Source organism: Chaetodon auriga, chromosome 2, assembly GCF_051107435.1.
Source record: "Chaetodon auriga isolate fChaAug3 chromosome 2, fChaAug3.hap1, whole genome shotgun sequence".
In the NCBI taxonomy this organism is placed as follows: Eukaryota; Metazoa; Chordata; class Actinopteri; order Chaetodontiformes; family Chaetodontidae; genus Chaetodon; species Chaetodon auriga.
This window is the reverse complement of record NC_135075.1, coordinates 3,570,972-3,643,060: the sequence shown is the minus strand read 5'-3', so window position 1 is coordinate 3,643,060 and position 72,089 is coordinate 3,570,972. Positions and strand designations below refer to the sequence as shown.

The 72,089-nt window shown below is 42.1% G+C and overlaps 2 protein-coding genes across 10 annotated transcripts in view; one reads left to right on the top strand and one right to left on the bottom strand.

Annotated features, from left to right (window-relative positions):
- The window catches only part of lhfpl4a (LHFPL tetraspan subfamily member 4a), a 39,981-nt gene extending 9,447 nt beyond the window's left edge, over positions 1-30,534 (top strand). Inside the window, exons 2-5 of one of the 5 annotated variants that reach the window (XM_076750425.1) lie at positions 20,093-20,329; positions 22,421-22,437; positions 24,726-24,758; positions 26,977-27,167. In XM_076750425.1, the coding sequence (XP_076606540.1) occupies positions 20,093-20,329; positions 22,421-22,437; positions 24,726-24,758; positions 26,977-27,030 (341 nt within the window). In that variant the 3' untranslated portion in view covers positions 27,031-27,167. Of the gene's footprint in view, positions 1-20,092; positions 20,337-22,420; positions 24,759-26,976 lie in introns of all 5 variants that reach the window. The other 4 variants (XR_013078237.1, XM_076750404.1, XM_076750435.1 and 1 more) reach the window with 4 other exon arrangements.
- Positions 30,535-39,324: 8,790 nt separating this feature from the next.
- Positions 39,325-71,777, bottom strand: setd5 (SET domain containing 5). 5 transcript variants are annotated; one of them, XM_076750354.1, is made up of 25 exons: positions 71,342-71,777; positions 54,337-54,598; positions 52,033-52,135; positions 51,376-51,638; positions 50,792-50,850; positions 50,507-50,694; positions 50,274-50,312; positions 49,879-50,169; positions 49,493-49,641; positions 49,237-49,354; positions 49,036-49,145; positions 48,448-48,697; positions 48,096-48,179; positions 47,822-47,983; positions 47,371-47,733; positions 47,010-47,270; positions 46,712-46,829; positions 46,212-46,441; positions 45,534-45,590; positions 44,934-45,419; positions 44,422-44,514; positions 41,930-42,213; positions 41,656-41,777; positions 41,446-41,534; positions 39,325-40,852 (listed from the first exon to the last, which is right to left on the bottom strand). In XM_076750354.1, the coding sequence occupies exons 2-25, from the start codon at positions 54,405-54,407 to the stop codon at positions 40,280-40,282; spliced, it is 4,563 nt and encodes a 1,520-aa protein (XP_076606469.1). In that variant the 5' UTR covers positions 54,408-54,598; positions 71,342-71,777; the 3' UTR covers positions 39,325-40,279. The 5 variants fall into 5 exon arrangements, with proteins under 5 accessions (XP_076606469.1, XP_076606477.1, XP_076606487.1 ...); XM_076750362.1 differs by having other exon boundaries at positions 41,933-42,213; XM_076750372.1 differs by having other exon boundaries at positions 51,376-51,608.
- Between the last annotated feature and the right edge of the window lie 312 nt (positions 71,778-72,089).

Sequence of the window (72,089 nt, the reverse complement as noted above, 5' to 3'; positions counted from 1 at the left end):
TCTCTTATGTTTATTTCAATGTTTTGAGCCATTGCTTCAGCTTTCATGCAGCATGAAGTAATGGCTTCATAGAAAAACCTTCATGATAAGACCTCTTTGAAAGGACACTGTGTAAAATTTGATGGCGTTTCCTCCAGTGTACTGCATGTTGCATCAGTTGTTCCCCAAGGTTCGGTTTTGAGTCTGCATTTGTTTACTATCTATGTTAACAGCCTGGTCAAAATGGTCCTAATGCACAGATTCATTTTAAACTGATGATCTAATCATTTACTGCTTTGGTGCTGTCCTTGCTCAGCCACTTGAGTTTGAGTTTGCAGTCTTTATTTGTCTCACAGAGTCATGGTTGTCTGATCTGAAACTTTTTTGAATGCTACAGAAAGTACATTAAACTTGTTTTCTAATGCCAAAAGGCATTCGCTTCTCTTCCTAACATTGCAACCTTGTAGGACAGTCAGACAAAGTTAGTGTCACAAGCATCTACATATTTCAATTGATGATTGCTTAACCTAAGTAATGAAACTGAAGTTCAAGCTAGACTTTTATTTTAGAAACAAATCCTGCCTTTTCTTTGTTGCCAGGAAAAAATTGGTCAAGCTTTCGTTCCTTCCCTTGCCTTGCTATGGTGGGCTGTTGTACATGCATGCCTCTGCCCAGTGTTTGCATGTTAGCTGGAACGCTCTGAGGTTTATCACAAGCTGCAGAGCTTTCACCCGTCACCAAACCTCTCATCACTCACCATTGCACCCTGTATGCCAGAGTTCAGCAGTCTTTACTGGCCCTGCGTAGACTCACTCACTTGAACATATTTATTCACAGTATAAATCCATCCTTGGACTGCTCCCCCTTACCTTTGTGGGTATATCTCAATTAAAACTAAAGCCTCCTCAGTGATGGCAAATGCCCTACAGAGACACAGTACTGTGGTGGCAGCCTTAGCAATGACAGCAGTGCAGCCTTTGTGTCCATGTTGTGTAGGAGAGAAAGCTCTTCACTGATACATAGACACAGTAAAAAAAGAGGAGGGGGGCTGCAGCAAAGAGGCAGCAAAGTATGCTGATCTCCATTCTGGATTCACAGCCTCACCTGCTCCCAGCACTCACTGTTCACTTCTGCTGGCTGGAAACACCTGCACTACCAGGAATCGATTTTTAATGTCATCATTAACCGCACTCCCTCTTTCACCTCCTTTCTTTTTATCTATGGAATATGAGGTACTGATGTCATTTATCAATTCTAGCATTTCCCAACTCAGTGTCCCTCTGACAAAAAACATTTATATTAGTTGATCCTGCATGGCAGGATTCACATCCAATGCCATCAGTGCTGATGCAGGAACTATAGGTCTGACTGACTTTTTTTGTAGCAAGTCAAAAAGTAAGGTTCAGGAGGTTGAGGTTGTGGATGAGCCTATTATGTATCTTGTATGGAAATCTGAAATACTACGACAAATTAAAAACATCCTTACAATTATCCTAAAGGGAACATTGTTGGTAGCATGTTTTTCAAATGTCTGTTGTGTCTAAAATGATAATCCATTCATTGTGTTTGAGGGGGCTTTGGTGCCACATAGATAAGACACAAGACCTATACAGTAACAACCATGCTTGATAGACTTAAGAGGGTCAAATGCTATTCTGAGCACCTAAGGATCTCATAGCAAGACCCTAAAGGGCTGTAAAGGCCAGAGTATGCTTGTATTCTTGGTTTCATAACTGCTGTCCAAACATATCTAAAGGCAAAAGAGTTTACAGCTGTTTCTAATGGCCACACATCACAGGAAAGTGTGAGATGCATTAATATTTAAAATCTGGGTGCAATGGTGCACATTTTTATCTCCATGAAGGCTTTCATTCATAGGAAACATGACGGTAGAGTGACAGCAGTAGTAATGTGAATAAGAACCTGGGAGAGGAATTCAAAGCCTGCTTTCTGCTTGCTTTCTCACCTCAACACACCTGGCCACTCACTGCAGTAAGTGGGTATGAGCATCAGATTGTCGGCTTTGGAAAGTTGCAGGAAACAGAGAGTCAGTGTTGGGGTTTTTTAAGCATTTTTTAAAGTCAGGTGAGAAAACACTTCTATGTGTCATTCTGGAGGGTATGGACAATTCGAAGGAATTGTTGGAAGCATACTGACACCTTAAAGGAAGGGTTCATAGTTACTGGTTACTCATTACAGTGTCCAACAACCTGTTCTTTAACTCTACACCCTAGGAGGAAATTGGCGCTTTAAGTACTGAATATTAAGCACAAAATATGAGTTGGAGGAAGCTGCTCCTGCAGGGAGCCCATCCGCTGTGACGATGTTGCCAGTTTTCTGTTTTTAGTTGTTCTGTCAGTCTGAGGGGACCCAGCCCTCACCCATGTCACCCCATGCCAGTCAGTCCCCAAAATATGCAAAAACTGGAAAGACACAAAGAAGGGAAAGGCTTTGACAATGAATAATAAAATGAAATGAAAAACTATGTTAAGAAAAGGAATTCTTGTGTTAAGTCACAGTAATAATGATAGTGATGCTATATCTAAAGATATTAAATAGTGCATATTAATTGTAGGTAAGGGCAAGGTACAGTACTCATTTGTGTCCACTCTGATTGATCCAGGTAGATGTTATGATATTAAATAGTATCAGTAACAGACGGAGATGATGAACGAAGATGATAGTTCTCAAATAGATGATGTAATGATAAATATAAAAAAGTCTGATTATGTGATGGATGTTTATGAATGAGAATAACTAGAAAAATACTATGTGTGTGTATGAGTGTGTGTGTGTGTGTGTGTGTGTGTGTGTGTGTGTGTGTGTGTGTGTGTGTGTATGTGTATTTATATGTGCATACACACGTATAATAATAATCGCAACAACAACAATAATGACCATTTATTGGTATAAGGTTGTTTTTATTCATGTTGGAGTGTCAGGATCTTGATTCATAGTGTTCAGCTGCAAAATTAAAAAAAAAAAAAGTCCCATGAGTCTCTACATCTAATGGTTCTCCAAAGGATCTTCCTCTAAGATCTAGTCCTCGATCTCCATTAATGAAATATGAGCCTTTCCCACTGACCTCTGCTGTGAAAAGTCTACACATCCTCATACCTAAACAACCAAATAGGTCAATTGCCAATGACTCCCAAAACTACATATATCACCATTGAAGAGTACCAGTGACAAGTTGGGATGACAAAGGAGGCAAACCTCCATCATCACAGATAGCCTTGTCTGCAGTTGGGTGGTTGGACAACAGAACTGCCTGTTAGCTTTTCCATCCCACGTTGCTCTTTTGCTCTTTATATTATGTCACCCGACTTCCTCCTTTTGCTCTCCTCATACAGCCAATTAGAAGTCGGTGCCTAACAATAAATGTAAATATGGGTCACAATAACCTATTTGAAAAAATCACCTATAAGGCTGTTTTTCTGGTGAGGATGGGTTTAAAAAGCACCCTGAAGCAAATATGTGTATCATGCTTTTTGTCTCCATGAGTATCTCTACACAAACTATCCAGCAATTTAATGATTTAGGAGAGATAATGTATGTAGAAGAGGATAGAAAAGTGATGGACCCTAAAAGGCATGAAAGTCAAAGAAGAATGATGGTGCTGATGATGAGTATTATTGTTGTTGTTGTTGTTGTTGTTGTTCTTAATAATGATAATAATAATAATAATAATAATACAGAAGTAAAGAAAATCAGCAGAGAGCCAAAAGGATTGAAGATATGCATGGTGTGTGTGTGTGTGTGTGTGTGTGTGTGTGTGTGTGTGTGTGTGTGTGTGTGTGCGCGCGCTGTCTGCTGAGACCCTACTAATACAGAACTAATCTCCAATCAGAGGGAAGACCGCCTGGGGTTTCACATCTCAGCCTATTCTGCATACCTATAATCCTCAGTTCTCTCCCTAGAGGTTAAACCTCGACCAATTATTCTTCTTGCCATGCAAAACCCATCATCTGAAAGATCAGACCATCCAGACTTCCTCACTCTTCTTCACATCCCAGAGATAGCAGAGGTAACAAGTGATGGGAGAGGTGAGGGATGCTGGGATATGTGCAAGTTATTGCTAACTGAAGTTTGACACTTTTTGTCTATAATTCCCTTATTCATTTTCTATCCTGAGAATTGCTTCATTAAGTTGGACTGCATAATTCAGTAAATAAATGGCTGGTTTATGTATGTTCCCTGTGGATTTGCTGTTTGTCAGGTGCAAATTTAGTCAGAGCCTTTATTACCATTTGGACATCTGCAGTATAGACAAAGACAAAACATTTGGCAGAAGAAGCAGCATCACCTTTGGGAGAGGAACAAACGGGATTTCTGAGAAATGTGGTCCTAATTTTGAAACAAACCAGCACTAATAATAACACAATAATACCACTGATATGCAGAGCTGGGGAGTAACACACATATTACAATCAACAAATGACTTTTTCATGAATGAGTAGGTAATACAGTTTAGAATTCACTAATCACATTACTGTGACATTTTGCATCAATGTATTTGCTGTTTACAACACATATTTGTAGTGTCCATATTGTGTCCACATTACCACTTAAAGAACCTCACGAACACAAGAAAGTCAGAAGAACATCCCAGCTTTGGAAATGAGACCTTCTGAGGAGCATGTGAATGCAGCGTTCTTTACATGTTGTGTCTTTTCAGCTGCAAAATTCCTGTTGCAGTACCCTGAGCAGCCCCATGCTAAAATAGTTTCACAGCCCAGCTCCATGACACCTGGTGTCACCAGCTGTCTTCTTGTCACCAGCCAGCATTAAGCAACCAACCAGTAAATGTCAAATATTGCAGAGACAAGGACAAGAACTTCACCTGTGAACACAACCAGTGCTGTTTATTGACCGAGCTGCTGTGTGTTTAGTCCTGCACCACATACAAATGTCCCATGGAATTATATGACATATATTACATTTAACATGTCAGAATTACATTTCTGACATGTTAAACTTGTGCAAATGTCAGGAATCATCTGAATTATTGTTTTTTCTGCATGTTTATGTGTACATATGTTTGCGTGTGTGTGTGTGTGTGTGTGTGTGTGTGTGTGTGTGTGTGTGTGTGTGTCAATGAGGAAGCAGCCTAATGGCACTGGAGCTCGGCCTAATGCTCTCGGGCCGGGTGCAGATGATAGTTTAATCAGCTCTGTGGTGCTGCTCTGCATTGGGGCTTCTCCTGGCCATCGGGCCTTGTGAAGGAGCTCTGCAGTGTGCAAGCAGACTGGAAGACAGACGCTCGCCCAGTCAGAAACAGCAGAGGGACAGCTGCTCTGCACTGGACCAAATGTCCACGCCAACACCTAAACTATTAAATGAAAGGAACAAGCTAGAGCTAGAAAAATGATTTAAAGGAGCACAGCACTGTGTTGCTTTGATGGAGGCTTAACATGTATAGCTTCAAGCACAAAAACAATTCAAAGGAGAGCTTTTAATTTAGATTTGAAAGTGGCTAATGTTGGAGTACGTGTCACATCATTGGGAAGCTCCATCAGTGCGCAGCAACATGCAGTTTGACTGAGTCTGGTTCTGACTGGAGGCACTACCATCAGATTGCTTCTCTTACTGGCACTTTGTAAGGCAGACAGAACCTCCATTTAAAAAAACTCATAATTACGTTGTACTTAGAAATGAAATTCCACATTTAGTGTCACAGAATACCCCAATATATGCTATTTTCCTTGTTTTCCAGAGGAACCACTGAACCCACTCTGGGAAAATACTCTCCCTCTAATGACAGAAAACAATGTTAATGAAACACATCTCCCCTGAGATGCAAGACAGGGGCCCACAGTCACAGCAACACACCACTTACATTAACACATGATGGTTACTCTCACCCCACTCCACGTGAGTAATGAGAGAATGAAAGAGAAATATGGAAAATGAGAGAAACTGCCACGCCTGCAGCTGTAGTTAATTGAGTCTAATTAGCCTACATTCAGAGAATTCAGAGAATGCAGTTCTTCAGGGTCTCATCCTCACTCTTTCTCTTCTTTTTCCACAGATACTGTGCTTTTGGCCACAAACTTCTAAGCAGAAATTGGCCTAGTTAGTAATGATTTGTTGATGAGCTAAAAAGAATATGAGCAGAGATAGAAAGGCCAAGTACCTGACAGGGGTTTCTCAATGTTCTGAGACAAAACTGTAGTTGTACATTTAACACAGTCAGGGGGTGACCATAGTGCCATGTGACGCACATCTGACTGGGCAAGAACTTTTTCCATTTCAATGTAAACTCTTACTATTTTCACATTAACAAAAGGCCAAATGACTCTGCATAATGTAAAAGGTGACAGACCCACCTAGAATTATCACCCAATCTGCATTTTTAATCAGGTGTAGGGAGGGATTTTTTGATTTCAGCAACAACAGACTGTTGTTTTCATCAAGAAAGTTAGCAGACGAACACTGCAACGTAGCCAGTGAAGAAAAACAAATATCTAGCAGCTAAAGGTATTTGGAGATCAAATATTTGACTTAAATTCATCAGGTGGGTGGAAACATAACTCTAAATGAATGCTAAGGTTGCTCTGTGACTGCTGTTTGATAACAAGTCAGCGAAATCAAATTTATGTTGATGATATTTTAATGTTGTTTTTTCTGCTTGTTCCGCTGCCACAGATTGGCCGACAAATGCCAGCAATTAATGCAGCTTTAAGGTGCATATCAACAAACTGTAACAGATACTTTTCCCTAATGTGCTTCACTTATACGCTAATTGTTTTATCCTGTTCCATCTCCCAATAAGTGATCATAACCACTTATGACTTCTTAATTACATTGCTGTCCATTGTAGAAGAATAACATCTGTCTCTGTGACAGGCTGGAGAGGCCTTTCCTCTCAGCTCAGACTCATGCTGGCAGATGAATATATGGAGGGCATACAGTGACAAATTGTCAATCAGAAGCTAATGTATATCTATTGATTTTGTAGCTTGTTAGACATGTATGCTGGTTTAAAGAGCGAGGCCTCGGGCATTTGATGTCTTTTTAAACTGAAAGCTTTGCTGCAGTGAAACAGACGGGTCAGAGTATTGATTTCCATGAAGTCTTGGCATCTTCTTAAATTGAGACGCTACCAGTAGGCTTCAGCTCACTGACTGAAGTAAATCTTTTGTACCAAACATACAATAAGAATTATAAATGCATGGAAGCAGAGACAGAAAAATGTATGTATGTATGTATGTATGTATGTACTTCAACAACACAAGACCAGAACAGGCGACTGCAATAGTGCAGTGGATACAAAATATGGTTAAGATTAAAACAAGATAGGACATTCTTAAAACGCAGTGGTTGAAATGAATGTCACTGTATGATAGAAGTGTGATTTGAGAAGTGATTTAAGAGGTCACAGACTTTGCTTTCAGGCATCTATCCAGATTCTTGGGATCTCAATAAAACAGGCTCCATTCCACTGGTCTTAAGCTTCGATGATGGGATTGCGAGGATGCCACTGCTGGAGGGTCTCAGGTTACATGAATATTTGCATGGACTGAGACATGCAATGCTTTTGACATCAACATTCTAAAATGAACAGGCAACTAATGAAGAGAGGCTAAAACAGGTATAACGTGAGGCCATCTCTTGGTTCTACCTTAAAGCCTTGTGGTTGAGTTTTGTACTGTGTGCAGCCTGTCTAAAGCTTTCTGATTCAGGCGAGTAAAAAGAGCATCACAGTTATCAAGACACAGCAAAATGAAAGCAACAACAGTTTCAGTCCTTGAAACAAATAGAAGCCGGGTACAAAGTTAACATTTTGTTTTTATTAGCAACCCGAGTGCAGCCTGGGCTCTGAGAATCATTTACACATATGAGGGTAATAGAATGGAGAAATGGAAGTTAGGCAGCACAGTTACACATGTTTCATACAGCCAGACCCTGTGACTCTCACTCATTTCTGACACTCTCATGGCAGCTGCAGCTCCCTCCAACACCCCAGCCTCCTCCTTATGCCCTTTTCTGCTTTTGCTGATTGAACTAAGAGTTCATGTTCAAATATGTTCACTAAGAGCAGATTGATATTCTCTGTAGAATGAGAGCTCCCTCAAAGAGCAGAGCCTTTTACACCATACAGACAATATTCATTTAGTAACAGTAAAGCAGGAATATCCTAAGATATGGCTACAGTAAAGGCATGGCCATGATTGAAGAATCATTTTCTTGACACATATTGTTGAAACACAAATTATTACATGGCACACTGTTGCGAGATTATCTGGATACTGCAGAACAATATCCAAACACAAAGCAACACTGACACAAAATAATTCAGACCAACCGAAAACAAACATTGTCTAGATGCCTGAATAGAAAGCAGCTCAGCATCCACACGCAGCAGTGCTCAAACAATGGGGCAGTGTCGCTGAAGTCAACTAAGTGGCAAATCAAGAGAACAACATTACACAACTGATATGACGCAAGCTAGAATCTTGTTTGAGACGGCTCAAGTCATTTTGCTCTAATGAGCACTCACTGTGTATTTTCTCAAGTGACCTGAGACATTTGTGACGCTGACTGTTGATTCTAATCTGGTGTTTGGTCCAAGGCAGATGATGATACATGAGCGAGCCACACTGTGTATCTGCTCCCTTAGACACAGTTCGCTGGACCCACTGAATCCAAACATTACATAAAGATGGTCTATATACAAATTTAATGGGCTATTTTGGGACGCTTGCTTCTCGGAGAGCATTTTGTATTTTCTTGACACCACTGCATGCTTAGTCCTGAACCCCCGCACAAATAACAAGGCTGAATAAGGCCACTGATGTTCTGTACATCTGTAAAACAGCAAGGCAGATTATCTATATGAATGCACAGTGTGAGGGTGTGTGTGTGTGTGTGTGTGTGTGTGTGTGTGTGTGTGTGTGTGTGTGACACAGAGGACTCAGCTTCTCTTTGGCTCATTAATGTTCGACCAACATGGATCAGTCTTCCATGCGAGTGTAACGTGACACATCTTTATCACATTTTTCATTCGCTGTAGATCTGTGGACATTCAGTGGAGTAAAAAGTACACTGCTGATGAAGTATTCAGTCATTAGGGCTTTAAAAAGCACAAATGGGACTGTTCAGCTGGAAAATCTCTCTGTGCACTCGCTGTTTCATGAGGAGCTACACAGCAGCACTGAGTGCATCACAGGGAGTCAACGATTTAAAGGGTTCTTACTAAAGGAGTATATAATCATCCGTTTCCATCATGAGCTCAGGGATGTGAGCATCCTAAACCAGTGACAACTGCAAAAACCATTCACTCATCAATCAATAATACAAAATTGAAATTATTTAGAAATTTGAAATTACAATTTAATTCAATCACAAGTAAGGTTGGAGCAAAGTTATCGCTTTGTGAACACATGATAGTATAAAGGATTTTACTGCATGGACTCTGTTTTTATTCTTTTTTCCATGCCAGTTTTTTTTTGCAATCAGGGTATTTTAAGTTCAGGTGAAAATATTTCTCTGGAAATAGATTGCAAGCCACTGTATTGCCATTGTTTTCAGTGTAATAACATAAAGAGAACTGTGTATTAAACTGTGTTTTAATTATTGAGGTCAGTTTCAAACACAACCACGAGTGCCGATAGAGGCAGGAGACTGAAAACATACTGAAGGCGTAAGGCTGGAAGTAGTTTAGATTTTTTTTTTTTATAGTCAACAAATGCCTTGAAAAGCCCAAAACCAATATTGAGTTTGTCTGTTTCTCAGTGCTTTCTCTCTACTGTACCCTCTCTGTGACAATCACCCCAAACATCAATGCTTCCTACTGAACCAATGTTTGTTTACTCAAACATTTGCTGCTGTAGTGAGTATTTGGGGCAGCAGGACGGTGTATGTGTTACTGAGTGAAAATCGGCTACAGTGTGTGTGTGTGTGTGTGTGTGTGTGTGTGTGTGTGTGTGTGCGTGTGCGTGTGCGTGTGCGTGTGCGTGTGTGTGTGTGTGCGTGTGTGCGTGTGCATGCACGCGCATGCACGCATTCATGGTAATGAACAGTGCAACAGTGTTCATGTGTATGTTGAGATGTGTAGATTGACAGCAAAATATCACCAGACTTCTCACTGAAGAGAAGTCTTATTATCTTGAGCAAAAAGCCAGTGATGCAAGCTAAACTACTGGTGGTAACAGTCCCACTTGTGTGAACGGGAGAGAGCACTCAGGATAGCTTCATAGCTACTGACAAAGGCAGGATCAGCACCCTGGAGAGTGACTTAGATTCACTCTGACAAAATTAAAGACCATCTCCAAACCTAAATGTTTTATGGGGGAGAGGCATTGTTGCACTGATGTCTGTGGGTTGAATATTTCAAGTCTGCTGCACTTGACTTCATGAAACTGTGATGTAGCATTGGACTGAAGTGTATGGTGAAGTGTTTTACCTCACAGGGTCAGGGCAGCTTGCAGCACTGCTGGATCAGAGCACAAGCAGGATTTTCCACCTGGGTATGAGTACTTTTTGAGGAATGAGATGGTGACAAAGGTTTCATTAGGGGTACATACAAAAACAGCAGGGTTAGGTTTAGAGAAAGATCATGGGCTAGAGTTGTAAGTAGGTCATTAAGCTTGAGGAACCTCCATTGACATGGAAACAATAATAAATGTGATCACATTAAGGGAATGATTGTGGTCATGCTTTAAAAACAAAAACACTGACTATTGGCTAGACCCACCCATCCACCCTCCAACCAGCCTGCTCTCTTATGTTATTATGCTACTACATTAACTGACCAGGTATTCATTATTAAAATGCACAGCAGCAGTCCCCAAATCAACCAGAGCTGACGTCTTAAGAGTCACTTGTGCTGTGTTAGAGCTTAGTTTACCATACAGGATAGTGACCACGTATTAGAAATGTCTGTATATCTGTTAAATGTGAGTATATCTCCCCCTCACACTCCCTCCTACACACCAGGGCCTGTGCTGGCATACTGTGTGTGTGTGTGTGTGTGTGTGTGTGTGTGTGTGTGTGTTTGTCCTGGCTGTTTACTGTGTTTTGGCTGTCAGTGTGTACTGCTGCTGTGTATTCCTTGGTCTTTCTCCCATTCATGTGACTCATCTCACCCTCATAACAAACACACAAAAACACGCTGACTGTCCTGTTCAGTGTCTTCATGTCTGTTTATTGTCCCGCCATCTGAGCAGGGTCTGAGAACTGGATATATATTTTATATCTACTCCAGCCCCTTACACCCCCACCCCTCCTTCTCATAGGTCCAGCCAGTTGCCAAGGCAACCTCACCTCCCTCGCTTCCCTTCCTGCATTCGAATCCCTCCATCTTCTCACCCTTATCGCCTTCTCCTCTCTCCGTCTCTCTCTCTTTCACTGTCTATCCTTCATCTAATTCTGTCAGCCTGGTTTTCCATCTAGCAGGCTCCCTCCTCCTCCTCCTCCTGTCTCACTCCTTCTCTTCCTCCTCTATCTGCTCATGCTTTCTATCTTTGTTTTCCCCTCTGTCTTTCTCCCCTCTTCATGCTCTCGATAGGATTGTGACTTGCATCTAATGTTTACCAAATCAGGAGACCATATGGTATACTGCATCTGTGTGTGTGTGTGTGTGTGTGTGTGTGTGTGTGTGTGTGTGTGTGTGTGTGTGTGTGTGTGTGTGTGTGCTCATTCATCTTGAAGTCGTGTTGTGCTGATAGTTGTAGGAGCGCTGCTCCAGGGATAATTGGTTGTATCGACCAATGCTGCATGTGTCACAGTTGCACTAATTGAGAAGCCACGCATGCGTGCAAACCACACACACACACACACATGCACATCTACACACACACACACACACACACACACATACATGCACACATCTAATGCACCTGCTTCTCCTCTGTTGAATCTGTCCATATCTTTCTTCCATCTGGTGAACTATTGTCCGTATGTTGTGCTGACATGGCTAAATGGTAAGGCCCTGATATTGACAGTCAGATAAAATCACAACGAAGCATCTCACGTGTACTTATATTCTCTTAATTGCAGGGACTTAAGTCTCTTCACCATCTTTTGTTATACTAGCATAAATGGTCATAATGATAGAATACTAAAAAATACATGAGAAATTCATGCGCATATTAGCAATATAGTTTTTTGTATTTTTGTTCCATATGATCATAAAACACATCACATCCTGGGCAGCTTCACAGTTTCACACCAGTTAACTATCTTGTACATCATAGATTACAACAGGTGAGTCCAAAAGGTCTTAAAGATGCTGCACACATACGGATTGGTCACCATACTTTCCTCCATGTACTTCCATGTACGTGTGTGACAAATAAAGGGGAATGTCTCCCCCTGATTCTTCTCTTCTCTTCTTCTCTTCTCTCATGTGTTTTCATGTATTCTGGTTGAAGCTCAGGTTGAAGCTGACTTAACATGCTGGGAATTACAGCATTTTATAGGAATTCCATTTGTTTCACCTTCCTGTTATGACAAGTCCAAATGCCTGGACGAGTGAGGAAGATTTCTATCAAATACTGTTTGTGCACTCCTACACAGACCTGAGAAGAGCTGCAACCATCCTTGTGAATGACTGAGCCCTTCCAGGATGCTCCTTTAATACCCAATCATGATACTATCACCTGTTACCAATGAACCTGTTTACCTGTGGAATGTTCCAAACAGGTGTTTTTGGAGCATTCCACAACTTTCCCAGTCTTTAGTTGCACCTGTCCTCTCCTTCTTTGAAACATGTTGCTGCATCAAATTCAGAATAAGCAGATTTTTACAAAAATCAATGAAGCTGATGAGGTCAAACATTAAATATATTGTCTTTGTACTGCATGTGTTCAGTTGTCCTTAAAAAAGAAGTGCTAGTCAAAAAAGGATTAGTAAGCTATCAGTTTTTATTCATGGACTGCAGCGCGTCCAACCTTTTGTTGAATCGGATTGTAACAATAACATCATGTTCTATAGATTCACTATAGCATGAGAGCATGTGTGAGTCCTTTGCTGGGCAGACTGTTTTTTTTGGAGAGAGATTTTAAATAAAAAGAGAAAAGTTATCAAATCACAAAGGATCTTAGGATGCAAGAATACACGGAATGTGATCAGTGACCACAATTGGCTGTTAAAAATGGAAAAGTACTTATTTATTTTTTCATGTTGTTGTTTGTGTTGGAGATCACGGGAATGTCTGTTGTCTACTGTGTTGTTTTGAATTAACAGAATCACTTAAGTCATCTGCTCCACCTCCTCACAGTCTGTCCAACCAAATGTTAATTAACACCTCTGAAATGCCAAAGCCTTAAGGCCACCTGGGAAATGCAGTTCTTTTCAAAGCTGAGAAAGAGGGGGAAAAAATCAATAACACAGCTGCTGTGTGGTTCATAGAGCTGCACTGTAGAAATCCCATCAGGAAGACAAAAAGCCTGTCAGAGAGCGTTGTTGTCAATCATCAAGGCTGAGATTTTTCTCCTTCCTGTTTTTCTGCAAACTATTTATTTCCTGTTTTGAGTGAAAGCATGCAGCGCCTGAGGTTCACGTATTTTTCTTTCTTCACTGTACTGAGCCAGCGCGAAATGACACGACTTCATTGAATTGTGTTTGTTTTACTTGCTCACTGACTGGCAGTGGTGCAGTGAATCTATTGGATTTCCTCATGTGGTGTATGAACTTTGGAAGGGGTCGGGGGAACAGAGGCATCAGTGCGTTAATAAGTCTTCATGTTGTTATGGAGATGCTGAAAAACTCATTTGCGTGCAAAGGCTTTTTTTATTCCGTCTCAGAGGGCTTTTCTGGAATGACACAGTGCTGATCATTTTCTAAACCCTGGCAAATCTTTCAGCCATATTGCTCAGTGTAGACTGCCTCCTACAACATTTGTCAACAAAAAGCTCCATCTGTGAAAAATATTTGGCAAAGTACTCTTCTCCTTTGCAGCTTTCAACATCCAAAGGCAGAGGCTGTGGAAATCCATTCCTGCTGCAGTGACTCGAACATTCACACTCAGTTGACTGCAACAATACAGTATCACAACAACAAACATGAAAAATGCGACAAATCAAAGCCATTATTTCATTTTTGATGATGTTAAAAGAAGAATAAAAGCCTAAAATACTAGTGGCCCCTTGATGTTACAGTGATTATTACACTCCACTATACCAAAGTGTCAGAGATAAAGCAACACACTGATGAAGAGGTTCTCTGTGACGAGGATAAAATGTTCATTTTGAACTAAGGGTGGTATCTAAAAGGCCACAGGTGCCTGAAGGCCTCAGTATGGTCTCTGTGCCAGTCCAGGTGTCATGTTATCTGTGTGTGTGTGCACGCTGTGAACAGCTGCTGATGCGTGCGCACTGTACTCACCATCTTATCAATATGGGAGTTGCCATTGCACTCCAGCACTGTAGTTTGTGCTGTGTACGAAAAAGTAGACTGGAGCCTCCTAGGAGGCTACGGGGACAAAAAAAAACAAAAAAAAAAACAGGTATATCTACTGTTCAAGTTCACTGCAGTGTCTTTATTTTTAGCCATGCCAGCAGTGTTGCTCACAGGTTGACAATGTCAGTGTGTTGGTTGGTCCACCACTTGTGACCAGACAGAAATATCTCAGTCTCCCGTTCATGCACCTGCATCATCAAGTCACGGGTTTACTCTTTGACTAATAACATTCCCATCAGCCTCAACTGTACTTCATATTTACCGCTAATTAGCAAATGCTAGCATTCTAAACTAACGCCACACCTACCAAACATTAGCATCTTTGCATTGCCATTGTTATGTTACAACAAAGCAGTCAGCCAGGATGCCATGGACTGCAGCACCATATAACCAACTGTCCACTGACAAAGTGGCAGCATGCTTTTACTGTGAAGAAATTAAGGGAAATGCAATATGTGGAGAGTGGTCTGCAGGATGTGTAAATTGTCAACACAATCACCATAGCGACTTTAAGACAATAATGTTTTAGTGTCATCATCTGAATATCCATACCAGCACTGATAACACACCTTGCCTCTAGTTTTTTACCAGTGTGGGGTGGATGCATTCATGGAGGGATGAAGCAACTGACTGACACTATCCACACCCCATCCATTGCTAGTGGGGCAAAAACTACAGTTCACTTTCACAACAGAGAACCATCATTTTTGCAAAACACCCTAAGCTTTGTTTTTCCTTTATGACATCTCCCAGCTTTATCACCACCAGGTTCCATTAAGATGGTTTGGTAATTGCCTCTGAATCAAATAAACCATAAATACAATGGTTTTTTTTGTTTGTTTTTTTAATTCCAAAAGCATAGCACTCCAATCACCCAAAGCTAGAAATGATGCGCATAGATTCTAACTTTTTGTAGTGGTTAATGGTTTTGAGTCAGGGAGCTGCCAGAGGTCACACTGGCTGTCTCCAGCATCAAGTTCTAACCTTGCTCACACAATGCGCTGTGAGTGTGCCTTGGCCATACTTGCATGTGTGTATTGTAGATATGTGGGAGCTGACAGAGATGAGAGACAGTGTGTCACAGCAAACAACTGGACATTTTGCTGTGTTAATTCAATAGTTAGTTCAAGAGAAATTAAAGTGCAGTTCCCTGATCATGATATAGTATGATTTCCCACAACTTCTAACAGCTGCAGAGGAATGGAAGGAGACAGTAGTAGAACATAATTTTGAATAAATCACCTTCAGAGCAAGTTAAGAGTTGCACCCATCCTTAGTGTATTCCTGGGAAACTTGGTGGTGGGAATTTTTTTCACATTAATTGATTGTGGGTCCAGACAGTGATGATGCTCCCAAACTGACCAGATGGTGGTGCTATAACCACGAACTTTACGTTACTTGTACACATTTACCCAATCACAAACCCTGTTAGGTGAACACACAGCAAAGAAATCACCTTTTTTTCACCCAAAAATGCATCTGATTTCTTCAATTCTATAATTTAGGCTTTACAGAATTCAATGTATCTAATTGAATGTTCCATCAATAGAAATACTGAGAAATAAAACATGAGACTAAAGTGGATTTTACTTAGTCTTTATAGCAGGTGTCGCCTCTTCTTCCATGGACCTGACCTAGGGTGCAGCCCTCAGAGGACTGGAGATGACTAGGCCGACAGTTTTGCAGTGGAGTCGCAGAACTTTGAAGGAGACGGCCCCTGAAACAAGAAACAGCACCTTTAATAGCGTTAATTAAAACCAGTGTTTCTCAAAATGAAAAACTACGTTTTCCATAATTCCTGTTGAGCCCTGTCCACCCTCTGTACCTCCCCAGTGAGGGTAAAGATTGCTTCAGCTCTTCATGTTCCAGAAGGATAACGTGTGTCTTATCCAACACAAAGAATTTGTAATGGTCTATTTGTTAATCTGTGCATGGTTTAGTGACTAAAAACGTGACACATAGAATCTTTAAACTTGAAATTCTGTTTGTGCTGATTGAAAACACTGTATGTGTGGAATTAGGGCCAATTGAGGAGTTTTAGAATGGAGCGTTCATTTAGTTGAGATAATAAAGATTATCCTAAGCTTTTACTGAGGCCACCGTTGCCAGTGTACTATTACTGTGGAGTGAGAGGCTGAAATAAATCCCACAGTGAGTGAGGAGCCGTCGAGTGACTGGAAGAGAAGCTACAAAGTACTACTTTGTTGGACTACTTAGTATCATGCCACAAAAATGAGATCAAGTCAGTGCTGATCTACAAATCCCGGCCACACACACACACATAGACACACACACACTTCTCACATGAGTGAACTCATTTGTACAGAATCCGACAGTCAGTCTTTCTATCATACATGAGCACATAGACACATACATACACAGACACATGCAGGAAGGAGGGTGAGCTGCTGAGCAGTGTAACCTTTGCAGTATCCCTGACACAGATTTAAACGAGTCTCAATGAATTATTTAGACTGAGTCTTGTTCACTTCTGTCAGCCAGGCGGGACTAAAGGAAAAACCACAGGGAACGCACCAACTCTTCACACCATGTTACACCTGTTGTGGCCACTTCCACAGCACACTGCAGTAACTGGATGTCATGTTTTCAGTGTGCCACTAAACACAGAGGCTGCACACTTCAAACTTGTATAATGCTTGCTGGCATCATAGAACTGGGGGTCATGTTCAGCAGCTTGTCACACTGACCCACACCACAGATTGTCACATGGGTCAGTGCTGAAAGGAGTTTTGGAAATCAGAACCATTCCAACCATTCTCTGTTTTTGTTCAGCCCGAGCAGCCATCATAGCTCCTTTATTCGCTGTTTGGGAGAATGTACAATGCTGCTTTTGAATCCAGAGTCTCGTTTCTCATAAGATAACACAAGGCCAAAGGCCAGCATGTAAGATTTACTGCGCTCTATTGACAGAAACGAAATATAATATTCATATGTTTCATTAGTATAGAATCAACTGAAAATCATCAGAGTTGTTTTGTTTTGTTTTTTTTTTTGTTACCTCTGAAAGGGACCTTTAGAATGAGCGTGTCTTCTTCCACAGAGTTCTCCATGTTGCACTGCCGTGTTTCTGCAAGAGCTCAGAATGGACAAACCAACACTGGTGCTCATGAATTTTGTGGCCACCGTAGGCTCTACTACATGCTTGGAAAGGGAGGGTGAGGCGAGGGGTATTCATTTGGTTGCAGTCTGCAACTTCACAACTAGATTCCACTAAATCTTACACACTGGTCTTTTAAATGACTGAAAGCTGTTGCTCATAGTGACATACCCTCAGAGAGTTACCACCAAACACAGTTTCCACAGTTTCCACCACAACTTTACTGTTTAGGTTCAGTCTGCACTCATCAACCTTGTTTCAGGCAGCTGTTTTCAGTGGAGGACGCTCTGATAAACCCACTGTATGCTACCTGTCTGACATCACGCAGCATACAAAATTTTTGACTAGCTGGTGAACACAGTGAAGCATTTAGCAGCAGAGTACCAATTTTGATGTGAATAATTTGCGGTAATAGCAGTTCAATGAATAAGTACAAACTGCAAAATAATGTGGATTCAAGATCTACTTACTAGCATTTTTGCTGTGTTTAACTGCATCTCACGGTCTTCACCAACAAATGGAGACGGCTCAGCTGTCATAATGTGACCTTTCTATGGAACTTCTGAGACTGAGAGAGATGAAAGACAAGAAGAACTTCGAGTAATTATTGCAGTATCGCAGCAGACGCAGCTGTTATTGTAGTAATTATAACAGTGTGTGTACTTTATCAATCTCCATTCTGATCTTTGACTGTTTCTTGTTTTAAAGATTATTTAGTTTTTTGCCTTTATTTTTATAGTATACCCAGCAGATAGACAGGAAACATGGGATAGAGCGACGACCTGTAACAAAGCTTGTAGGCCAGGAAGATTGCAGTTATGTGGTGTGTGTCCCAGACGAGATCACATCCGATTGGCTGGTAGGTGCGCAGTAAATTAGGACACCTCAAACGTAGGTCAGATCACATACTCGATATTAGGCCGGTAGGTGTAGGTGTTCACTCCTGCTTTGTAAGGGTAGTGTGAAATTTACTGTATCCCAGAGTCTGTAGATACTATGCAGTGTTTGGACAGCGTATGAGTCCAGACAGCGTCTTCTCTGCATTGCTATTCTGCATCATCAACTCCACATCTGCAGCTCGCAGAGACTGAGGGGATTTCCTCTTCTTCACTGTCCTTACATCAGCTGAAACCTAAAGTCCTATATGTCCCTCACACTGAACCATTAGCGGAGTTTCATCTGGTCTATGCACGCCTCTCAACAGTAGCAGTGGTCCAGTAAAACAGGCAGTCAGGGACCCATCTGTTACGGCCAGCCTGGCCTCAGCTGGCCCCTCTACACACCAGGGGACCGCTCAGGCCTTATGGGAGCCTGCACACACAGTTTCTCCACAGAAGAACAGAGTAAAAACATTATTGTGCAAATGTGCACAAACACTGAGGCCCTGCAGTGTATAATGCACACAATTCGAGTGTGTGTGTGTGTGTGTGTGTGTGTGTGTGTGTGTGTGTGTGTGTGTGTGTGTGTGTGTGCAAATATTTCAGAGGAGCCACTACATCCGGTCTTCAATGACTACAATTTACTCACTGACTTTAAAGACGAACAAATCAAAATGTGTGCTTGTGTGTACGCAAGAATACCGATTTGTCAGCCCAATACACGCATTTTGTTCTCATTCAACGCATCATCCGTTAACAAAGATTTTTAAATGGCAAGTGGTAGTTTTATAGTGTAAGAGCTGTAGCTATTTTTCGGCAAGCAGAAGCTGTGCAAACAAACATGATGTTTAATTAGTGAGCATTCAGAGGTGTTGAAAGGCATTTTTTTATGAAGCCAGGCTAGCTGTTTCCCTGTTTTGAGTGTAACTAACATGCTAAAGTAGCAAGTGTATTTCCCAAAATGTCAAACTATTCCTAACAGGTGTCTGTAGTCTGAAGAGGTTTTAATGTATTTTACCCTGTAATGTAAATTTGTCACATTTGAATCATGTGCAGTTTTAGCATGTGAAAGTATGTCACATGTGATTAAAAGACATCAAAGCCTTTCACTCCCTCTCTCTGCTTCATGCTGGCATATTCTATCTCTCCATTTCTCACTCCATCAGTTCAAAGACTTGCCTGTACTGAAGAACAGAGAGAAGAACAGAGAGGGGAAGAGATTGAGTGATGAGGCAGATACTGGAAATACCACTGCAACAGACTTACAACCCAGAGTGAAATGGAAAAAAATAATATTCTGTCTTCTCTCCTCTGTATCACCTCTTTTCTCTCACTTTCATCTTGTTAACTTCGTATAACCCTCAGCCCAACCCGCTGTTTTACACCTAAACCAATCTTCTCTCCCCACCTGCCTCGCCCTCCTGTTTCATCGCCCTGCTTTTCAATCTTGCTTTGTTCTACAACTCAACCCTCTTCCTGTATTGATTTTCCTTCCAGTGCTGCTTTTCAATGGAACATAACCCTGTCACCTTGACCCATCACTCTGCATGTCCCTACATACACCGCCTGTATAAAATATCACACAAACCAAAGTCCGCTACACTGTGTGACCATATGACCACCGTTTCCATCATGCCGCTGTACTCAAGTGACTGAAACTTCTTCTGCTGTTGTCCCTTCATCCCTCCACACTTCCCTCTCTGCCCTCCAGCCGTGTGTCTGGTGCTCGGCTGCATGATCTTCCCAAACGGCTGGGACGCCGAGGTGATCCGGGACATGTGCGGAGAGGACACGGGGAAGTACACCCTAGGCAACTGCTCAGTGCGCTGGGCCTACATCCTGGCCATCATCGGCATCCTGGACGCCCTCATCCTCTCCTTCCTGGCCTTTGTGCTCGGCAACCGGCAGAGTGACTTCCTGCAGGAGGAGCTGAAGGCCGACAACAAAGGTGAGAAGTGGAAATTATTAATTCTAAGCATTTTTAATGAAATTACAGGAAGGGCCAAGAAGCTAAGTAATGTGTTTCTGTCATGCATTCATAGTCGTAGTCCTATCGACTGTGAAATGACTAATAGGTACACAAGGTCTTGGGGTTGGATCAGTGGATCACCTCAGCCGGCAGCTGTGAATCAGGCTGCAATGGCCATAATTCTTGGAGGGAAATGCATCGGTCAAAGAACATCCACAGAAAGGGCTTGTTTTACCACTGAAAGGCTCAGATTCTGATTCTAAGTGTTTGACAACAGTATGGAAAGGATCCCTAGAGAGATGTTGGGTTAAATAATAAGATGTCTTTTTTATCAGAAACTGCTATCGCTGTGTTCTAAGCTACCAGATCCATTGACAGAAACAGTCATTTTATCTCACAGAACACAGGAATGGTGGGTCTGATAGGTTGGTCTGTTTGTGTTATTGTATGACTTTTTATTGTGTTTTAGTTTGAAGGCAGACTAAAGTGTTTCAACCAGAGCAAGCAGGCAAACGCTGAGCCATTGTGAGAAATTAAAGGATGTTAAGGAGTTTTAATACATACTGTACACAACAATCTCTGCCAACTACTTTTTGACCAATGCAAACTCTCATAACTCAAAACTTTTACTCATCAGGTCTCCATATCTCTTTCACTTGATTCTTCTTCACTTCTCATTTTGTTTATGTTGTCTTCTCAAATGCCTGATTCAGCTAAAAGAATCTTGCTGGTATACTAGCACACATATTTAAATTTAGGATCATTTACCGGCCGGGGAACAACCCAGCCAAGCCAAGAGCAGATATCACTCTCAAAAAGCAAACTTAGAGAGCCTGGTTTGTTTGTTTGTTTGTTTGTTTTGTTTCAGCAGAGTAACACACTTAAATGAAAGAAATCAACCGAATTCAGCCTAATGTTGACAGGAAGTGAATTAAGTTTTAAAGTTGCTGAATAGCCTAAATTATTGATACTTAAAAAAAATGTTCTAGCATCCTAAATTGAGGGCACATGTTAATTAATTGGTTTGCATGCATAATTCATTTGTTCTTCTCGGGTGTGACCTGAGTAAATGAGCATGTTTTGCATTTTAACTGATCAGAAAAAGAATTTTTCATGTGAGCACACAATGGCTTTTCACAAACTTCACAGAGGGCGTAGACATTCAGCAACGTTATTTTGGTTATGATGGTGAATGAAGATGTCCTCAATAGTACTGACAAACCTGATTAACCCCTGCAGCCCTGAAACTCACACTGTAATTACAGCGACGTCTTCAGCTGTGTGGTCGATGTACTTATGATGGTAAATGTTGGTCGTGGCGATTTCTGTATGTGACTGTTGCTGTGTTGAGAAATATTGCAGCATCATCAGAGGAGGTGAAGACTGTGTTGAGCTGCCTTAAGAGAAATCAAGAATAAACTCCCCCAATTCCTCTGAGTGTGTGGAGGAAGTTACCATGGTTACATGTCAGATTCCAAAAGGATGAGGCTGTGGTTTCCTCTCACTGCATATGTCTCTGACTGTTTGTCTGTCTCCTGTTCACTGTTTGCATCTCAGATTTTCTCACTACTGTCTCTCACTACTCCCCCCCACCCCCTCCTAGCGTGTTTGCCAGTTTCTCTGTCCTTATTCCTCTGTGTCTCGCTGTGTAAAACATCTTCTGCATCTGTAAGTCTGTAAATCTGAACAGGTGTCATACACAAACATTTGCATGGACACCTGCTATCATACTTGCATGTGACATTAAAGATGAGCTGACATTTTGTTACAGTGCCCAACTCCACCCTCTAATCCCCACATTGTTAGTTTGAATGGTAAAATGCAGTACGATCACTGAACCACAGCTGTCATCTCTGTGTCTTCACTTCCTCCATCCTCGAGCACCTTGGTTGGTATTTGGAAAGGATATTGGTGGAGTTTTAAACCCCACAGAGAGGACTACAGAGGACCACTGATACTACTGTATATAGTCAATGTGCAGAGTAGCCTGTGTGTTGTTTAAAGGAAATTCAGCAGGTAAAAGAAAAATATTAATCTTTCTCTTTTTGTCTTTTCTTTTCCTTGTCACAGATTTTGCTGTGTCCAGGGTAAGTTCCCACTGTCGTTGTTATTGTTGTGGTCTCAGTGTGTATTCACAGGGTTGTGAATGGCCTGTATTATGTGGCAATGCATGGCAGTGTGTGTGGTTCCAGTGAAAGTACACAATTCACTGGAAGCAAAAATGTAGATGTCCAGATCAGGCAGGTAGGAAGGGTGGAAGGATAGTGATATACATGTTGGTATAAATAAAACATGTTAACATGTATCTGAACACGTTAACACTGTACCTACACACATACACAGTACTGTATTATCCATGAGTTTCATGCAAAACACCTACAGAAGCACTCAGTGGTCTTTGTGTATGAGAAAGAAAAGACATGGGGCTCTGTGTCCCTGAGCTGAGCCTGTCAGGCAGCACTTACTGCGCTTCCACACCGTGTAATGCCCCAGGCAAAGACGCTGTGGATTTCTTATGCAGCCTGAGAGGAGGCACTGCCTTGAGTTTCCATCTACTACATTTTTATGTGTTTTGATTGGCAAATTGAAAAAAAAATAATTTGAAAAATGAGAATTCATATAAAAAAAACCTATCTATTTCATAAAAACGGATTTACACATGGCCAAGGAACAAAAGCTGGCTTTTGAGTTGCCGACAAACTAGTTGCAGATTACCATGTCTTCTTCATCTTGTTTATTTCCTGCAGCATCAATTTGTGTATTACCATAAAACTGCATGATGTGTGCGGGCAGAGAAGACAAACTAATTCATGAATATAACATATCTTGTTGCTATGACTAAAGTCTTTCTAGAGCTCTTTTGATTATCCTATTACTTTATAATGAGGGTACAAAATACATGCTTAACAAACCAGTGTGTGGCACTTAGTGGCATCTAGAGGTTGCAGATTGGAACAAACTGACTACCCCTCGCCTCTTGCAGCAACATTCATATTTGAAGCATTGTAGTCCACCACAGCCTCATTGGTTCTGCTGACACTGAGTTTCAGGTTTTTACACCATGTGATGAAGCTCTGTATCAGTCCTCTGTACTCCTCTGTAAAAATAGCCTCTAAGTGACGACAGCATGTTTCTCACTGGAAATGAGACACTGGAATCATACATGGTAATATAGTGTTAACTTCTATGTCACCAAAAAATACAGGTAATAGCTTTAATTAAATTACTTCAAAGTCTTCACTGCATATATTACATTGAAACTGGACAGATGTGGATGTAAACTACAACCTGACTGGTCGGTGTATACAACCACAAGGCAGTAAGCTGTAATTTAAAACATCACAGTAATCTATTCCTGTTCAGTGAGTGCAGTTTCCCATCAGCTGATGCTACCTGGTGTCAGGTGGCCTGGTAAAGACCCTGATAAAGTGATATATTCGAATCAGGGGACATGACAGGCTAGAGGGCTGTACTGAGGCAGAAAGGTAGAAGGAGAGAAGGAGTCAGTTGGGAAACAAAGGCGGTAGCATGGCATAGAAAACATCCCGGGGCACAATGCTTTCCCAAAGGAGCAAAGCCTACTGCGAGTGGAGAGGAGACGTCAAGTCGAGGAAGGCCTTTCACTGAGGAGTGTGTCTGCTGCATACACCAGGCCCTCCAGCCTCTCTGTGCATGTACGTCAGCATCAAAGAAAGAGAGGACAGGGAAAAAACAGCCTAATTACAAGGCAAGCTGAGTTACAAAAAAATCCCACAAACACAAATGTGACGTGAGCAGCTGTGCGCCGCGGTGCATGAAGAATAAATTGTTCAAAGCACCAGCACAAGGAAAACCATCTCTAGCTCTCAGTGTTCTGCAAGAGGAAGAAGAGGGGGGTGCCTCAGTCTTTTTTTCTGCCCTCTTATGCTTTACATGTCTCAAAAATGAAAATAAATAATGCTGTAAATGTATCAGTGTGTAGAATGTTTGTTCTGTGGTATATCAGAAAACACTTACATGTGGAGGGCATAGACAAACATTTGACTTGGAGGATTTGTTGTATACAGTTTTGCTGAGGGAGCTGAGTATGGCTCCCTGTGACCAGCATTTTCCCTACCTTGGGTAATAATTCAGATTTTCTGAAAGTGAGATTGTGATGTTGAAGTTGTTGGTTTGACTCTGGCCCAGTGAGGAAAGGTCATCCCACCTGCACCAGTAGACGTGCCGGACCACACGTAGAAGAACACAGCTCCCAGTGTGTGTTTGATCTTGTGTGAATGTGAAACAGTGAGTTGCTTAAAATAGCATACATGCTTTGTCAACTTTCTTGAGACACATATTAATAAAAAGAAACAAACAGTGATGACCCTTTCTTAAAACTGCTTCCTCCCCGTAGCTCCATCTTGGCTCCTCTCTACGAATGGACGGAGTAAGACCAACCAGTTTTTCCCATTCGTTTCTATGACTCTGATCCAGCTCTGCAGCATGTCACCCTTGCATGCACCTGGTTACCTCTTTGTGAGAAGCTGATGTCTGTCCTCTCCTCTGTCTTGTAAAGGGAAATGCTCTGTGAACCCCTTTTTACCTCTCATTATTTTGTCTTTGTGTTGACTTTGCTACCGTGCAATAGATAAATAGTTATTTGTGTTTTGTGTACCACTTTGAAATTTGTTCAAAAAGAAGAATTATCTTCTCTGGGACAGTGAAGAGTTTAAGAGTTTTTGACCCTTCTGTGGAGTCATGTTTTCATGAGCGAGTTGTGAAAAGCAATTCGCTGGTGTTTCTTAATGATGCTCATTTTCTGAGGTGTAAGACACAGTATGGAAATTGGGGCTAATGGGAATGTGTATTTTACAGTAAATACTTAATTGCATTAGAGGAAGTGTCCAGATATTCAGAGGCTATTGACTAGCAGTTGAGTCCATGTTATCTTTGCTGTGTGTACAATGTGTCGTGGACTGATACATCTGCCGTCTAGGTATGAATGGAAAGCACTGGGCAGAGGTTAGAAAGCTTCACTTGACTCATGTGAAACCACTGTGGTGGTCTCAGTGTCAGAGCCTTGTGTCTCTCACACACACACACACACACACATGATTTAACCCTTTCCAAGCTCCTTCAGGGCACTTTGTAGGAAAGTCTTTTCCTCATTTTGGCCAAACCAAACTCTGCAGTAGAGTAAAGGTTGGGGCTGATATATAAGTGTCATGTTCCAGGGGGTGTCCTCGGCTGTATTATTTGACTTTTCTGTGGCGTCAAGGCCATTAGCACACAACTGGCATCCACCCAGGGCGATGGAGCCAGAGTGATGATCATCCTAAACAGATTAATAACACACTAATCCCCAACCTCTACACCTCACCATCCCCACCCCTCTGCCCCATCCCCAACTCTTCTTCCTGTCCTCACTCATTCACTTTTGGCAAATCCATTTTTCATTAAATTGGCTTGCATGGAGGATGAACCATCATTAACCACAGGTCAGCATCATCAACCCCTCAAATCCTCCTCTCAGCCAATCAGGAGTCAGAGGCAGCACTGGCTGGGTATTAATGGAGGGTTAGGGTAGCAAATCAGATTGCGGCTTGCTTAATTGAGTTGCTGACTTACAGTAAATGGTCCTTGTTGTGACCTCGTTATTGACATGCCAGTAAGCAGCTCCCATTTTCATCTGAAGTCTCTGTCAGTGCGCTGCTCTCTTCATCTCTCAGAGGGGAACGCAGTAATAAAATCTCACTTATATTTTATCACTTACTGAAGTATAAAATATTTTGGATTTCATGTGAGAGCAAATCAACATGAAATTAAGGTATTCTGCTTTGACCCTCCTGCACATGTTAGGTTATACATTTAATCAGAAAAAAAGGATAATGCTTCATTGAAAGAATGAGCTCTAAAGGCAGTGTGGAAGGAAGTGTATTACGGTGTGACCTTTCAAGCCCATTGCATTAGTATGTTTCTTTATGTTTGTTTTTGGTCCCTTTCATTTTCCACATCTCGCCGGCTCGTTCTGACTCATATGTCAGAGCCCTTCTGCCGCCTCGCTGTCTTCCATCTGCAGCCAAATGGAGCAGAGCAGCCGAAGATTAAGTGCAGAGATGACTATCCAAAATCACCAATGACAAATGATGATGATGTGATTACATGGCTGGGGCAAGTCAAACATATTTCAGTGGGTCCAGAGCCAAACATTTGGATGCCATAGCTAGACTCAAATAAGGTTAATTAGAACTGTAAAACCTGAGTCAAATTTTGAGGTACTTCCACTTTCCATATTCTGTTGCTTTCTACTTCTACTCCATTACATTTCAGCGGGAAATGTTTTCACTTTTTACTTCACTAGCTGAAGTTACTTTTTTGATTCAGATTAATAAGACAAAATATAATCAAGAAGTAAAACATGATGTAATATTATAGATGAAGATAAAACTTGATTGATCCTTGGGGAGAAATTTACAAGCTACCCTACAGACAATGACCATAAACTTGTTAAAATACGCCTCCCTTCCCTCCTGTGTCATCCCCTCTTCTTTCTCTCCTCTGACCAGGCACATTTCTCCCCAAACACTCTTTTTCCTCTGCTAAGATGTTGCTGCAGCCATCCTGATGCTGTCTCTCCTCTCTGTCTCTCTCTGTTCCTCCTCCAGATTGAAATCCGGGACACCAAGGATCCAAGATTTGGAGTCCAGCGGTTCCACTGAGAGCCAAACTTCCTCTCCTCCTCATCCAGTTCCCCCCAACCTCCCTCCATCTATCCTTCTCATTTTCTCTTTCTCCGCCTCTCCTCTCCTCTCCTCTCCTCTCCTCTCCTCTCCTCTCCTCTCCTCTCCTCTCCTCTCCTCTCTGAAGCTCTTCAGGTTTAACCCTTGATCTGGGCTTGGAGGCCAGAGCCCAGCAGTTTGTAAAATAGGACTGAAATGGAAGAACCTAACAATGGCAAACTCTGTCTGTTGGGAGAGAAATACATCCTGAGAGGAAGTATGACCATCAGCTTTATCAAACTCTGGGATAAAATCATTCATAACATACAGTGTTACTGTCTCATAACGTTGTTATAACAAGGATTATGATAATGATAATAATGCTTGCAGTGGGAGTATTCTATGAAAATATACATATTTTTATTGAGTGGAGAAAAGCTATTTCCAGCTTTAAAGGTAACATTATAAAGTGCATATGTAAAAGCACACAGGTGCTACTTCTGACATAACTAAAAAACAAAAAAAAAAAAAAGCAAGAACAAGGAAAAAAAAAAGATGATTTTGTACAGCCGCAGTGTAATTTTGAAGTCTTTTTCAGGCCAATTTTCAACTGCTCTTTGTATATGACAAGGTCTGATCCCAGGAACTACAAAAATAAAACAGGTATGTAAATGAGATGTTTCTATGGAAACAGGGTAAAAAGAGACTCTTTTAAGCATTTTTTCTGCCCCATACATGAAACATCCCTGTAAGCTGTAGTCAAACCTGCTTCATTGTCAAATCCTCAAAAAGTGTGCTTTCCACCCGTCTTTTAACCGTGTGTAATTCTGAGGCACCGTCATCCTTCAGTCCACGCCACACTGAGAACCAGAGAAGCTGACAGGCTGTGAAATGTCCTTCCTGTCCTCAGCTATTTCATTCATTCATATGTCACTATGCTCAGTTTTTTCTTTGTTTTTTCAAAGCGTGCTCTCTCCTCCAACTCACTAGTCATGTTCAGTTCTGCTCTGGTCAACTGGGTTTGGTTTGTATGTCCGCCACCAGGAAAGGCCCTGCATGCTGCATCTATCTCAGGCTTGCAAAGACGAGGCTTCCTGCACAGGCTCAGCGGGGCTCACACTCCGTTCGGTCCAACGGGCAGCCTGCTGCACTATCCAGGCCCACCAGCTGAAGAGCACAGAGCTGAGCCTCTATGATGAGAGGACAGACCCAGCACAGACACTCATCAAGACAACAGGCATCACGCACTGTGCCGCTCCCCTGCTCTGATTCCACACAGGATCCCTTTCCACGGAGTGAGAGTCGTGCTTTCAAACATGCGTCTGAATTTGACATGTCCATTTTGAATGGAAGGCACAATTGAATGCAAAGGCTGGAAATTGACCCAGATGTGATCATCATTTTATTTTACCCTCAGTTTTTTAAATGTACTTTTCTCCGTCCAGATTGTGCTCTGAAAACAGCAAAGTGTGGATTTGGTTCATCAGCACTGAGCTGCACATAGGGTGCAAGGCAGCATTTGTGACGCCTGCACTTGTCTGGTACCTTCATGGTAAAGGTGTATTCACATTACAGGGGAAAAACACTGGTGACAGCAGAATCACCACATCATTCTAATCAGTGGATATCAAAACTATTCACATGACTGCACAATGCAAATTTCTTACTCAATACAAAAAGTTTCCTCCGAGTCCATTTTTACCAACCTGAAAGAGATGGTGAAGGAGAAGAAGTGTCATGGGATGGATTCTCCTTGATAGGCCTACAGTGTCTGGACCCTTCAGAGCTTTTCACAAAGAGAATGATCTCCCTGAGAAACAGTAGAAATCCACCTGCACCTGTTGCCACCATAAACAGGCCAACTAAGTATGACAACATTCAGAAGACTTTCTCAGGACTGAAGTTTCCAGTACAGATCTCTGTCAGCTAACCAGTCTGGTCTCATGATATTTTGTGAAATGAGCAGAACCCCTTAAAACTATGATTTAGTGAAAAATAAATCAGGATTTTTGAGCTCACAAAAGTCCCAAAAACACAGCTTTTAGTCCAATCTTTGACTGCAGTGTCGTCTTGTTTTGTGCTCGTCTTCTGTAATGGTTTAATGGCGTGAGACAGGAGAATTAGCTCCACCAGCTGTTTATGTTGATGAACAAACTCCTAACAGTCACATAAAGTCGATGGAAACACACATTAATTCACCTTTTCCTTTGCTGATTTTAAGGAAACTCTGGTCAAATCTGCAGTAGATTTGGATGGAAACTGTCTCTTAAAGCCTGTGTGTTTTCACCTGTGTTGCCTGATTAGACCCCTGCGCGGGGATTTGTCCACATTGCTCAACTGACATCTCGCTCGCCGTCCTGCTGCACCTCTTAGAACAGGGACATTTACATCTGTATCATTCTTCATGTAGCCCCAACAACTTCAGCCGAGCAGAACAACTGAAAATACCTGCACAGGTGTGCAGTGCCTATAACATAATGTGCATTAGCATTAGCATTAGCATACATTCTAGACATACTTTTACTGGAGACAGATGTTTCTGGTGTTAATCCTCACATCACTTAATGTTTGGGACAAATGCTTTCAGCAGTTTCAGTAGTCTGAACCCAACGCTGATGGCTGTCTTACTTCATTTTAAGGCTGCATTTCATTGTTTTGTTGCAGCACCCAGTGATTTACCTGTGCCAAACCACTGGAAATGATCTATAACAATATAATGTAAGCTCAAGCTTCCAACCACATCACATGGTCATCTTCAAGTCAAGAGGGAAATTCCATGCTCAAAACTAAAAAGTGAAGTCTGTGCTCATTTCACAAAATAACGTGAGATATTTTTTTTGACAGCTAAAATCACCACGAGACTGTTAGACGAAATAATTTTACCCCAGTTCTCCTGTTGCACTGACAACTGCACAGTGCAGACTTACAGATGGAATTTGGTGTGATTTATTTGTATGAAAGATTTCTTTAGGAGTGATCTGTTGCTTATACTGTGTAGTTTTGGGTCAGTGGGATCATTAGTGCAAACCATGACATTCAAGCTTCATCAGTAGTAGTTCGTCCTTCTGAATGAATCACATGCCAGGGCCGAGCTCATCAAGGACACAATGCAAACAGCTGTCTCCTCTCAGTGTTTTTCCTTTTGATTGTACATCTGCCCACAAATATTTCTCTCTCACCCTACACTGCTATTCAACTGTGCCAAATGAATATATAGAAACTGTACTTTTACATTTGACCCCTGACCTTTGGTTTCAGTGCTTTTGAATGTGTTTCTTTCTTTTTTTTTCTTTTCTTACATTGCTTTATTTTCATTGCTCTGTTATTGTTGTAATGTTATTTTCTCTGATTATGGGATGCTGTGGTGTTTCTCAATATTGAAAAAGGAATGTTTGTGCAGGTTTGTCACAGGAGAGCTCAGCATGACAGCCAGTGTCATACACCCTCTCTCACCATCGGTGTTGTTGTTTTAACAAGAAAATGAATAAACTGATTGACTCTTAATATTCTACCTGTTTTATTCTGACTTTTTAGTTTCACTTAACACAGTTGAGTTCTTCACTCAAACCTCACTGAGTGTTACCTGTTAGATGACAGTCCCACGTGGCTGTTGTTGTCAGATGGAGACCTTACACTGTACCTCCAAAATGTCTGCTTTTCAGGAAAGATGGAACAGTCTTGTCTTTGCTGACTACACTATAATAATGTAATACAATAGTTTATATTAACTTGATATTGGTATTAGAAAATTAGATCCAACCATTTATGATTTAGCATATAAATAATGACTTTGATTGAATCTATATTTATTTATTGCATCACAAAATACACAGAAGGTTTACTGTTTGTAGTATCAGCATCAGATTTAGTGGTAGTAGTAGTAGTAGTAGTGCACTTTTAGCCAAACTCACTGACCAAATATAGATATACTGAAAAAATGATGTCATGTGGGCAGAATTACCAAATGACTGCTTTATGAGGTCTCCAGTTGGAGCCTTCTGTAGAAATGTCAGACATGTGGAACATTTTAGGAACTGAGCCACACCACAATCATTATTCAGAATGAAATGGCCCCTTCTCTCCTGCCATTTGTGCTCTCAGTTCACACTAGAGTCACTCCTTGCCATCCTCCATTCATCCTTGTTACATCATTACATGATGTAACATATAATGATGCAGCAGCAGCAGCTGACCTGCAGTTCATCGTCCTGCTCTTCCCACAGTCTGCAGCAGACATTACTGCTGGAACATGGAGCCCTGGGGGACATAACACACCGAGCCACTGTGTGCGTGTGTGTGCGCACGCGCCCATATGAAGACATATATATGCATATGTGTCTCTATATGTGGAGTTACATGGGGGAGGGTTTGTGTGTGAGCTTATGTGTGTGTGTGAGACAGCAGAGTTCCACTGGTCCCATCTGTTTGTGAGGCGACGAGGCGTTAAGGAGCGACTGTTACTGATCAGTACTATCAGTGTTGATCAAGCCCTGTCCCCAGGACACACACACTCTCTCTCTCTCTCTCTCTCTCTCTCTCTCTCTCTCTCTCTCAGACTGATTCCTCACTGACTCTATCTTAATAACCACAGTCATATTTATGGATTTGTTGTATGACTCAGTTCATACATAATGAAACACTAAAACAATAGGAATAGGATAAAGTCCAGATCTTCTTTTCCATCCTCTTTCAGTTTGTAGGTAACATAGCTGTTTAGCACAGCCAACATCTGCTCAGCAGTGGGACAGGCAGTTTGGTTATTCTGCCCCCTCTGTGACCTCCTATACTGTGCTTTAGCACAGCCAAACTCGTGATGTAGTTCTTCTTGTTCACATCTTTTTCTGTCTCTGTCGTCTGATTGAACCAGTAAAAACTGTGACTTTTAGACTGTAGAAATGTTACCTGTTTACTGGGTAAGCAGACATTCCTGTACTGCTGCGCTGACATGTCAATTAAATCCTTGTTTTATGATCACCAAGTTATCTGACAAAGTCAGCCAGTGTACATGCAGCTGTAACTGTGAAACTGACAGTAATCTGCCGACTGTACTGTACTAACACAGAGAAACAGTATCCATGTCCAACGTCATGCTTAGATAGACAAGAGGCCATTTTTGAAAACACATTATTAACATGTGACCCAAACCTCATGGAAACATCTCCCAGCACACCGCACAAATTTCTCCACCCCTGAATCGGTTAGCCCACGCTAGCCGCCGCTATTTATAGCCATGACAGAGCAGCTAAAAGATGGCCGGGGGGGCAGTGGGCCGCACGGTACGTCAGAAGAGATTGGTGCTCTCTTTGTTGTGAAGCAGCATGTCCAGACTGTTGGCTGGATTGGGGATAATAACAGAGATCCTTATTGATGTGCCTCGCAGTCCTCTGTGCCTCCCACTCCCTCATTTTGTCATCTCTCTGTCTGCCTGTCTTCACAACTCAAACAACAGCCGTGACCTCCGAGAGTCGATGTGGCCCTTCAGGTGAGGGTCCAGGGTGCCAGGTGGGACTCCACGCAGCAATTGTCAAGTAGGTCAAGATGAGAAAATGACAGCAGGGTCTGGATTTCCCACATATGAATGTCTTCAAAACATGTTCATTTAATATTTAAGTCACTTTTTGTCAGGACCAAATGTAGATTTCATCCATCCCATTTATATCAGTGAGGGTAAAAAATAACAGTGTAATGCAGCACAGTTCAACATCACCCAAACTACATCCTCTAAAATGACCACACGGTTGAATCAACACCTCCCTATCACACTTTCAAAATAAAGTGAACATTATAACCTTCATAAAGGATGGATTTATTGCAGCACTGTTGCATCAGACTGGATTATTCTTTGTGCATAAGAGATGATTGCTGAGTACCACTTTTATTATACTGCTTATACTGCTTTTAGAATGTGAAACACCACACCTGTGTGTGTGTGTGTGTGTGTGTGTGTGTGTGTGTGTGTGTGTGTGTGTGTGTGTGCGCACGCATTGTGTTGCTGCTGCCTTTATGTTAATCTGACAGCGCTGATCTCGGACTTGTGTTACAGATTCAGTATGTTGGAGGTCCGGCTGCCATTGGGACTTTTAGGTGAAAGTGACTGAGGACTTTATTCACATTCACATTAGAGGTGCATGTCTGAAAGGGGCTTTACATTACAAAGCCGATGACAGTTAACTGCACTGACTCAAGCCATAGTAATGCTAATGTCAGACTGGCTATGTTGAGTGATCCTTCATAGTTTGATACTACATAGCAGACGACCCACAGATGACTGACTGAACCTGTCATGTAGTAGATTTGTCCCAGATACAATCGTCTTTCACCCCGTGTAGGACCCTCTCTGGTGAAGCTCTCAGGCTCAGCGCTTTCAAATGCTACATCTCTTTTCCTTTGTTTAACTTTCTACCAAATGTCACTGATCCTGTTTTGGGGAAATCCTCCTAACAAATAATGACTAATGGAACCAAAAACAGAATCTGGAGCTACTAGAGTGAACGTGCAACATAGTTCAAGGCCATGAAACAGAACATGCTGTTTTTCTTAATTGTAATACTAACCAGGAGAAGGATGGCAGGCGTAGTGATCTTTCAATGCTCCACCTGCAGGTGGCACCTGCTCTGAGACAGGAAGCTCATGACAGCCGTCCACAACATCCAGGCTCTGTTCCAAAGTAAGGAGAAAGAAGAGAAACTCTAAACTTGGTATGGTTCACGGCAAAACACTGCAGTCTTTTTTCCTGTGTTCCTGTTTTAACGGCATTTAATGGAAAACCATTCCCTATAAGCCTGAGACTTTAACGCTTATCTACAATTACAACTGGTCATTTGGCAGACGCTTTTATCCAAAGCGACGTACATATGAGATTTTCATACATCACAAGCAAGGTTTTAGACAGGAGAGAACAACAAGAATAAGTGCACTAACGCAAATGTCTGATCCAACTAGACATAGGTGCTATGAGACAGTGCTAAGAGGTAATGCTTAGAGTGCGTACAGTGCATTGAGGGTTTTTTTTTCTTTTTCTTTTTTTTTAAGAAAGAAGGTGTTCAGTAAAAGTTACCTTTGTTGAACATGAAAAAAATAGCCATATCTCTTGAAGGGCTGTTTGAAACGTTTTTCATATTGATGCTGATACCTGAGTAATAGTCAATACTCGGACTGAAACTAGCAATTATTTTCCTAATTTTAAGATTCTGCCTTTCATTTTCTACATTAATCAATTAACTGCTTGCTCTATTCAATTTTCAGAAAATAATGAAAAAGGCAAAGTCTTTAAATATGTCTTCCTCCTATTGATAGCCTCATCTCACATTTTTTGGCAGTACAACAGAAAAATATTAGTTCAGAGAGAACTACACACACACACACACACACACACACACACACACACACAGATACAAACATAAGTGTTTACAGAGCCAGCATGAGGAGCAAACACTGTCTGTGCATGCAAATGTTTTCATCAAACATGCAAATTTCACAGCCAAGATGGAGTACTCACTTTACTCTCCCAATCATGAAGGGCTAAAGGATGAGACCATAATTTAGATTCACTCTTCTTCTTCTTCTTCTTCTTCTTCTTCTTCTTCTTCTTCTTCTTAGTAGTAGTAGTAGTAGTAGTCATTGTTTTTTGAAGATGTGAATCCAATGTAACTTTTCTCATCAGACATCTGTATCAGCTGGATTACAGTGTGTGTGGGCATGGTTGGGTGGCCCTGGGTTGAGCTTCTCTTTGACTGTTATTGACGCTTCCTGTTGGAAAATGAGAGGGCTCAGTCAAAATTAGAGAAGTGATTATCACATTTTTAAGCTTCTAATCCAGAATTACAGACTGCATTTTCATAGTACTTCGTAGTCTTACCTGACAACTCAAAATGCTTTACAACACAAGTCCGCATTCATCCATTCACACACTGGTGGTAGAGGCTATCACGTAAGGTGCCGCCTGCTCATCGGGAGAAATAATCATTCACACACAGTCACTCACACACACACAGCATTGGGAACAGTTTGGAGTTGTGTATCTTGCCCAGGGATACGTCAACATGTAGACTGCAAAGGACAGGGATCAAACCTCGAGCAGTCTGGAGTTTTTAGTAGACTCTAAACTCTGACAAATCAAGCTGAACCTGTGGTAAAAAGCCTTGGTGTCATCGTGGACAAAGACTGGGGCATATTGATGGCATTAGTGAGTCTGTATTTTTGGACCTAAGAAATCTGGCAACAGGAATTGACAGGTGAACTGGTGCTCAGTTGTTTACAAGCAAGGATGGAGTGAGGTTCACCACTTTGTGAACGCATGACTGTATTAAGGAGATTACTACATGGACTCAGGAACAGTAAAACTGTTGTTGGTTCATTAGCAACTGACTGCATTCTGTTTTTATTTATTAATGCCCACTGCAGAGTGTGTTTTGTACATCTAGCGAAAAATGACTTACACAATTCATCAGTTATCAGAATAGTTGCATTGACTGATTTTGAAATTGTTTAACTGGTTTATGAGGTTCTGAATGGTCGAGCACCTCCATACAAAGCCGAACAACTCCCCCCATCTAAATGCCTAACCTAAATGTGCAGTTAAGGCAAAGAGGCAGTGCCTGCCTTCTGTTAATATGAACACAAACTGTGCATCAGCCTGCCCATATGTTTTTTAAACACAGAAAATCTGATGTAAAACACTTTGAGCAGCATTGCATGTAGCCTACAGGAGGTGAAAGACTGAGATACACATTTCCGTTATTAATGAGCAAGATCGGCAGAAAAAACTGCCACCACCAATTAATAAGCTTAGCCTCCACAAAGGCTGGAGGTTAGCAGGAAAGAGATTGAGACCTCACTTACAACATGAACAAAGTGTTAAAGGTGCAGTTTTCAACCACCAGCAGCTCTTTAGGGCAATCGCTAACCTGCAAAGTGTCTCATAATCAGTCTGTGTGTGTGTGTGTGTGTGTGTGTGTGTGTGTGTGTGTGTGTGTGTGGATTGTTTGTGTGAAGAATCCAGAATTGTAAATCCTGACCCAAAGTGGGACCAGAACAGGGCTGCAGCTTTGGAAACTGAACTCAGACCTGTGGAGGTGTCATGTGACAAGTTGTACTACTAGTTTTCAGTGTCTGCAGGAGTTTGTGTGTGTGTCTATGTGGGACTTTGAGACATGAAATCCTCCAATAATCTCTGATTTTACTGCCAGACTGACTTTGTGGGTTGCTGGCTCTGTCAGTGCTGTGCTGGTAGACAGTGTATAAAAAGCCATCTGGAGTGGTGAGAATGAAGACTTCCACATGCTGACAGGCCTCAGACCAGCCATCTGCTCTGTGCGTTTTCCTCCAGTCAGACAACCTGGCGTCAGAGTGGCCTTCAGCGCCGCTCCCCACCAACATACCTGTTCACTCACTCGCTTCAATTAGTGTCTGTGCGCCTGCCACCTGCGGGAGGAAACAAACAGAGTGGGAAGACCTCACACCGGAAATTTGTTTTTCCACATGCTTTCTGGAACTCATTCAGGTCCGTGAGCGTAATCTGTCGCTCAGAGGCAGCTGTTCCAAGCTCAGTGGTCTCACCCTGATAGAAACACTGGCATCGTGTTATGCTTGACAGTCAACATTGATGATTTTGCAGTGTCATACCGTTTGGGTGGACGACAAATGCCTTGGAAATGCTTTTCAGGGCACTGACAGTGAGAATCATCTTGTCTTCGTTGATTCAGAGGACTGAGATAAATTAGCTACAGCAATAAATGCACCTGATCCAAATGTAAACTGTTTACAGATCTGACTAAAAGATGTACAGTCAACAGTCAAATAGCTAGTTAGTTATTGGTATATGGCTTCATGGACCAAAGAGCAAGACTATTAGGCAGCCATAACCTCTAGGTGGCTGATTTGTATGTGAGTTTCTGCAGTGTAGAGACAGTCTGAAAATATGAGCAAGCTGCAGTACGTATGCTTTGTCTAACATTAAAGACAGGGACAGTGATCTCAACAGCACTAAGTCTTTATATTGTGATGCTTTCACACACTGGGCCACAGCAAGCCACAGCTGCTCTCTGCAGAATCCACCCGTAGCTCAATGCTTTCCTCTAGTGGATAAAGACAGTACTGATGCTCCATTAGGAACACTGGCCCAAGACAAAATTTGATTATAAAAAAAAAACAACAAAACACAAAAAAGGGGAAGCCAGGAATGAGCCTGTATGGAGAACAGAATTAATGGGAAGAGGATTTGAATCTTACTGTTGATAAACAGCGTATGAAGAAAGTCACTGTGACTTTCATCCCATGACTGAAGTGGAGAAGTCGCTCATTAAAAGGGAGGAATTCTAAAGTGGCCACTCTGAACCAATAAGGGTGAAATGAGGAATTAGACTTGAAGCCAGGATCTCTGTGGAGATACTGGGAATGCACTTCTTGGATGGACTTTGAGTCTGGTAATACGTTTGGTAATAAAGGTTACGTGATGGAGGTGATCTGAATACACTGTTTTGAAAGATGTCTGAGTGATTAGGTGGACAGAATATAGAATTTGTTTACTGATATTAAAATGCATATTCAACCTTTTAACCCACTGATGGTTAAAGTGAAAAGGGGCATTTTTTAGAGAACATTATGAGAAGTTGATTGTAATGTCATACACTGTTTTTACAGTTATAGATATTTTTCTTGTAATTTTTGGTATCATTAACATCAAATGGTATTTTGTTAACAGTATGAAAGGATGATGAAGGCCTGAGCTGGAATGTTTGGTGACTAAAACATGGTGCTGGAGAAGAGTATTGTGACAGCTTCTCATTCTGCATGCTCACACTGGTCTGCATCGTGGATGTGTTCAGAAAAGTTAGAAAAAAAAACAACTTATTGCTTAGCCCACATCATCTTCTACTGCTACCGTACACTGAAGAGTTTTTGTTTTGTCTGATTAATTTTGGCTTTATACAACAGAGAGAAAAGACTTTATGGTTTCAATGACAGACACGAGCTTTCCACTAAATTTCACTGAAATGTGAGCAGGTTCTTAACATCCTGGAAAGTAGCAAATAGAAGCTAAAAACTCCAGAGCCATAGAAGAGAATGGAGTCACACTGTAAACCGTGAAGGACACTCTTCAGATGGACCCTCATCTTCCCGGCTTAGACTGCTGTGATGTGTGCAAAACATACACGTGACTCCCTGAAATGAGACATCACAATGGTAGTTTTCAAAATACATTACCATCATGATTATTTTATTATCAAAATGCATTACATCTCTTGCTCTTTAAACCTTGTGGAGGGGAACAATTGAAATAGTTACTACTATGATCTGTGTAAAAATAAAACCAAACCAACAGAATGAACTTTACAAAACAAAAAGAGAATGCAGCGTCTGGTTTTTGGAGGAATCCAGGAACAGACCCAATGATTAGCTTCCAACCGTCTGACAAAGTTGGTCACTCTGACCCTAAAAACAAATATCATGCGATAAATTCAGTGTACTATATTTTCTCCATACAAGTCTATATCACATTTCTTTCTATACAAGTACACATAATCATACATATTGTCCTATTGTGTCTTTTAGGTTGTATTTTTTTCATTTTTAAGGTGCTGGTTAATTTTGGGTCACAACTTGATTTTTTTCAATTTGTCAAACAATCATGTAACATGAGTACCCTTCTGTTTGTTTGTGGACTGGGCAGAGGGGGTGTAGTGGTGGGTAGGGTCCAGTCTTATGACCGGACCTCGGTCCGTCAAGTCTTCCACACAAACGCGGCTGTTTTCCACATTCGGTCCAAAACAAAAGTCTCAGAGGGAGGAGAGGGCGACTCCTGCTGCTGCCCACCTGTCAGCTTAACGTTGGTTTGAGGTCCCACTGCGGCGGTCAGGAGAACCGTCTCTTTCTTACAAGTCAGTTCATGAGGATCAGAGTTAAAAGGAAAAATAAAAATACAGCATTCTGTGGAAAGGGAAGCAGCTCTCACGGGAGAACATAGCAGCTTTTTTTTTTTTTACCTAGGTTTTTATAAACAATCCAAACACTTGCTCGGAGATCCCTTCCTCAGTTTTCCTTGGTGTCACATGGAATGCAAGGATCGGTCAGGGAAAAAAAAAGAAATTTTATATATATATATATATATATATATATAAATATATATATATATAAATTTTACAGGATAAAAACAGTCAAACCAAACATTTTAACTTTGAAATTAGGTTGGATTATCTGTCTCTTATTTTGTTCCTGCAACCCATCACTTCAATGATTAGTATGAATTTGGAGAAAAACAAAACTGATGTAATGACAAGATGAATGCAGCCACATGTGGGGAAAATAACTAGATTTCAAATTTATTGGAAAAAAACATGAATGCAGCACCATGATTCATAAGACCTGTATGTCTCAAGTACAATATCAGAAGTCTACAGTGAAGTAGTCCTAATGTGAAGTCAAAACAGTCCAGTGGGGATGAGAGAACAGAAGAGAACCCAAAACAACAGAACACTGGGACAGACGGAGAACCTTGACAAAAGACGGGCTGTTTTCATGTTTAGTGAGAGAACACGGAGGCTGGTAATCACATGGAATGATCGTATCCAGGGAGAACCCCTACTCCCCGCCTCTCCAATGCATCTTTAGAACGGATGATTAACATGTCGCCTTTGCTTGCATTATTTCCCCCTTTCCAAATCAAACACGTATTTACTGCAGCACAGACTCGGCCACTCGCCAAATCCAAAAATAATGCTGACCAAAAAAAATTGAAAATAAAACAACTCTTGCTTTCAGTTACATATGCATCTCAGCATTTACCAACCTGGGTGCCTTGACGACATGTACAGCTTTTAGAACTTTGTACAGACATTTGTGTGGAAGTTGAAACTTTCCGGTACTATAGAGCCTGTTTGCACAGTCTGGCACATGAGGAAACACTGGGGACAATTTCAAGTTACATGTGATTCATGTTTTTTTTTTTTTTAAATGTGTCATCCAAATCGCTTTTTCCACTGATTCCATAATGACGTCCACAGTCAATGATTAGCTTTGTGCAGAATGTGGTAATTTGTTTTTTTCCTGAAAAGAAAGAAAGAAAAGACTGAAAATAAGAAAAAGAGAAATCTGTAAAGAAGTCTTTGCTCCTCTTAGGTCTGTACATTTCCCCTCCTCAGACTCCCTGAGCTCATTTCATTGCAGCTTTAGGGGTTGAGGAGGTTCGCAGCTTCGTACACACTCACACACACACACTCACTCACACATACGCACACACTTGAACAAGGTCCTAAAAGCTTCCTGACTGTGTCCTTACTCCAGGTCCCTGGAGAGGGGAGTGCTGGAACTGACTGAGGCTTGTCCCTCGCTGTGGGTAGTGTGTCGGTCCGGAGGCCGACAGCAGCCTGGAGCCGGCCTGCAGCGCTGTCTGGCCCGGACTGCCTGTCTTCAGGCTTCGAGATGCCTGCTGCTGACTCCCTCTGGGGGCCTGGGCACCCGAGTCCATTTTAGTCTGCCCATGGGCCCTGGGTCCTGGGGTGGGAGTCCCCACCAGGCTGCTGCTGTTCAAAAGGCTCGCTTTTAAGTGGCTGTTGCTGTAGCTGTGGCCTCCGTCCACATTACTGCTGCCACTCTGCTGGTGTAGAGGGCCCGCTGGCAGCCTGGAGTCTGAGGAGGAGGTTGGGGTGGGGTTGTGACTGGGATAGGAGGATGGAGGATGGTCCTGGGACAGTCCCGGGTGAGAGGAGGTGAGGCGTGGGTAGAGGCTCTGGCCTGATGAGGGACTATAGGAACCCCGGAATGGAGAGTTGGAGGTTTGCTGGAGGAACGAAGGGCTGTCCGTCTGCCGGTGGCTTTCTGATGACTGAACACACACAAAAAACATTCACTCTTTGTGACTGACATATTTCTAAGGCTGAATTTTAGTGCTGTGCTGTGAGAGACTCCCATGACATAAGCATTCATGCAACTGGACAAATCAAGATGGTGTCTGCAGCTACTAACCATGTTTCATTCCCAAACTGAATAATAAAATAATATCATATTTATCTTGTGTTTACTGGTGTGGGGCTAAATATGGATAAATATGGCTGGATATACAGGACTTTCAGAAAAATGCAGGATTCCCACTCACACTCATAATTAGCATCTGAATGTTTGAATGTCAGTGTTGTAGGTCAGTAACTGCTAATTACTTCCATATCATTTAAAAGCAGCATTGGTCTGACATCATGGACAGCATATCGAATCCAGAGGAAAGTGCTGCCAAAATGCACTGAAGATTTGAAAGTTGAAATTGAGTGTATCATGAATACAAATCAAGGCAGAAATAAACTAAATGAGGCAAATGGTCATCAGGCAGCTTGTAAGCTTGTATACTAATATCACCATCGCAAACAAACTGTCTGGACACTGGTGGTTGGGGAACAAATGATACAGGGAGCTTGTCCAGATTACCTGGTGTGAGTACACAGAGGGACTGTATCTGTGTGGACTCTTCATGGGAGAAGCCATGGACGCTGCCTGCACCTCATATCGATCTGTATCTGCAAACACAGAAAGGATTCTCAGCTCCAGCAGTGACACAAACATTCCACTTGGGAAGTTGAAACAACATATACTGTACGTTATAACATGTACGTTTTCTTATGCATAACGTCATCATACCAGATTCCTTCTCTGCCGAGCCATCGCTCCTCTTGTAACTCCGCTCCATCTTGATGCTTCTGAGCACTCGCTCCAGAACCCCCTGACCTTCCCTTAGACGTTCAACAGTAGTGGGCACCATCCTTGGAAAAATCCAAATCCAGAGGTCATCTGCCAGTCAACTCTACTATCCACTAATTTATCAGACAGCTTTTAAAACATGACAACTTCAAGCTGACGTGACACATACTGAAAGGTGTCTTAAATTTAGTGAGCATCATTCTGGGCCTCTCACCACTGGTTGTTGTTGTCCTGGCGTCTGCACTGCACCGACGAGCCCTGGTGGTCTGGAGGACTGACCTCCTCTATCTGTGGGATGGACATGTGTGCTGAGGAAGAGAAGGAGCTGTGTGGGGAGGCAGGGGGCTGCATCTGCTGATGGGAATGGGGATGATGGGAGTCCTGGATGTAGTGGGAGCCAGGCCGGGTGGGCGTGCTGCCCAGAGATGAGCTGCTCCCCACTGGCTCTGAGTCGCGACCGCTGCCCTGCTTCCTCTTACGGTACTCCAGCAAAGACACCTGAAGCAGTAGAGGGAGAAGTGCCGTTAAATACCTGCTGTTGCAGGACTGACACACAGTCTGATGTGCAGGTTTAACGCACAACTTCTTGTCATTCACACTGATGTTGGGCCGCTGACTGAATCACATCATTCACCAAAACTGAGTGATGGGCAGACCGCATGCACCACACCATAGAGGACTCACCTGGAAAGCGTATTTACAACTATTCAATGTGACAGAAAGAAAAACACACCTTAATCACCATGGAAATCACCTTTTACATGAAAATGACATTGTATGCATCTGTTTTTGCTCCAGTCCATTACTTCTTGTCATGAGAAAGGCTCAAATACAGCATACTGCAGACCACAGTTTGTGTGTTCTGAATGCACTGTTAGTAACATACAGCATCCAAAGCTTTGACAAAAGAGCAGGCAACTTTCAATGCACCACGCAATGATGCAACCACGCTGAAACAACAACTACACAAACACTCATATCAACATCCACAGAAAGTCTGAGCACACACACAACATATACACACATCTCCACTATTAACAATGAGAATGAGAGCACTCATCCCAGCTTAATGTCGTCATGACACAGAAAAGGCTTGTGGGAACGGGGGGTATATGAAAGAGGCAGGGGAGGGGGATGATGACCACACAGTCAGGTACTGACATGGATGGCTCTTGCCTGCATCGTTACGATATCATAATATTACAGATAAGGGAGACTGTAGAAGACAGCGGTGTCATCATGAGGACTAGAGGTCAGGGTCTGAAATTACCACCAAGCACTAAATATCAACTTTGTCTTCAGTGGAAACATTACTACGAGTGTCCTACTGTATTAGTCAATGGCTTTTTGTACTACATTTTACAGATATACACAGTGTACAGGATTTGTCTTTTGTGAAACCCTCTGAGAGCTGGCCACCGTACATTTTCTCTGTGAGCCTCTGACTGGTTGTCTGTTCAGGTACAAACAACTGTTTGAAGGAAAACTACTGTTAATTACAATTTACTGAAATAAGAGCAAACAAAAAGAATGCTGTAAGTATTATCCAAATCGTCCAATGTAAACATCCATTTGAGTTCACAGAGTCACTTTGTGATTAGGCGGCAACATTTGAGGTATGCTCACTTTCAGTTTCACCTTTATTTTAATAATCTGTCTAATCTATTGATTCTATTCTAGAACTTACGTGATGATCTTGTGTGTCCAGTGCCATTGGAACCACTTTCAACGCAGCTGCCACATCTCAAAATCTCAGCAGTGCTTATTATGACGTGAAGAACAGTCTTATTACAACTGACAGAGCCAAAGGATTGAGCTACAAAAATAAAATAGAAGTTTTCTTCACTGTATTAACTTTGCTCTGCTGCCTGGATGGGTCAACTGACATGTCATGAGTCACTTCAAGCTAATTCTGAATAATAATAAAATCTGAGTGAAAGAGGATGTAAGGAGGTCATAAGGAGAGCTGATATTGGTACTGTACCCTGAAGAACAGGATGTGAGATATTTTATGTTCACATATTTTCATATGCTCACGTTCATTTAGACATCTGTCTCAATATCTAGCTTGGCTTGTCTGACATGATGAGTTCTAGGGCAACAATGCTAGCAGCAGCCACTTTTCAATTGCACTACCTTATTTCTACCCTTACATTCACAGGGCCGTGTGATGTGATCAGCTGCATAAACCTGTTAGCTCCATCTAACATTATATTTGCTTGGTCATGACAGATGAATCTTTACATAGAAAACTCCCAGAAACATCCATTGGTAGCATCATCAACCTACCCTGAGCCCCAGAACTTTCCCATAGTGCCTTGCAATATTGCATGTTTCCTTTGCAGTGAACCACACTGGCGAATTTAGCCTTGCTTTTAGTAGCACCGAATGGATCAAAGTTTGAAGAGCCACGGATGAGATGGAGCAGACACATGGGCTTCATCTCAACACCATCATGAGAATTCATGGACCATCGGCCTCTCACGTTGAAGGCAATGGATGAACCTTTACACACTTCAATGAACTTGACTGAAATGGCATAACTTAAAATTCCTGCTCAAAACTATAGCATCATAACTCAATGTAGGTTTGGAGGAGGGGAGGGGGCGGAGCTGTCGGAGCATGGGGTGGGTGTTGTATGCAGATGCAAAGAAACAATATTTACATGCACACTTCTAAAGATGTAGTTGTAGGGAGAATATTCACCATATTTTGTACTGGCTTGTATTCACTTCTTACAGCTATAGCCTGGTAATCTGGCTTCCCTGTCAGCAGACTAATGGTATGCTGGTTGGCCCTCTGCCTTGGAAGAAAAGTGGAAGAGAGACTTGGCAAAAAGTGTCAAGGAGCAACGAGGGGGAGGAAGGAGACTGAGGGAGAGGAGGGGAAGGGAAGGGGAGGAAGGGACAAAGCTACAGAGTCGAATCATTTCAGATATACACATAAAATGGTTAAATATGTTTCTTTAAAAGCCTGTTGCTTTTGGATTTGACCACCTGACACAAGGGACCAATTGATATATTTAAGACAGTCAACGGGCAAACAAAGAGCAAGGGGAGAAGCACATCATGAGGTTTGGCTTTTCAGTTTGCACATACCACACTCAAAGTCATTCGTGCTTGAAAAGAACAGATGAAACACCTTAAAATTTACCTAAAAAAAGTACCCAATTACAAAACAGTTTTCACATTCTTATCATTAAGACTTGGAGAACTTGCCTTCTTCTTTTGTGGTGGGTTGTTGGTGTGAGGAGGTGTGCCACTGTCTGGATAGCCTCCTCCATAATGAGGCTCGCTGTATGGTGACATGGAGCCGAGGCCCACATCTCCCAGCAGTCCTTGGCCACTTATGGAGCTGTGAAAGGACTCTGCTGGGGAGAAGCCACCTTCTGACTGGGAGAGTCGGCGGTCGGTGGCCACAGGGTTTCCCAGGTTTGCATTGAGGGGGGAGCAGGTGTATATGAGGTTGAACTCTGTCCTGAAGGCCTGCTCCCTGTTTTGGGGGGTTAGGTCTGAGGGAGGACAGGACACTGGGTTTAGGGAACTGGTGCCTAGAGACGATGGGCCCTGTGAATCATGGCCTGAGAGGCCTCCAGGAAGGGAAAAGTCATCTGAGGTCACAGCCGCAGGGCTCTCCAAGCTGGAGGGCAGTGACAGGTCCGGGAACTGAGGCCGAGGGATGTCAAAGTCTGTCTGAAGACATGGCTGACAGAGGGAGAGGACAACTAGTTAGAGACAAATTTGAGTAGACAAATCAGTAGTTAAGAGCACTTAACCGTTTGCATTAGAAAAGTTAGCTGCAGAGAGACAGGAGCATACCTCAGGAGAGATGGACTCTGGCCGGTGAACAGGAGATGCCTCAGGGGACGATATGTTCTAGAGAGAAAAGCAAAGGCTATTAGAAACTTCACAAATATTAATTATATTTGGACAATCTGTCCAGGTGCATTGACAGCAAATTAAGTTTCATTGTTGTGTTGGTGTTAAAATCTATTAGTTCTTGTCGGTGTTTAATGCATAAAGATTTAATTATGTCAAACACCAAAAGGTTAATTTACATACAAACAGTAGTTTATACTCAATGATTGACAATGCTCCACAGATACAATATTGTAGAATTACAAACACTAAATATACTGTGGGGGAGGATTCAATCAACTGACTTGAATCTATCAGATGCAAGTTTACTTTAAACTGAAAAAAAACCCCCACATATTATTAATATTACTATCTGCCTCTTGGGTAGCAAAAAGCCCTGCAGCCACTACTCAGCCAACTGAGTATTTGAGAGGAATCAAGATTTTCATTTTGGACGTTTCATGTAGCAATTCCTCATGAATGTAAGCAAACTGTCTGAGATGGATGTCCTTCTAGACTGTGCTCGTATGACACTTCTGTGCAATGTCAGAAAGAAAAAGGTGGTAGAGCAACAGCTCAGTTTACCGAATGGATGGTAAGAAACTGTGTATCTAGGTGTTGTTGGGGTTGGGTTCTTACTTCAAATTGCAGCGGTGTGTTGCAGCGACTGGCGGGCAGCGAGGGCATGGGTGAGTAGACCAGGCCGTTGGGTAGTAAGGAGCCACAGGGGTTGTGAAGCAGCGGGTGGAGGGAGTCCTCTGGGAGCGGCGGTGTGATGGGTGACAGCGGGCGAAGCAGATGGTCTGAGGGTGCTGGTGTTGTCTCTGCCATATACTTGAAGCGGCGCTTTTTAAATGGTGCGTTGAGTTCTGTGATTTTAAAAGCACAAGATGTGTAAAAATTACACTTGAGGTGAAAAACAAGAATACACTTCCAGTGTTAAAGTATAGAAACACATGATGAGAATGGTTACAACAGTTAAACATTACATACTTTTATCTGGACTGCAGTTACATGAAGAAAGCACTCTACATGTAGTTGTACTTGTAGTAACAGTACCACCCAGCTGCTCAGTTCTGATCTATAGTTAATTTGCAACACTGAATGAGTCATCCAGATGGAGGTGATGATGTACATACCGCTGGACAGGGGGTTGGGAGTGGATCTACTACTGGTACTTTGTTGGGAGGAGGTGGACTCTGTGCCGTCCTCCACACTGGCAGAACAGCTCTCATCCTCCAGCTGCTTTATCCATCTCTGCATCAAAACAACAGTAATTCAACAGTGTTATATTCAAGTGTATTCAGCTTTCGAGGAATGAGCTGCAGACAGGCTCGTAACAACACTGGCACTCAATGTGGATTTGCTAAGGACAACCACATTTACATGCATTTTATATACATATACTCCATCCTTCTATAACACTTTATTTCTCACCTTCTTGTAGCAGCCATAAGTGCCATCCATTTGGAGTGGGCGGGGCCGGCGTCGCTCGGGGTTGAAGGGGGAGCCGAAGCGGACGTAGTGTCTGGGTGTGGTGCAGATGAGCGATGAATGAGAGAGGCCTGGCAGCATGTTGAGGGTGGTGGCCAGCACCGTGGGGTCAGTGGTTATCCGCAGTGGGCGCTCAACAGGCACCTCTTGGTGGACCTTCTCCCCTCCAGGGACCTTGTCATTCAACCACTCTGTCACCAGGTACTGAGAGCAAAGAGAAACATAAATGATGCATGGACTTGACTCTCCTCTACAACTGCCAAAATCCTACAAATAATTTCTCTAATGTCTAATGTCCTCTAACCTTCTTGGTCTTGGGGTAGCGCAAATTGCCTCTATTGATGCAGTTTAGACCCTGCCCATCTCCATCTAGGAGATGACCGCCCAGACTGCTCTCTCCGTGGCCATGTTCAGCACCATATGGGCCCTGAGATCCCTCCTCGTCTAGCGCAGCACCCTGATCAGCTGATGATGGCGTTCCTGCCATTGCTGCGGCTGCCTGCTGGGCGAGGGTTTGACGCTGCCGCCGGGCACGCTGGGATGAGCTTGACCGGTAGCGAGAAATCCGACTTTTGGGCCGAGGCTTGGTAGGTCGTGCAGGTTTAGGGGGAGCAATTGGGGCAGGCAGGTTGGGTAATGAGGTCTTTTCTTCAATAGATGGTGCTTCCTGAAGAGGATAAAAAAAACAGGTTTGATTACAAATGCTGCAAAGATTGACTAACAGATACAGAAAATATTTGACTTCTCTCACTGACCATAACATAGGTGGTGCGTCGTGTGCTGACCCCGACTCCAGTGTTGTGGGGTATAGGGGTGTTCCCTGCGGGGGTTCCTGCCCCATCCTCAGTTTCCACACCCTCCTCTTTTATCTCTGTGCCTCCAACTCTCCTCCGTCTCCTTTCCAGGCTGTTACATGTCTGCAAGAATAGGCAGAAACACAAGAGGTTACACAATGACACAGGCAGTGTCTGAGAATTACCTGAAAGGTTCTGTCTTTTCAATAAGTATTAAAATATTTAAATGTCATACTCTTTTACTGGAGATGGTGACCCCGTTTTCATCCACCTCTCCATCCTCTCCCTCTTCCACCTTTACATCATCCAGCAGTCTCTCCTAATGGCACAGACAGGCAGTACATGAGGAGAACATCTAACCCAGCAGGAAGAACAAGCAACATTTGGCCAGCATAGTTTTTTTCTTCTTAAAAATGGGACAGGCCCAGTTTTCAAACTTTAATATTGGATGCCTGTACATCTAAGACTGATAGACAGATTTTGTTGTTTCACTTGATTGTTGAACAGATTTATTTGTAAGATCCCTTCATTTTAGCCAGCCAGCCAGACAGAGACACAGACACACACACAAACACACACACACACACCTCTGTGTCACTCGTCCCCTGCAGTTCTTTGGCCTCCTGGTGCTGATCCAAGGTCTGGTTGCTGTCACCCGCAAGGCATCCCTCCAGCTCTCTTCTCCGGGCTTTTCTTCGTCGGGTCTCAGCACCAACCGGAGGAGAGGGAGGTGGTAGGGAGGGGGGACTCAGCAAGCTCTCCCTTGGGCTCAGGTTGTGCTTCTGCACCGGGCAGTTCTGGTTGCCCTTATGGCAGGCACAGTCCACTTTGTAATTACTGGTGATTTGGTATGAAAGAGGAGAAGATTACAATGGAGAAAATACCAGATACCTGCTACAGAAGACATTCTGTAGCAGTGACAAGATCAACCGACAGTTTTTAGGTAAACCACAGCAAAATCAATACTTGTGCCTCTCCTGATATTAAATAAGTTGAATTAATATCTACTGTATGTTTCGACACAGGAATTGGACCATTATCACTAATGCACTCAATGTGAATGTTGCATGGATGGTTGGATTTGACCTGTGTTACTTTTATGGGGATGGATGCTTTTTAGTGGCCAGTTTGAAGGCAGTTGGGAAGACAGATATGGGTCGATGAGCAGTACTGACCAGCTATTGAACTCGTAGTCAAATCCAATGGTGACCTCAGCGTCCTTTGTGATTTGACCAATGGCATAGATGCACAGATGGATCATACCCTCAGCAATCATATGACGGACCTGGGAAAGGGAACACATGCATCTTAATTAAAAACAAGAAACAAAAAAACAAAAGCAAGCACTGAGATCTTAAAAAAGCTTGATGACTGACCTCGGCATTGGGTGTACATGACCTCCTGATGAAACGCGCATCATTTCCAAAGGTCCTTGCATCAACACACATCTCTACATCATTAAACTTTGAGTAGAACAACACAAATGGGTAGGGCCTAGAAAAAAAAGGATGACAATGGTATCAAAAGCAACATACAGGTGAAACAACACTGGAATCCAGCTGTGTGTGGACCCAAATACTAAATGTGTAGATAGCACAGTGGTCCATTAACACGTCTATCATGATCTCTTACTTTTTGAAGAAGTGCCCGTTGACTTCAAATTGTTGTTTGAGCATGACCTTTCCCCGGTATTCAATGATGAGTGTGTCAGGTTCCAGGTTCTTGGCTGCTCGGAGGATCTTCCTGTGTTTCTGAACCCGTGTTACCCGCCCCAGCTGGAGCTATTAACGGTAAAATGCAGGAAAATATTCACACAAAAATGCTCTGATCTTCTATCATTCCGTTAAATGGTTTATATAATATGTTATTGAGGGCTTAATTATTATTGGCGAGTTGCTGCTTAATTGCATCTTTTGGAATGCCACTGCCGCATGTGCATGCATTGTGACGTGAGATGAATCAATATATTGTTCGGTCCCAAAGTGCAAATGTGAGTTTGGTTCAGGACTCTGGCTGACCTGCATCTGTGAGCCCAGCACCGTGTTGTTGCAGGAGAGCTCAGTACGGTTTATGGTGTCCATGGCGTCAACTGAGGCGTGGATCTGTGTGGTGGAAGGAGGAGTTGCGGTGCCGCTCTCGGCCTTTGAGACGGTGGTGCTGGCAGTGCGGTGAAGCTGGAGAAGTGTCTGGACATCAGCGCTGTACTGGTTGGCCAAAGCCTCCTCATACTGGTCCGTCCACTGGCGGATCCTGCTCTCCCATCCCTCTGCTGTGTTCTCATCCAGCACATTAGCCTCAGTGATTGAGTTCTAGACAGAAGAAAAGATAGAGCAGGTTTTGACAGGAGAAGCTCGGGGTTGGTAGAACTGAATGAAAGCTAACTTAACAAATGTCACGTTAACTCCAATCTTACTTTCATCCTCATGGACTTCCGAGAACCCTCTCTGAAAGCCTGAAAGAAAGAAAATTATCCTAGATCAATACATGGACATAATCTTAATTCAAAAAGAAGATAGAGGTTTTCTTAATGTGGCAAGCTGGTACAAAAAAATAGAAGTTTCACATTGGGCTTAGCTTTAATCAATTTCTTCAATCTGTCACCGTGACTCATACTAATTCCACCGTGCTTCTCTACAGTTTATATACCTTGACCTTCTTGCCCTTTGGCGTTCCACGAGCCTTTTCTGTACTCTTCTTCCGCTTTTTCGATTTACTCCTTTTGACCCGGTTGACGGTAAGTTTGATGCTAGTTGGTGTATGCTGGGTGGCGGTGTAGGAGATAGTGGAGGGTGACACCTCTTCATCACCACTCTCAGTGGCACTGCTCTCTCCAGCTACATAAAAAAAACAAAGTTATAGAATCATCTGATAACATGGGAAAACTAATTCTTCTTTAATTTTGCACTATACAAATTACTACAGACAATGTACCTGAGACATTTTCTGTTTTTCTATGTTGGCCTTCCGCTCCTTTCCTCCTGTCAAGTCCCCTGTAACAAAAAGGCCATAAAACACATCAGCACATAGCGTAAATCAGGACGTTGCTGCAAAGCACAATTTAACCGAGCTTTGAAAATGGCGGTACATTCTGCTAGGCTAACCTTTTTGCAAACACTATTTAAGTTTGAGGATTTTGAGGTTTCAAGACAAACAATGACATTTTAAATTTGGATTATGTCGCTGACAAATGGACAGAGGGAACGAACATGAACACTTGCTGCATTTTGAACAATGACAGTTGTGAAGGGTTTTACATGTTGTAGTGCAGTCACACTACCAGAATTTTGTTTGGCACTATTAAAATAAAAACCACTATGCATTAAATTTGAACATAAAATATATAATAATTAGGCCTTTAAAAGTGTACTGCTCTTCTCAATAATGGAACTTTGATTTGATGGACTTCACTGTCCTTTCTCACAAATTTCCAAGACTCTTTGGAACGTCTTGCACTGGATACAGCAGATGGAACTTATGTTCCAGGATCCAGACTGGGCAGGTTTTTCATCTCTCACCTGCAGCTGTCACATTTGATGAGCAGGCCATCGGGCGTCAGGCTGCAGTGACACCAGCTGGCCACAGCCCCGTCCTCCTCTGAGGAGCTGTCGCTGTCAGCAGAGTTGTCCTCAGTAGTTTCGTGATAGCGGGAGCTGCGTACCACGCCGTTGAGATCCATGCGGGGAATGATGGTTTGGGAGAGCGGGGAGGCGGGTGGGGTGGGGGGAGGGGGCGCGCCATAGTTGTGATCCTGACAACACACAACGGAAGACTGTTGCATCTTCAAACAACGGGTGTTCAGGCAAAAAGGGAAACGGAAAATGGAGACGAATGAAAATGAGGGCAAAAAAACAGGTATGTGAAACAGTACAGCTGTTAATAACAGAAGTAGTTTGCGGTTACAGAAGACTAGTAGGATAGACATTCATGTATCTCATCAAACTAGAAGCACCACCAATCCTTAGTTTAACTTAGTTCTATTTTAACAGAACATGGAACTTGAGAAGATTAGAAACAAGAAAGACTGAATAGATTAAACTGAGTTTATATTTTAGCTTTTAAAATGCTTCTAATTGTTGCCAACTTATCTTTGTTTAACAGAGTACTACTAACTTCATACGATAATACATGCTATGAATAGAACTGATGATTAGAAAAGAACTGTATGAACTCACAGCATATGGTAGTCCCCGATACCCATGACTCTGTGCACTCCCACAGCTGTGGTTGTTGTAGTTTTTCTCATTCACGGCAGGACTTGCTTCAACTGACTCAGGGCTGAGGAATAACAAAAACACTTCTTTTAAGAAAAGAAAACTGAAATTATATGCACAAACCAGTAGATGCTTTCCACTGTGCTCTTCCATAACTGTTACATAAACAAGTGTTTTAATTAAAAACATCAGTCACTAGATGGCGCCAAGACCCTGAAGTTGCTCTCCAGCCAGGGAAAACAGCAATTTAGGAAATGGAATGTGAGCCGCCATTATGTTATGCAACTCCTTTTGCCCTTTAACTGAGGTCTGGCCAGACAGTGAACAACTCTGTCTTTCCCCCCTGGTCCTCCAATTCTGGAGCAACCTTAAATGTCAAAAGATTCAAAATGACAAAATGTTACAAATGAACTCCTAGATTTTGTATATCTCAGCAGAGACGGTGTGTTATCGCATGTGTTAGAATCAATCCTTCTAACTGAGGTTTGGGGGAAGCTAAAGGGGGCCGTGAATGGGGGTGGGTGGGAGAGAGACCAACAGCATTCCACATAACCTCAGTCATGTAAGCAGGCTTACCTACAGAGAAGTGGTAACTGTTCTTACTTAGGCTGTCTGTGGCTATTTCCTTAGACACTACACAGCTGGAGCCTGATGTGGAGATATGATACAAGTCTACCTCCCTTACACAGACGGGGGGGCTGGACAAAACTGAATCAACAGTGATCACAATTATAGAGACGCTAACTAGGCTGGTTAGGGTGGGCTGTGCCTGTGGACAGAAATCAGCAAATGGTTACAAGTTACCTGAAACCTTTATTACCATCATAAACAACAATTTGCTCTTTCATTCAATATGGCATAACATACAGTTGCAGTGGCCAGTTATACACTGCACCCAGTGAAACTATTCAAACTATCACACAACAGGTAGAGATAGCTTCAAATTAAGTGGGAGAACAAGAATTTAGGAGATAAAAATTCACAGCCTTGCAAATTCTCTGGTAAATAAAAACAAAAGTGATGATGCTGTGGTCTCCATGATGACTGAGTGAACTTTGTAATGCAGCAAATTGACTGCTATCACTAATGTTTATGAGGAGGCTTTGACTGGGAAGCCAAAGTGCCAGTAGTGGAATTTTGGTTCATGGTCCAGCCCTGGGAGTCAGGCTTGCATTGCTTCTTTTTCAAACAGTTTTGAGCTCATATGCAACTAACCTGACAAAAGCATCATATACTGTATTTCCTTTATTTCTGTCTGGTAAAGTTTTGTCTTTGGTGAACAGCACTTCCCATCTCTATGGGTCTCTCCAGCAAACTTTGTGGAGGAGACAGGAAACTGCTGACATGATATTGGAAGGAAGCATATTGATCACAATCCAAGGTGCTACAGAGAGAAATGTGAACAAAGGGGACAGTTTGGCAATGTTGCATGGACAAATGGTGTTGCTTTCAGTAAAAGACTTGTACTACTCTATTAATGATGTAATGATGAACTGAAATCTAATACCCATCACAACAACATTGCTGATACATTTTTTAAGGGAATAACTTAAGCTATTTTTCATTAGCTGGGAATCCCTGGGACCTCAGCAAAAACCACTGGAGGTTACTCACACCAATCCTGTAATGGAACAGGAAAGGAAAATTTGGCCGTTGATAACTTTTGGCTATTATGATAACTTTTTTTCCCCAAACCTGATTGCCAAGATCTGGAGATGTGGCAACATGACCAGAACACAGCTCATTATGGAAAGTAAAATCTGTGGTAAGACAATCACAAAAGCAGTTAACAAACCCTGAGTTTAACCAAATTATCTACAGCACTTAGACATGAAAACAAGAGTGAACACACCTAAAATGTTCATTACAAAGCTCCATTGCATTAAACAATTGTGAGCATGCACAACTATGTATGCAGAGTAGGTCAAAGGTCCGGTGTCGCTCAGTACAATATAGAAAAGTTCTATTTCTTTGACACTAACTGTTGTTATCTGTTCCACTCATTTTTTATTTGGATCTGATTACAACAGCTTTTAAGGTGGTGCAAATGATTAGCTTCAATAGGAAGTTTGTTTACAACCTGTGACACTATGTTTTATGTGAGCAATGCCACCACAGGCACACATACCAGCAAATCATGTGGACAGTAAAATAAGCAAAAAGCGAAACAACTAAATTAAGACCCAGGTTGCAAATAAACAGATGTTTTCTTTAAGGTGAGGGCACAACTATTTGAGTTCCACCCAGTATGCAGTGACAACTTACTCTGATCCAGCAGCCATATCTGAGTAAGAGGTTTCAGGTGTGGTGACTCCCAGCGCGATTACTATGCTCATGACGTCCAGCACAGCGACGCGTGGGAGGGGGGGAAGAGGGGGAGGAGGGGGAAGGGGAGGGGAGGGACAGGATGGGATGGGGGAGGAGGAGAGGTAAGGAGAGGGATCACAGGGTCCCAACTACGGCAACAGACCACTCCAGAGGTGGGGCGCCGCTGAGCCGTAGCCTACGGCTCACGGTCATGAGGGACCTAAGGAGAGAGGCCAACAGACAGGGAGACCATCAGTTATACACACATACACAGTCTGGATACTGGCGAATAGCCTGCTACATGACTCAGCGTCTCATGTAATATTATGAAAAAGCCTGCACTGTGTATTAGCAAATTTTGGATTGATGTCCCTGACAGATAATAGTCTGTCATGATATTGTTCTGTTATGACAGAATATATCCAATATCAGAAAATTTATGTTGATCAATAGATTATTGAAGAAATATTTGTCAAACTTAAAAAAAAAATACTTAAAACAACCATTACATATACCGTAACAAAGCATGGGTAATTACTTTCAAATGAATCTCAGTCAGCTTCAAGAGCTTTGAAGGCAGCTTGACCTCCCCTACCAATATTTCATGGAAGGATTCTGAATTTACATGTAAAACAAAATTCGCAATACAAGAAAATTAATGAAAATATGAAGTAATAGAACAGCATTTCACATGTTTTATAGGCTGTGTGTGTGCAGTATGGTAAGAACCTTCAATCACATTACAATAGAGACCACTTTCATGACAGAGATTTCCACTTGTCATAGCAGGAAAAGCACAGCTGTAATTAGTTACGTGTACCAGTAAACCATTCAAATGAGTCAGCAAACAAAGCTGAGACCTGGAAATGAAATGAAATGGAATGTAGTTGTTAATAATGCTATCAGTTACACTTGTGCTTTTCCTGTTATGACACATCAAAATGTCTGTCTTTAGAAAGGGTTATTGGCTGTCCTTGCATGTTTTGTAAAAAGCTGAATATCCGCCTGTTACACTGGCAACCCTGTCTAATCCTACTTTCTTCGTGACATTTATTGTTTGGTAATTGTTACGCAGCACAGTTAGTTACTAAACTGTTGTGCAAACGTATAAGGAACAGAGCAGTGTCATCACCAAGCCAAATCAACCAAAGTAGGTCACCTTGGGGAGAGGTGCGAGTGGAAAGTGAAGAACAGCATGAATAGAAAATGAAGACCTGTTAAAAATGTCAAAAATAAACAAGGCCCCTTCACTAAAGGTCAGAACAGCTGTCTCAATTGAACATTGACAGAAGGTTTTCAAGTCCACATAACCCCAAAACTACAAAGGAAACCACCCTTACACACTTAATGAAGAATCAAATTTGCTGACTCATATGGACAATGAAGGCTTTTATGTGAGAAGCAGCAGAGAGCTTTCATCTGCCAGCATCTAAAATGACAACTTGATATACACATGATGCGATAGGCCTAAGTCTCATCCATACAGGGGCTTCCAGCATGCTATTCAAAGAGCAGAAAAACAGCCACGGGCTTTAAAGTGCTGCTTTACACTGAGCCTCCCATTGGGATGCACTAACAACAGGAACCAGCAGGAGGCGCTTTCCACCCAGACGCCTGGAGGGGTGAGTCATCGAACATGAGGCCCGACCCTCTTGTCATGTGACTAGACTTTGCTGAAACACTGACCCACACTCCTCTGCTCTCACCACTCTCTCTTCCTCCCTTCCCGCCTGCTCACTCACTCAGCCGCCCAGTCAGACGCAGAGCCAGAGACAGAGACAGCAGTCACGGCTGCAGAAAAAGGAGCAGGCCCTCCTGTGCTCTGTTCACACGCAGAGGGGAGGATTTGGCTTACAGCAAGGTCATCCCCTGGGCAAACACATGCAAATACATTACCTCATAAACACCAGACTGATCAGACTCACCACAATATATGTTCAAAAGAAAAAAAAAGAAAAAGAAAAAAAAAAGAAAAGCCTCCTTTACACAACTGAAATGAAGCCAGACATTCAAACATAGGCTGTGTCCTCAGCAGAGCCACAGCAACAGGATGTATGACATTTCTGTAGCGGTCCCCTGGCTACAGCGACTGCTGCCCTCGCTCTCCAGCACCAAGGCAACCACAGCGAGGCTGGGGACTTCCAATAATGTCAAGGTCAGTTCAACCATGCTCACCGTCTACTGGAGAATGTCAGCCTCATCCAGCTGGATACACAGACACACACACACTGGTAGGTAGCAACAAGAAATGTCAGCTAGCTTTTGGTTAAAAGCACAGAACACTCTGCTACAACTCAAATGGCCTCGATGAGAAGAGAGACATACAGGTGAGGATATACAGACACAGATAATGAATGATAGATTTTGGTTGTTCAACAATTATTCCTCTTTCAGCATGACTCATTAAATATATGGAGAAGAGAACAGCATGAAAGGGGGCATGAAGGGTTAACACAAATTTGTAACATACTTAGACATGATGGCATGGAGTGGATCCCATGGTGCCCCATTCCAGAGCCTTTTCAAAAACCACTGGCTGTTTATTATCCCTGTGGATGATCGCTGCCTAACAAAAATAGCCACATTGCTCCAACCTAACTCACAAAGGGAGTAACTATTTGGGCCTCTTCCAAAAGAACCAGACGGTGAACTAGGGAGGTAAATTCCATACGAAGAAGGAAAGCCTTTCTTTACCTCCCTCCTCCTCCTCCTCCTCCCCTTCCACCTCCCTCCCTTCCTTGTTCGTTCCTCTGGCCATGAATACTGGGCTCAAATTACCAGCAGGCTCAACAAAGTCTTTTCACTTCCACTAGAACAGAGGCCATTTTGGAGACAAGTCCAAGGGGGGAAGGACACACAAAATGAACAGCAAAGGAGACCCCCCCCCAAAAAACCCCACAAAAGTAGAACAAAACAAAACAATCTCTCATCACCTCACATAACTCTCCCCCTCCCCCCCCCGCCCTTTTTAAACACACTAGAGTTCCGACATTGTTAAACACTGGCATACGTGCATTGTACAGTGCTGAAATAAGCTATTTGATCATCCTTTAATATACAATCTAGTGTATCATAGCGAGAGGGAGAAACAAATCCAGAGCATATGCACAGCACTTCAAAGGCATAAACGCATAAAATGCCACACCTTGGGTGAACAGAGCTCAGCACATCAAGTTTTGTAAGCTCTGAATAACACACTGAAGGAACAAAAAGAGACACGTCATGCACATGCACATACAGTGCCTACAGAACCAGTATAGCCCCCAATATAACAACACATACAGTAATACATTGATTTACAACACTGAATTATAGTGAATATAATTAGGTCAACATGAAAACACATCTTTACACATGAATGTAGTTTAAATTCAAATATTAACCCCAAAACAACTGTTGCCAACTGGTGCCTGGCAGAGAGAAGCTGAAAAATGAGGAAACAAACACGTGACATGTGGGCTGTGTCAAAATCACTTTGTATGTATTACCTACTCCAGTATAAAATTTCAAAAATGCTATTCAAGTATTCAAATTACATGGGCAAAGATTATCCACCATACAGTGGCCTTAAAAGTTCCCACAGTGCACTGCAGTGCCCATAGCATTCGGGCTGTACATTAACTGCATTTGCACATAGAATTGGTGCTACAGAGGTTGAAAATTTTGTAGCACAGGCCACAAAAGTGTTACTCAAAAGTAGCAAAGGACATTCATGTTCCATACAGGGCAGGGCTGAGCTATTCTCAAAATCGCAATGTGGCCAAGTGCAATATCCAAATTGCACAAGCTGCAGCTTTTTTGATTAAAAGGTAAAATGCGTCAGAACATAACATTACACCATTGCTACAGGGATGCCCTGGCCTACAAATCATCTCCAGATAGAAGGGAACATGCTTGTTCGGTACAGACCTCAGCAAAAATAATGTCATCATTTTTAGATTTTTTTAAATGAAAATAAAATGCCAAAAATCACAATTCCCACTAAAACCGAGACTCATATTATCATATTGCAATCACAGTATCTGTCAAAATAATTGCAATGTGAGGTTTCTTTTTAGGATCTTGTTCAGCCTGAATACAGGTTACCATCTTAACTTGAACAGGAAATATTTTCAGAAAAAAATTCTGGTAAACTGCAGGGACAGAACCCCTCTTGCTGTACAAAACATCCAAATACTATACTTCAAATGAACAACGAACTGGATACAAATCTCAGTAAATGTTTGCAGTCACTTGACGTTAAATTCAGACGGAGGGCCAAAAGTGAAAACTGCAATGGATGAGATGAAGGAAAGTTCTTACTAGGCTAGTTTAGATGAAATTATGAAAGAAAGGTACAAACAGAAAATCAGAACGTATGTTGGATGTGACCCTTAGGTCATGAAGCAGAGCGATTTTTCAACTCAAACAAAGGTTTCGCTGCTACCGGGGCAGTAAATATAACAACTATCTGCTCATTCAGACATCGCTCTACTCTAGAAAACAAATGACAGCAGACAAAAGTACGGAGGCAATTTTTTTGTTAGCGGTTGGGTCCACAACCTCGAAACAAGACAAGGTACGTTATTTACATTCACCTGCCTGAGGTGAAACTGTTAATGGCAACTTAATGTGGATTAAGCTAGCAGCAAACGTTCAGCGCTGTGGTGCTGAATGATGTTTATGTTAGAGTTGTTTGCTAGGCTAACCACTGGTAAAGGTATGTGAAACGCCACTAAAGACATGGATCACCTCGAGACAAGGCAGGGTACGTTGTTAACATTCAGCTGTCTTATGTGAAACTGTTATCACTGGTTTAACATGTGTTAGTTGTGTTGTTGTAGCTATAACTTTAAATCTATCAATATAGATTTAAAACAATAGCTAATGTTACACCATTTCCACCATTAGTAGACTCAGCTCCTCCCAACCACAGACAGTTAGCAAGCCATGTTTTCCGAAGTTTTTCAGTCAATTTTTTGCATTTTTCACCTTTATGAACAACAACATTTGGTACTCAATAAAAGCTCCTCGTGGTTTCTTTGTTTGATCGAACTTAGCAACCGTGAATGACACAAATGGGTTACCTTTTTGTTGAAGATCCTTTTTGTTCCACCAGAAAGCGCTGCTATGTCGCTCTCGCAAAAGCCAACAGACATTCAGTCATTTTATCATCGTTCAAAACAAAAATAAAAAACAAAACTTGGGAAAACCGTCTTAGTTCATCTTTCACTGTTCCAGCAATCACCACCAACTCTATTTTGGTCAAAGCAAACCCTTAATTCACTAAGTTGGATGTGAGAATATCGAGAGGGGAGTGAGAGTGAGGGCAAACATCAATGAAGCAACGGGGAAAACGGTGTGTAGAACCAGAATATTTTCACGTTTAACTCAAGAATTATTTTCACCAGATACTAAATCAGATAAATATGTCAGACTTCAACGGATTTTCCCAGTAAAGAAAACAGTACTTACAAAAATTTGAATCCAAAGGATTCTTTGTTTTTTAACAGATTCAAATCATTAGCACAACTAGCAGACATCACTTAATAAAAGTACTAATCATATATGGGTCATCCCCTCAAGTCCTTTCTGGAGCCCCCAATCACCAGCAACAGAAGAACTGCTGTTCCTTGTCAAAAGTTAGCCAAGAGAAATCCTCTTTCCATCAGTGTGTCAACCTTATTTTCATTTGGCAATGCTTCTTTCCTCCTTGCAGGCCTGTCTGGGGTTCTGCTTCTGGTTAATAACTTCAAAATACTGCTTCATTTTTTCATGTCATCTAGCTCAACTTGCTCATAGATGTATTTGTCACATGATGCATTCAGCTTGTCTTGCAGCAGGTTCTGAACTGTTCGAAAAGTAGAAAATAACAAAAAGAGAGGCCAAAACCGACCAACGGGGGTTTACATTTTACAGGTGTTATTTTGCATGTTGAATTAAAAGGGTTAAGCCAACTTATGTCAGATAAAGACAACAGATGAAAATTCTCATCATCAGTCTTTTGTTTTACATTTATATGAGATTTGTATTATATCTATTTGGACATATTAGGTGACTTATTAGCAAAATGTAAAAATTTGACTATAAATGATTAATAATTAAAATATAAGAACAACAAACAATACTCAAAAAGAATTAAAATCAGAATTGTGACGCCTGCCAAAAATGTTCTTAATCCTTTAACTTTGGAGTGTATTGTAATTATTGTATTTTTGTATTAATTAAGTTTTCATTTATTTCCAAAATTCTAAACAAAATTATATCATGGCAGCCATTTCCCACACAGTAAGAAAAAGACAATATAAATTACCTGGGTTCAACATAAATGTTATGTTGACACACACCTGCAAATATATACAATTGCTGGTTGTTGGCCGAACAGTGGCTGGTTGGAATATTTTTAACATAACGCCTAAACCTTGTCTGTGGCAGAAAACGATGCTAATGATTCACAAGTGTGCAAAATTTCAATCTTACAATGCTGCTCAGATCACTGTATGGACCTGCGTGTAACACCATATTGTGGTTAGCTCATATATTTAAGATTAGAATTCAAACTAGTGCAACTTTCGAATTGCAAGGCCTGAAATTTTTAATGAGCCACAGCTTGTTGTTTTATAAATTCTAACTGGGAAGAGTTGTTGGCCCAAACTGTCACTGGCGGAGGCTAATTTAGCATTCACTAATTAACATCTGTGATTTAGTAAAACTACAGACTAGAAGTGTGGTGGGTGTGATAGTGAGGATGGTGATGTCAAGAAAGAAAGCTTGTACTCTTTCTATAGGTCACATTGCTTCATTTTCAGATTGATTGTTAGCAAGTAATCGATCAGTCAGTCAGAATCTCCCTGCTAAACTTAAGTAGAGTTGGGTGATATGAAAGTACATTCCACATGATGCCAGAAATGTGTCCACTAGTAGATATTTGGCCATACCGTCTCCACCATAGACTTATTTGCAGCTTACAGTATATGCACTGCTGCCCTGATACACAGCGAGCTAGGGGGAGTGCTGATGACATTGCTCAAAGTGTAGCTGCTTCATACTCTTTTCTGCATTCCTGTACATTGCTTTCTACTCTTGACGTTGCTGGTACATCCACATGCCTTGTAGTATTGATGTCAATGCAAAACAGTCAGTGTTACAGATGAACCCTCCTCCTTCTGCAAGCTCTACCCAGGCGCCACCCCTCACTGAAACCAAACAAACCAAACAGTATTTCCAGTGGGTGAAAGGGCGTCTGACATGGACAAATGTGCTACATGTTTTAAAGGACAACTCTGGACATCACACAGACCTGATTCTCCAAACATTGTCCAGGCTCTGGTGTCTGCTATATAATCAGGGCAGGAGCACAACCTAGCAAACAAGCTGCCCCGCAAGGTCACGTGATTTGAGCTGCAGGACTTCTTACCATGTTCTCATGACATGAGATCGACAGTTGGTGGAGATAATGAAAGAATGTTAGTTTTAGTACTTCGAGTCTTTTGTTTTTAAACTAAAGTGCTGCCTCATATGAGGCCATTGTTTTTGATTGTACGGAAGCTCCAAATAAAGAAGTAAATTATCAAATGTGATGACATAAGGTACGGTATGGTTATTTTAACAATTTCTCAATTGAGTTTACATAACAGTGGCTATACTGTGATATATACCATTACTGTGATATAAAATTACATACGTATACTGTGATAGAGGATTTTGGCCACAACATCCAGACCTACTTCTAAGTATGCTATCATTTTTTTGAAGCTGAAAAACTCAACCGGGACCTCAAAGATTTGGGGCTCTAAGTGGCTTGTGCAATTCAGTGATGAGTCAGATACTATTCCATTAGCATCTTATATTGTCAGATGTAAATTACCAGCAGTTCATCATTAGTATGAAAATTGTGATTGTTCAGTAAACAGAATTCTACATCTACAGTGTCATTGTGATTACTTACAAAAGACTTACTGAATAGAGCCAATTTGTGATTTTACACACAGGCTCACTGTGTGTAGAAAAGGAAAACCTGCTGCAGTCTGCAATAGAATTGAACTTCTAAGAACATTTCTTTTCCAGAGACAACAACCACAAACATGATGCTACACGAAAATGAGTTGAAAACAAATGTTATGTCGTACTGCACACACATACAAACTTCTTACGCTTCCTCAAGAAATTCAGCTGAACCTACAGACACTCCTATGAAGCTGAAAGAACAAATGAAATGGGAGCATGTACATGAACGCACTCATTCACAGTTAAGCTCACAGAGGCAGTTTGGTCCCCAAGGGAAAACCTCAAAGTAAGGTAGCACGATTGACGAAGGAAAAAAAACACCTGAGGCAACTTGCCATTCAGTAACTTCCATCACTGGCTGGACATTAAGACAGATATGCTGCCTTTGTCTGCACTCTCCTACATGTTAAAAACATAGTTCAACATTTTTGAGAAATAGCTGTCTCCACTTACTCGCCAAGAGTTAGATGAGATCAATACCGCTCTCACATCTGTTGAATATGAAATTTCAGCAAGGGGTTAGCTTAGCTTGCCATAAAGACTGGAAACTAAAGGAAACAGCTGACTGTACAAATATGTCCAGGATCCACGGCTACAATACTCTAATTACAGTGTGGAATTCAGTGTATATATTGATATTTGGTCATTTGACATTTTACAGTATGTAACCTACACTTACTGAGTAAAAGAGACATTGTAACAAAGTATCTGATCTTGTTCTTTTGAGCATTCACCCATAAGTTAATTAATTGTTTCAAATTCAGGTAGCATTAAATACATATAATACCCTCTATAATATTGCAGCAGTTGAGCAAGAAACTCGTTGTTCAATGTCCTTAATTCATACCACTGGAAGCCCATGACAACATTTTCCTTCCCTTAGTATAATGATGCACTTTTTTGGGTTTTACTCATCTAAGTAAGGGTATTTGATCTTGTATATCAGACACAAAGGGAAAAAAGCAATGATGAACAGATAGCAAATAAATAAGGTACATATTTTTATTTAAAAAATATTCACCTGCATTGTGTATTGTTAATGTAGGTTCTAATAAGCCAATACAATTTTGAACAACACATTTAATAATTGGCAAAGTATGTATTTTATTGTTTAATGGCAGGGTGACAATGGCAAACACTGCAAACTGGTCTATCCACCATGACTTTCCCCACATACAGCTTCAAGACAACTGCTTGGAGGGTTATACATACGCACAGATGAACATATATAAAAACCTTGGGTTTGAACAGCATGTCCATGCTCGCACAGTGTCCACCTGTGCCTTGCCAAACCTCCACAACACATCCAGTCCAGTGAGATTACACCAGCCCCCTCAGTCTGCCCCCGCACACATGCTTGTTGTACAAGGCAGGATATGAATATCTGCCTTTCCCCAGCAATGCACAGGTCGAGCTGCACTCTCTGAGCTACAGCAAGAGGAAATTGAAGATGAAGAACAAGCAAATCAATAGGGTCTGGCTTTAAGACAAACTGGATATGTGGCCAGAGGGAAAGCAATGCTCATTGTAGATCTTATTTCACACTCACCCAAAACCATTTACAATATCACAAAGAAGTTAAAAACACACACATACACACGCATGAGCACATACACGCAAACATACAGCTGGATAACAAGACCGTAGTGAGATAATATGAAAAGGTGGCCTTTAGTACAGGTATTTACATCTTAATATTGTTAATTTGTACATTCTAATATGATTTACAATGACTTCCACAGTAACTGTGACGTAACAGTCTGAGCACAACCAAGGAGAAAAAATGACAGACAAAAATAACTAGAAGTGCAAGCACCCACGCAGCAAAGACACAGTGAGATTACAACAGTGCCTCAATCACTGTCTTATTCAAATTGTGCTGTTGTCTTCCTGAAATTCTGAGCCAGGCTAAATAAAACAATTACGTGATGTAATAGGACAAACCATTTCTCACTAAAGCTGCACAATCATAGGCCTTTACCACAATTACAAAGCATGAGAGCTGCCTGACACATATATGGCGGCTGCAGAGCCAGCTGAAAGCACTTCTCGAGCAAGCTGTGATCAGAGTAAGGTACCGGCCAACTGTTCAGGCAACTGCACAAAAATGTAACAACAAAGCTTAGTCTGCACAAGCTGGAGGGGTAAAGGAATGACATATGAAGAAATGATGCAAACATCTGGCACCACAGTAAGAAATGTGTACTGTATTTCAAAGGGCCTATGGGTGCATTGCATCATCACTAGATAATGCTTCAACTCTTGCAGTGATGTGACTGTTGTCATGCTGAGTGGTCGAGCGCCCTGGGAGCGCAGTGTGGTCCGCCATTAACACAGCAATGTCCAGCTGCCTGAATGGACCGGGACCAGTGTGGGGATGAGAGACACAATGGAGAACAAAGGCCAAGTAGGTGCTATGAGAGGGGTGGGGGAGAGGGGAGTCAACAGCAGGGCCAGCATGACACAAAATCAATCATCTGTTTCAGGGCAAACAACCCAGTCACTGTCTGTTTGAGGCTCAGTAATGTAGAGGAGGAAAAAAGAAAGGACTGCATAAAAACACAGCTTTTTTGGGCTTGACTACCTCTTTCTGTCATGCTTCTGGTTCCTTTTCCCTCTTAAGTCAAACAGAACAAGCTGCTTCTATGAAATTAATCAACATTTATCATTAATGCCTAACAAAGACAGCAGCAAACTTAAAAGGAAATGAAACAACAGAGGTACTGAAGTCAAAATCTAACCAAAAATCTTCTACCCCATTTATACCTGGCATTAAAACGGGATCTGTATCCAGATGTTATCTGAATAATAAACAATTCGACCTTGCCTTTGTTTTTAGACGTGGTATTTTAAATGCATTCTCATTATCCTCAATGAGATCGGATCCCTGTCCTCCAGAGAATAACCTGCGCATGAGTAATTTGAGGTGGCAGCAAATCAGCCCCAGACACTCTCAAAAAAAAATCAGAGGTTTGTGAATTGTAAAGTTTAGGAAAACTTTATGACCTTTGTGAAAGGCTGTTAAATAAAAATTCTTCATTTGGCCCCTCTTGTAAATTCACCAATGTAATACATTATCATTCCTTTCTATGTATGAAAACTATTGTGTCTGTTTGTCCCAGTGTTGCAGTGTGTGACTAGATAGATGATATGCCTTATTAACAGCAGACCAGTTGCAAAAATGAGTGCAGCGCTCACTGTCACACACACAGTTATTTCTTACTGAATATCACTCATTTCCCAACCGCGTAGCTTTCATTTTTCACACAACTCTGTTGAATGTTGTATAATCACTAATTAGAGACATGTCTCTTTCAGCCTTCTCTCTCAATCCTTTCTAAGTTTGAACAACCTATATTTTGTGTTGGCTAGAAACAAATATCTACATGCTGTGTGGCCTACAAATGCCTGCATGTTTTAATGATTACATTTGAACCTACCTAAGGTCTGGACACAATGCTAGCCAAACTACCTCCAATGTGGTCAGGCAGATTTGATCACATTTCGATAATGACACATTTACACCTTGCATTAACAGCCCTTTTTCCATATCCAGTCTTCATAGTGGCAGTATTTCCTGTGAGCCATGTCTACTCCCAAATGTGGGGAGGAACATTTTCCAAGTAGTGGTCTAGCAGAGGCATGAAGCCCAAAACAGCCATCTTGTTGTTCGACAAGCTCATGCTCTGGCATAACATAAACCAGAGACGCCCTCTGTCTCTCACCACGTGATCTCACTGCATGACAAACACATTTACATGACATTTCCATTTCCTCTTTTGGCCGACAGTCTTATTCAGAGTGACATGAGGGCTTGCCCTGGCTTCACTTCACAATAACATTTGTAGCACAACACATATGTGAGACCAGCCAATGACAAGAATGTAAGGTGTGACTCAACGAAAAAAGCCCCACAGAGGACAGACAGCCATTATCACCTACTGTGGGGCTTTAACTAACCCACTCTTACTGTTTTAAGCTCATGAAATTAATACAAAAGGCCAAAAATGTCTTGAGAAATGCCACCAAAAGTATGGGAAAAGTGTGTGAGGGGCATGTATTTGAATAAAACAACTGCCAAGACTTAGTGAGAACAAATCTAGGTTCAAAAAGTTCCAAGGCTGTGCTCTATTTCAAGACCAAATCTGTTTTAAAAGAATAAGGGAATGGCCATGGATAAAGTCTGTTTACAAAAAAGAAAACTAAAAAACACACCTCACTCTTCTCAACAGGAACCATTTGCTCCAAGTGACAGAGCAAGGTGCTCACGAACAGGAAAAACCTGGCACCAGCCATTCGTTTCCTCTTTTGTTTTTAGCACTGCTACTGTGCATTAGAAAACAGGGCAGCTGTGAGCAGGTTGGTGTCGAGTGGCTTGACTTTGGTGCAAAGGCTCCCTTGGTTGTTTTTCTCCTTCCCTGATCCTTATTTGCTCCCTCTCCCCGCCTGACAACACCCTCTAAGCAAACACACTTGGAAATGTGCTTGTGGATCTTGCAATCTTGGTTTCACCTCACACCAAGCATTTGGGTATTTTAATCTACCATTATTTGGTCTGCGTTATTGTCCCGCTTAGTTACATGGAAAATAGAGAGAGATAGGACCAGGGGAAAGGGTGGGAACGGAAAAAGAGAGGAGGGTTAATGTGGTGAGTGAAGCCTAAAATGGCGGTGGAGAGACCGAAACTCTCAATATTGGTGAACCATTTTCCTGCTATACGGTCATCCAAGTATCACAAGAAAGCAAGACAGGCAGCGTGACAGTGAGAGAAAGAAAAGGAAATGAAGGACAAAACATAAGGGTGCAATAAAACAGAATGAGAGAGAGAGAGAGAGAGAGAGAGAGAGAGAGAGAGAGAGAGAGAGAGAGAGAGATGATTACGTAGATTGCCTGCCTGCCTCACCCCCCTTTCGGCCTTGTTTTTCCCCCAGTCTCCTCCTCCTCCTCCATTATTCTCCCAAGAAGCATTGCTTCTCGGCACGAAACAGAATTAACCAGCACAGCCCTCTGCAACACTGCTCCCCCAGCGCCGAGGAAATGCTGCGCCCCATTGGAGCAGCTCCAGAGTTCCTGCACCAATAGGAATGCACCAATGAGGCAGGCGTCAGAGCAACTTGTTTTTAACCCCGTTGTGCAAGACGGCAAGCCACACAACACACACAGCTGCTGCAGTGGGGAAGCTACAGAGAGGGGAAGGTAGATGGACTGGTGCTTTATCTGTCTCTGACATGAAAGAGAAAGGTACATGGTATCCCAAGTTAGTGTCTCGCACAACACAAAATAACAGGAAAGCAATCTAGGTAGTTGAAAAAAACGACAACAAAAAAGCGCACTACATTGTCACTTTTACATGCTCCGAAAATGAAGTGATATATATCTTGGTGTGACTACACATCACACCTTAGCATTTTCATTTTTATGTAAGACTCAGGAATAGACTTGCCTTTAAGAAACAAGAGAAACAGCACTTGCTACACACTACTAAAATGTAGTGCAGTCAAACCACAATAAAGAAAATGTACATGACTGCTTCTCACTTATATGAATTTAATCTTTCTACATCTGCAGAGGACTAGAGTCACAACACTGGCTCAGTTGACTTGGTCACATAGGCAGAACACACATGAAACCTTATTAACATATCAATAGCTACACCTGCCCTCCATGTAATGATACAGAGTGTCATCAGCATGCAAATGAAAAGCTAAAAGGACAGGGTTTTTTCCCCCCCGATTCCTATTCCTCACAGCAACACCCTCTGCTCCCTCTCTTTCTCTTCTCCAACCGTCTGCACCAAGACAGAATCCTGTCTTCTTCTTTTGGACACAGGCCAACATCCTGCTTCACTCTCCCTTGTACAAGCACACATACAAACCAGGGATTACATTATGTATGGTGTATGACCTAGACTCATAAGAACACTGAGCTCCCCTATTCTGTATATATTTTCAAAGGCAAGTCACCCACCAATTACATTTCTTGGTTTTTACCCACTCTGTTAATGTGAATGAGGGGGACAGACTTTATTTCCTTTGTAAACAGAAAACTTGGCCAGGCTAACCTTGAATGTCTGCACATTCCTTAGATCTCCAACGTTTCAGAGGCCCATATTGGGAAAGACAGGTCCACATCCTGTAGACAGATCCACACAAGTACAAGTACAGTGCTGCTCTTGAAGGCAGTCCTCTTTCACCAATTGTTGTAACTCAACACCCTGAACACATGTATCTCACTCTAAAACAATCTGAAGCATAATCTGCTTGAGAGGCCTGGAAAACCAACATGGCGGGCCAGTTCACGACAGAACAGCAACAAGCAGCCAAACAGCATGGCATGCTTTCCCAGGGTGGCAGGTTGAGTTAAGAAGGCACGCCAGGGTCAGAGGGGGTGCTAAGGGGGTTCGTGTTTCCAATGATTCTGAGTGGCCAGGTTTGTAAGCTGCAGCCCACACAGTCTATTAAAAGATGTGAAACATATTCAGAAAATGTCAGCTGCAACCAATGAAAACAGCACACTGCAATGTGGCTTCCAACAGGCATCAAGATCAATCCAAATACTTGGCGCTGGTCGAATACCCCCAGCAGGGCACGAGTGTAATCTTTGTACTCATGAAGCAAGGTCGACTGGAGAGGGAGAGGGAGAGGGGGGTTCCACATACATTTTCAAATCTGAAATGGATTCATTACGTAGATTTTTAACCACCAAATATGACTGACTGGTCCAGTCTGACAGCAAATTTCATCCAATGGTGATACATAAGCATTAGATATAGTCCTTTAAAAACGAAAGAGCAATGTGGCTGAAGTATGGCCACATGAACGTAGGACACGTCAGACACAAATATTACTGCAGGTAGGTGGTCACACACGCGGAGGGACATTAATTAACCTAACCATATTTGTTACGGCTACACAGCGTCTTCGTTCTCGGTGCTTGCTGTGTCCACTGCTCCAGGCTCCAGGCACAGTACAATGCCAGCCTACGTGGTGCAGCTAAGAGGAGCACAGCTATTCAGGCGACGGTTAGGGCAGCCATTAGTGCTCGGGAAACGCGGGGTCCTAATAAATTAAAACCCTCGGAAAAACAAAACAAAACAAAACACTGCACGGGAGGAAAGGCGCTATTAAATCACTCTGACATTACCTTACCTCACTTGCAAACTGTGGTTGTCGCCGGCTCACACTATACAGTGTCTTTAATTTTACCTATAAATCATTATCAAGTACACCGGACACACACGGTACGGGAGCTTAATCTTGAGACCAGGGTTTAATTCCTAAAGCAGCTCAATTGGGGTGTAAATGCAAGTGTAGCTTTTTCTCACAATCAAGAGAAGATAGGAATTACCAAACAGCGTAATGGTCTTTAAAAACATAGCAGATACTTGGTGTCGAACTTGATCGAAACTTGTGATTGCTACATTTCGACTCAGCAATGATACTCGCACTTAGTCACACGTTGAAATAAAAAATGGAGGCTAAAAAAGGAAACAAGAGCTCCCCACTAAAATGCCACCCATTTCTCTTAACCGCCACCGAGGCTGGGGGTTGGTAGGTGGGGGAGGTGAAGAACAGCCAAGTCACTACCCAACAGATCAGGAAAAAAACATAACAAGCTCAAATAGAGAGAACACAACCGAGCTTTCAGCTTGATTCACACGCCTGAGCGAAGTTAGGAATGTTGCCAAAGACAAACGCATTAACATGATGTAGCCAAACACCACCATGATGCAGCCACTATATTTTTCACAAAACTAAACATATTAGTCCAGAAATCCACAGAGAACAATGCGTTCGGTATACGAACACGTCTTCGGGTGTATACATAACGAAAGGTTCATAGTGTGTGTGCTGTGAAGTACTGGTTCAAAATAAGGACACAATCAACTGGAAAACATCCAAAAAGTTAGCTAAAAGGCTAGTATAGCAATTGTTGCCTATGGCTTGTCTGCTAACGTCCACCAACACAGCAGCTGGTTGCTTAGCTAACATGAAACGCCAATAATGATCAAATTGCAGGTTGAGTCATGGACAACTTTCCAAAAATTCGACAGATTCGTGATCCCCGAACAACATTTAACACATGGTTGTCAAAAGAACAATGCAAAAAAATGTTGGTTTTAATAAAACAAGTTTGCATGTTACCTTACGCGGTCTGATTCTGAACTTCCTAGCTCAATAGCTGGGGTGCAGGTCTATTCTACTCTCAATTTAACCTCATAACAGCGGTGCAACAAACTCGAATAAAGTACCTGTAATGTGCTGCTGATGTTGTTTTGACTGTGTAACGTTAAGGTATGTTCTCTAGAAACATGATCGAAACTTGCTCCACAAAACAAGATTTATTTGTTAATGCTTCGAAACGACACCCCCTTGTAGCTTTGTTGGCTTGTAGCAAAAGTTAATTCCTCTGATAATTAATGTAACGTTAACGTTATAACAATCAAGTGTGGCTGGTTCATGCCTGGTATGAAAACTGAGGAAAAACCTGAACTGAGGGGGGTGCCTTCATGGACTAAACGTTACACGAGCCAAACTCCTGAAAACTTGCAGAACGTTCTTAAGGGCTTTACGGATGTGGTTGCGTGGAATATTGTTTTAACATTGGCTATTACAAGAGAAGTAATGTGGTGGATACCCAGACTAAAAAGCTGGCTACCAAAAACAACACGAGGAATGGATCAAAAAGCCATGGAAGATCAGTCCAGACACAGCCAAGAACAGCCCTGCAAGGCAGACCATCAATATGGGAAGCTTTTTAGTCAGGCAAGGAAGCCGTTTCTAAGTGGAAAGATAGTGGGAACAACGAACTTGTTCTAATAAACTTAAGTGGACGCTCACTAGTTAGCTAGCTAAGTTGGTTAGCTTCATCAGCTATGTTTGGTTGACTGAAAACATGGTCAGTACGTGACTTGATATATTTAAGTTACTGCCTGCATTTATAGAGGGTGATATGAGCATAGATATAAAGTACTCACCTACAGAGGCATTCCAAACTTGTACAAGCAAAGCAAATTGAAGTACAGTAGGAAGTCCTTAGAGTATCCCAACATCAAATCCAACCAGACCAGTAGGCCTGTAGCTCGGCCTCGGATTCTCCTGTATCCTTTGCCCTTAAGAGTAGCTCCCTCTCCAGGGGTAAGAAACAAACTTCTCAGTGTCTCCCACGCATAGGCGGAAAGTTAAATTCCCTGTCCTGTTCAGGTGCACTGCATCCATTGAGTCTCTATCATAGATCCCCGGTGGATAAATCCATTTATTTTAGTGTATTGTATATTTACAGTCCCTATTTATAATGGGGTATATGCTGCTGTATGTGATACAGGGCTCTGATTCTGTCTCGGGTCCTTACATTCGCCGAGGCGCCCATCCCCCTCCTCACCGGCATCGACCGCGGGTCCCAGCGAAACTGACACACAACCACGCCACGGGGTTTCCCTGGCGACCGTGCAGGGGCTCTCTCCTTGGGCGGCCCTTGCTGCGATATCCCGCCTCTCACCAATGATTCGGCAGCAATGTGCCAGTCATGTTACACACGAGATATACATGTAAGTGTTTGGTAAATTACAACGTCGATTATTTTTTTCCGTCAACTACGTAAAACGGGGCGGGCGCTGCTTTGAGGAGGGGTGCGAAAATTCAGTTCCATTATGATATGTGTGTAGTGGTGGCGTACATGGAGGAGAGCAAGAGAGAGTTGCGGGAATCGGGAGACAATTTGACACC

Coding starts and splice junctions, on each gene's coding strand:
- setd5 (XM_076750354.1), bottom strand. CDS start 54,407: ATGAGCATAGTAATCGCGCTGGGAGTCACCACACCTGAAACCTCTTAC. Junction 51,639..52,032: donor ATCGGGGACTACCATATGCT/GTGAGTTCATAC, acceptor CGTTGTTTGAAG/ATGCAACAGTCTTCCGTTGT. Junction 49,146..49,236: donor CATGTACACCCAATGCCGAG/GTCAGTCATCAA, acceptor TCCCTTTCCCAG/GTCCGTCATATGATTGCTGA.